The sequence below is a fragment of the Lacerta agilis genome, chromosome 4 (genome assembly GCF_009819535.1).
Source record: "Lacerta agilis isolate rLacAgi1 chromosome 4, rLacAgi1.pri, whole genome shotgun sequence".
Classification (NCBI taxonomy): domain Eukaryota; kingdom Metazoa; phylum Chordata; class Lepidosauria; order Squamata; family Lacertidae; genus Lacerta; species Lacerta agilis.
In genome coordinates, this window is record NC_046315.1 from 8,429,481 (window position 1) to 8,501,079 (window position 71,599).

At 47.3% G+C, this 71,599-nt stretch overlaps 1 protein-coding gene across 1 annotated transcript; it reads right to left on the reverse strand.

Moving 5' to 3' along the window:
• Positions 1-333: 333 nt before the first annotated feature.
• LOC117045052 (retinal guanylyl cyclase 2-like) lies at positions 334-36,831 on the reverse strand. The gene is made up of 18 exons (XM_033145837.1): positions 36,108-36,831; positions 34,267-34,568; positions 31,847-32,204; positions 30,808-30,892; positions 26,598-26,694; positions 25,183-25,314; positions 24,168-24,248; positions 22,367-22,543; positions 20,880-21,036; positions 19,636-19,785; positions 16,719-16,867; positions 15,257-15,420; positions 13,722-13,914; positions 13,178-13,352; positions 9,325-9,423; positions 4,529-4,623; positions 2,726-2,811; positions 334-432 (listed from the first exon to the last, which is right to left on the reverse strand). The coding sequence occupies exons 1-18, from the start codon at positions 36,829-36,831 to the stop codon at positions 339-341; spliced, it is 3,318 nt and encodes a 1,105-aa protein (XP_033001728.1). The 3' UTR covers positions 334-338.
• Between the last annotated feature and the right edge of the window lie 34,768 nt (positions 36,832-71,599).

The following is a 71,599-nucleotide window of genomic DNA, read 5'->3' on the forward strand; positions in this document are numbered from 1 at the left end:
TCCAAGCATTCCGACCGGACTGATTTGCCGCAACGCTTTGCAAGACGTGGGATCAGACCACGGACCCCTATGCCCCCTACGCGATGCCACAACTAAAATCGCATCATTTCCCCAGCCCACGAAACCTAAATATTGCCACGGGGCTAGAATCCTGAGCACAGATTTCCATGCTGGTTCCATCCAGACCTTTCTCAGCAGCAAAACCGAAGCAGTCACAGAGGTGGTGCCCCGCTTTCCCTGGCCTGGGTCGTGGCGGTCAGCCATGGCTTGAAAAGAAACAGAATTTACTGTGTGGTTGTTCGCTGTTTTCCCGCCGTTCTTATTTGCCTTCTGTCTCTTCAGGACTGCTTGTTGAGCTTGCTAGTGGACTTTCTCTTGGAATCCCTCAAGGCGGCTTTGATTTCTTGAGTCACTGTGTCCTGCCACGGCTGGCTGTAAAAGATGAGCGGCAAATATGAGACCTACTCTCTGGTTGGGGGAGTGGGGGGGGGTGGCGATAAGGACTTTGCCGATCTGAAGTTCATTTGCTCCCCATGCCCAGATCAACTCACCCCAGTATAAAAACCTGCTTGATTAGCTAAGATGTATCATGGATTGAGCAATGAATGTTGGAAATGTAAAAAAGTAGAAGGTACTTTCTATCACATGTGGTGGACGTGCCCAAAGGTAAAGGTCTTCTGGGAGAAAATTTATAATGAACTTTAAAAAGTGTTGAAAAACACTTTTACTAAGAAACCAGAGGCCTTCCTGCTGGGTATAACCAACCATGAGATACCCAACAAAAATAGAACATTTTTTATGTATGCCACAACAGCTGCTAGAATTTTGATTGATAAAAACTGGAAAGGCGAAGAGCTCCCGACAGTAGAAGATTGGCAGATGAAGTTAATTGAATACATGGAACTCGCAGAACTGACCGCGAAACTCCGAGACCAGAAGGAGGAGAAGGTGCAAGAAGAGTGGAAGAAATTTAAAGAATATTTGAAACAACGTAAAAACCTGCTTGCACAATCAACAGCCAGAACTTCCTGTCCCGAGATAACAGGAATTTATGTGCTTCATTTTGGAAGGTTTATGAGCTGCTTCATCCAGGGGTCGCCAACATGGCGCCAATGGTGGGTGCCCTGTAGTAATGAGCTTTCACTCTCTGGGAAAGTACATAGAGCTGAAGGAGGAAGTTGGAAGAACGACGCTCTTCCCTACTTCCTCTTGCAGCTCTATGGGCTTCTCGAGGCTCAGATTCATTCTAAGGGATCTGACTTTTGCCTACATTCCTTGGAAAAGTGAAGTATGTGGTGTCCACACACTTTTTTTGTGGCTCCCTGATCAGGGAGAGAGGGCATCGCCCACAGTACTTCCTCAGTACAGGCTGAAAAGGTTGGCGACTCCTGGCTTCATCACAAAATTATCTAAGAAGGGCACATAATGAAACAACAAAGCACAGCTAAAATCCACAAAACTGTTTTTTATTTTTATTTTAAGGACAGACGTTCATTTAGGAATGAAAAATGGAACTGTACTCTTTTCGGCACCTTCTAAAAACACTCTTGCCTATCCAGATGCTCAGAAACCTGAGGCAATTTTAATCTGTTTTAGTATTTTAACTTTTGTAGTTGTTAAATTGGGTTGTGATTTTTTTCCTGATTTTTTCAAAAAATTAATTTTCATTCAAGATTTTCTTGGGTTACAAAAGTAAATGCATTGTCTCCAATTTTGTTCAGCAAAATGCAGAATTAATAGTATGGACTCCAATACCATTGCAATCCAAAGAGGCACAGAACAAGGATGCCCACTGTCTCCCTTCCTATTCTCCCACCCTGGAGCCCCTAGCAATCTGAAGAGCCCCTGATATCAAGGGAGCGGAAATAAAAGATAAAAACTATAAACTAGGACTCTTCACAGACAACCTGATGGTCAAGACACCAGACCTCCAAAACACAGCATTCACCCTAACGAAAAAACTCAACACATTTGCAAAGGTGCCGGGCCTGCAGGTGAACTTTGCTAAATCCGAGTTTCAACACCCCTCCTCATATCCCAAAAGAATTGTTCATGATTTTATTGTTTTCTCTGTTTGTTAACCACTTTGAGGGGTTTTGTTTGTTTGTTTGTTTGTTTGTTTACAATGTATAAATGTTAATAAATAATTAATAAACATTTCACTCATTCCGGGGCTACCGTTAAAGGTGACCTGGAAACTACAACTAATCCAGAACGTCGCAGCTAGACTGGTGACTGGGAGTGGCCGCCGACACCATGTAACACCGGTCCTGAAAGACCTACATTGGCTCCTAGTATGATTCCGAGCACAATTAAAAGTGTTGGTTAAAGCCCTAACGGCCTTGGCCCAGTATACCTGAAGGAGCGTCTCCACTCCCATCGTTCAGCCTGGACACTCAGGTCCAGCTCCAAGGTCCTTCTGGCGGTTCCCTCCCTGCAAGAAGTGAGGTTACAGGCAACCAGGCAGAGTGCCTTCTTGGTGGTGGCACCTGCCCTCCCATCAGATGTCAAGGAAATAAACAACTATCTGACTTTTAGAAGACATCTGAAGGTAGCCCTGTTTAGGGAAGTTTTTAATGTTTGATGTTTTATCGTATTTTTCATATTTCGTTGTGAGCCACCCAGAGTGGCAGGGGAAACCCAGCCAGATGGATGAGGTGTAAATATTATTATTATTATTATTATTATTATTATTATTATTATTATTAACCACAGCCGTACTTACCCTGGTTTCACTTCAGGAGGACATGGTAACAGTTTGGTGAAGCCCTTCTTTCCTACCAACCAATAGGTTTCTTCTAACCCTTTGCCCTATAACCATGGAAAAGGGAGACCATCAAAAACTCACTGGAAATATCAGTGCAATTTTGCAAATAATAACCAGAAGTTTTCCAACTGGCAAGTGCAGATGTGTTGGGCCCAGGAAAGTAATTGCACAAGCACAACAAATCCTGCATGTGCAACAGATTTCCCCCCCCCCAGTCCCCCTGTACACCCAGGAACCCCCCCCCCCCCAAATCTGCAGATCTGGCCTGGTGTTTCCCCAACCCTCCAGATAAGATTTGGAGAAGTGCAGGAGGAGGAAGAGGGCACCTTGCGTGGTGCATAGGAAGGGGCAAGTCCGTCAATTTCACTTTTTTTCAGATTCCCATTTCTACATCCGCTTGCAGATTATTATTATTTTTTAAGTCATTGTGAAAATTCATCAACCTTTTAGTGCGAATTTCCCCTGGCAGAAATTCGTTTCTGTGCAATTTGGCCTAAGAGACCCATTTTTGCAAAGCCATTTCCCCATATTATACGTTATGTTCACTATTAGATGCATTTGTATGCGCGCGCTGGCATGTGCATTTTTGCACACATTATCTGGCTGGAGAACTGCATTGCAAAATTCGGAGAAGGGTGAATTTCAAACAACGGCTGTGTTTTGGTTCAGGTATCATTTTGGCAAGCCAAATTTTCAGTAGGCTGGTCTTCAAATGCAAACTTCAAATTTCCCCTCCATCCTGAGTGGAATGAGAGGAAGTCATTTCACTTGCACACTTTGTGCTGAGCAGACTTCCCTCCAGCCTGTGACCTGCAGATGTCTTGAACTAAGAAGTTTCCCCTCCTTCTCCTTACATCTCATTTAAAGCTGCTCTCTACCAGTCCAGAGACCTTTCGGTCCACCAAGCTGAGTGTTGCCTCCTCTGGCTGGCAGAAGCTCCTCCAGGTTCTCCAACAATTCCCCATCATCTGCTTTCTAAGACCATCAAACAGGAGATGCTGGAGATTGAACCTGAGACCTTCTCGGTCCTATTGCCTATGGCTGCCATACACCTGGAATTTCCCAGACTTATCCAGGATTTATCCGTCGGAAATAGCGCCCGGGCAGAATTTCCGAAAAACGGTAAAAATCTCGGGGGAAACCCAGGTTTATGGCAACCCATGTCAGAAGTGTTGGTTTTTTGGGCGAATTTCCTTAAAAAGGGGTGGGTGGGTGGGAATTCTGCATGCACAGCAGATGTCCTGTCTCCAACCTGTGGCCATTCTCTATTTTTGATGGTTGGTGTTTGTGCAGATGAACCAGCCTTCTAATAGAGTCAGTCTAGAGTCAGGGAAAGATGGAGGGCACAAGGAGAAGCGGACGACAGAGGACAAGATGGTTGGACAGTGTTCTCGAAGCTACCAACATGAGTCTGACCAAACTGCGGGAGGCAGTGGAAGGCAGGAGTGCCTGGCGTGCTCTGGTCCATGGGGTCACGAAGAGTCGGACGCGACTAAATGACTAAACAACAACAAGAGTCAGCCTACACTGACTGGAAGCACCTCTCCAGGGTGTTGGGCAGGGAACATGTGCAGCCCTACCTGAAGGTGCTGGGGATTGACCTTCTGGATGCCAAGCATGTGTTCCATCACTGAGTTACAGCCCCTTGTTGCTCTATCACTCCCCTGAAAGCCGAAAATGTTGTCTTTGGCAAAGCAAGAGGATTGGCCAGGATACAAGAGCCTTCCAGCCAGATGTTTCCCTCCAGCTCATATTCCTTACCTTCAGCTCAGTCTTCCCCCTGAATTCTACTTTATAACCTTCGTTTAGGCTCTTCAGGGTTTTCATTGTGCTTCGGCTGATGTGGATTCTGTACGCTGCCATTTTTTAAAAAAAGGAAAAGGAAGAAAAGTTTGAACTTCAGATCTTTGGCACGTCTCTAAGTGTCGGAGTCCACCTGTCAGGGCCGGCCCACCCATCAGCCTTGGTGAGGCAGTTGCCTCAGGCGGCAGACTGGGAAAAGCTGGGTGGGGTGGCAGATCTGAAAGGAGAGGGGCATCCTCACATGTCTTTGCCGGTCCTCCTTTGACTGCGGAAAGGAACCACCGCCATCCTAGTCTCCCGCTAAGGGGGAAGATTCCTCCACCAACTCAGAAAGAGCCACCTGCCCACCAAGAATTGTCTCCTCCTCTGCTTCTCTGAAGGCCCCTGAGGAGCACACTACTTGCCACCTGGGATGAGCAAGGCTGCCACGGCCGCCACCAGCACTCCCACCACGGCTGCTCCTTTCCACCCTCTGTTTTCATACCCCTGAACTGTACTGGAAAAACCTAGGACATCCCTTTTCTCACACGAGGTCTCGGAGCCCAAAATGGCCGCCATGGTCTTGCCCTGAAAAAGCTTTTTTGGGGGCCACAATCTTGTACGGGGTAACATGACTTGTGCAGGAGTGCTGCCCAGGAAGATGGCATCCTGGTTTTTATTCGTGACGTGTTGGAGGGTTTGCTTTTTTCCCCCCTCCCCTGCTGCCTTCAGCATGCAACAGCTTCCCTGGGCTGCCTCCAGTCACCTCGGCTGGCGACGGAGGAGGAAGGGACGCCATTTTGTTTTGCCTCAAGTGGCAAAATGGCTTGGGTCACCCCTGCTGTCAGTGCCTGTTTCTGAAAAGTGCCAATAGAGGTGGGGCAGGAATTAGTAGCTCACTGGAAGGACAGAGCTCACTGGAAAGACAGATCCTGAAGCTCAGGCTCCAATACTTAGAATCATAGAATCCTAGAGTTGGAAGAGACCACAAGGGCCATCCAGTCCAACCCTCTACCAAGCAGGAAACACCATCAAAGAATTCCTGACAGATGGCTGTCAAGCCTCCACTTAAAGACCTCCAAAGAAGGAGACTCTACCACACTCCTTGGCAGCAAATTCCACTGTCAAACAGCTCTTACTGTCAGGAAGTTCTTCCTAATGTTTAGGTGGAATCTTCTTTCTTGCAGTTTGAATCCATTGCTCCGTGTCCGCTTCTCTGGAGCAGCAGAAAACAACCTTTCTCCCTCCTCTATATGACATCCTTTTATATATTTGAACATGGCCACCTCATGAGAAGAGAAGACTCCCTGGAAAAGACCCTGATGTTGGGAAAGATGGAGGGCACAAGGAGAAGGGGATGACAGAGGATGAGATGGTTGGACAGTGTTCTCGAAGCTACCAACATGAGTCTGACCAAACTGCGGGAGGCAGTGGAAGACAGGAGTGCCTGGCGTGCTCTGGTTCATGGGGTCACGAAAAGTGGGACATGACTAAACGACTAAAAAACAAAAAAAGGAATTAGTAGAAACTTCAGAAGTTGCCATTTACCGAGCCAGAACATTGCTCCATCTCTCTCACTGCTGCCTGCACTGACTGGCAGTGCTTCTCTAGGAATTTGGGTGTGGAAACTTTCTCACCACTTCCTGAGGTTGCCAAGGAAGGAACCTGTGGTCTTCTGCAGAAAAGCAGGTGCTCCACTACTGAGATATTTAGGCCTTTCCCCATCCAAGAGAGGCCTAGTCTATCTCCGAGGACCTTCCACTGGCAAGGAGAGCTGCTTATTCAATCATTCAGACAGACCTTTGGCCAATGAGTTGAAATGTGTTAAAAATTGGTTTTAACATCATTTTTATGCACTGGTTTAATCAATTTTCTATCCCCAACTTCCTCCCCAAGGAGCCTAGAATGGCCAAAAGCCAGAGAACAATATAATTATGATACAGTGAAAATATTTAAAACATTCTAAAGCAGTTAAACTACACACATACCCTCACAGCTAATTACTGCAGCTTATTGGGAACGTTTTTCGATTCTCCCGGAGTGATCTACCTCAATTATACATAAGAACACAAAGAGAGACTGCTGGATCAGGCCAATGGCCCATCTACCGTATTTTTCGCTCCATAGGGCGCACCAGGCCATAGGGCACACCTCATTCTTAGAGGAAGAAACAAGAAAAAAACATTTTTTCTGGTTTTCCTCCTCTAAAAGCCCTGGGTTTTTTTTGAGGATCAGCTAAAAGTTTTGCAGCTTTTTTGCAAAGGGAAAAACCCTGTTTTTTTAGGATCAACTAAAAGTTTTACAGCTTTTTTGCAAAGGGAAAAGCCCTGGTTTTTTTGAGGATCAGCTAAAAGTTTTGCAGCTATTTTTGCAAAGGGAAAAGCCCTGTTTTTTGAGGATCAGCTAAAAGTTTTGCAGCTTTTTTGCAAAGGGGGAAAAGCAAAGAGGAAAAGCCCTGTTTTTATGGGGTTCAACTCACATTTCTGCAGCTTCTAAAGGAAAGGGAGCCTTTTCTACAGTTTCCAGACATATAATCTAATCAGCCAGTCACATGTCGCTGGGGAAACAAACAACCTCCCTCTGCAGCACATTCAACAAAGGAGGCCTGGGCATGGGGGCAGGGCTGAAAGGGAGCCGGGGACTCTTATCTCTCTCCTGATCTTTTGCTGATCAGCTGCTGAGTGGGGTCCTTTCAACACCCCCTTTTCTCTTTGTAAAGTAAAAAAGCATGATCCTCTTTTGGCTCCTGGGCAATTCAGCTCCAAGGACCACCATTCGCTCCCTAAGACTCCCCTTACTTTTTAGGAGGAAAAAAGTGCGTCTTATGGAGCGAAGAATACGGTAGTCCAGAATCCTGTTCTCACAGGGGCCAACCAGATGCTTGGGGGTCATAAGCAGGATCTGAGCACAAGAGGACTCTTCCATCCTGTGTTTTCCAGCAATTGGAATTCAGAAGCATTGCTGTCTCCAGCTGTGACTGGTAGCCATCAATGGGAGGAGCTGGGTATGTTTGGCCTGGAAAGAGGAGACTGAGAGTAGATATGATAGCCATCTTCAAATATCTCAAGTGTTGTCCCATGGAAGAGGGAACGAGGTTGTTTTCTCCTGCTCTGGAGGATAGGACTCGAACCCATGGCTTCAAGTTACAAGAGATTCCAACTAGACATCAGGAAGACCTTTCTGACAGTAAGAGCTGTTCAATGGTGGAATGATGGTCTCCCTTGGGAGGTGATGGACTCTCCTTCCTTGGAGGTTTCTAAGCAGAGGTTGGATGTCCACCTGTCATGGATGCTTTAGCTGAGATTCCTGCATTACAGGGGGTTGGACTAGATGACCCTCGGGTTCCCTTCCAACTCTACGATTCTATGAAAAGCCTTCTCCTCCATGAACTGGTCCAATCCTCTTTTAAAATCATCCAAGTTGGTGGCCATCACTGCCTTCGGTGGAAGCGAGCTCCACTTGTAATTAGCTGATAATGGGCTGCATTCGTTATACGTCGTTGCAGCCCTGGACAACCCGCCACCCTCCAGACATTGTTGGACTACAACTCCCATCAGCGCTGGGGGGGGGCGCCGATGGGAGTTGTAGTGCAGCAACCTCTGGAGGTTAGTAGTGAAGGCTGTGTTTATTGCATTTCTCTTGCTGCTCAAGTCCCACTGGCAGAAAGGCAGGATGCAAACGTCAACAGAGAATCAAAAATATTGTTTGTTGGCTAATCGAGTCTGCCGCGCCGGTCAGGCACCAAAACAGAAGGCTTACTGAGTTTCTGGCCGCTGATGGCTTGCATCTTGCTTCCCGGGCAGGCCTTTCATGGGAACGTTTTCAGTACAGTGGTACCTTGGTTTTTGAACAAGCTTGGAACCTGAACGCTGCAAAACCGGAAGTAGGTGTTCTGGTTTTCGAACTTTTTTTCAGTAGCTGAAGGTGCTCCGTTTTGAGTTCCCCTTGTGTTTCCTGTTGCGCTGCTAATTTGCATCACCCCCCATTGTAATTGAAGCCTTCCGTTTCCGATTGCAGTGCTCTGAGGTGATATTTGGAGCTTATATTTGGAGCTTTGGTTTTTGCTATTTATTTTGCGTCTTTTGTTTTGAAGCTTTTTCAGTTAATTTGTTTTTGTGACTGTGTGGATCCCAGTTGAACTACTGATTGATTGATTGATTGATTGATTGTGTGACTTCAGGAATGGATAAAAGCCAAACAAGGACTATCATCGGTACAGGTAAAAAAAAAAATTCTTTCTAATTTTATCATCTACAATACTGTTTTATTTATTTTATAGTATAGTACATTGATTATTGCTTTCATTTTATGGATCAATGGTTTCGTTAGATAGTAAAATCCTTGTTGAATTGCTGTCTTTGTTTTTAAAAGTCTGGAACAGATTACAGTGGTACCTCTGGTTAAGAACTTAATTCGTTCCGGAGGTCCGTTCTTAACCTGAAACTGTTCTTAACCTGAGGTACCACTTTAGCTAATGGGGCCTCCCACTGCCGCCACGCGATTTCTGTTCTCACCCTGAACCAAAGTTCTTAACCCGAGGTACTATTTCTGGGTTAGCGGAGTCTGTAACCTGAAGCGTCTGTAATCTGAAGCATCTGTAACCCGAGGTACCACTGTAGTCCATTTTGCATTACTTTCTATGGGAAAACGTGCCTTGGCTTTGGAACACTTTGGTTTTGGAACGGACTTCCGGAACAGATTAAGTTTGAGAAACGAGGTACCACTGTGCTTGTGGCCAAGCCAGCATTTCCTCAAAAAAACCCAAGAAGACTTACGCAACCCGGTGGACTCTATCCGCGAAGCTGTATTCACCGTGTCCCCAAAGAGACAGTAGCGTGGCATAGTGAGACCCACCACCCCAGCAGCGCAAGGACCTAGAAAACAGAAATGCATTGGGTGAAGGTGGAACGGATATGAGCTGCAGCAGATATTGAAACACAGGAACTCTTGGTCCATCTAGCTCTCTAATGCCAACACTGACCGGCAGAGGCTCTCCCTGGTTTCAGACACGGGCACTGGTGCCAATTCTATGGGCCGAGGTGTCTTCGGTCCCCTCAATACCTGTGGGGAGGGGGCCGGGTCCCCTCAATGCTGAGGGAGGCAGAAGGGGTCAAGCGTGGAGCTGAGAATGGTGCTGTTTCCGTGACTGGCTCCTCCTGAGTGCAAGAGATGAGGCCACTCCATGCTGGGCTCCCCACTCGGCCTCCTCCCGGCGATGTGACACGCATCACACAAATGTCACACATGCACAGCGCACATAGGACACCACACAAGCACCAGGTCCCCTCAATCTTGGGCGCAAGTCTTCAGCTCTGGACACGGGTCTGCTCAGCGACACCAAGGATTGGAACCGGGGCCTTTTGCATGCAAAGCATGGCCTCTAAGACCATTTAAGCTTTAGTTGGCCGCCAACTTCTATTAATAATGTATTGTACGTTATCCAATTTCCTTTCATGTTCTTCTTTTTATCCACATTTGCTTCCAATGGCGATATCCATCCTGGGCGTTTTGGTTACAAAAATCTTCTGTATTTTTTCCCAGACTTTAAACAGAGCATTTCTTATTGTATGATTTGTAAAACTCTTATCTACCTTATATTTCTCATAATTTAGATATGCATGCCACCCATATCGGGTGTCATGCCCTTCTAAGTCTAATACATCCATATTACTTAACAAGTACCAATCCCTCATCCATGAGAGGCAAGCAGCCTCATAATATAACTTTAAGTCAGGAAGACCGAAACCTCCCCTTTCCTTAGTATCTATTAAGACCTTATGTTTTATTCTTGGTCTTCCCCCTGACCATATAAATTTAGAGATTTCCTTCTGCCAGTTATCAACCAAGACCAAGCTAGCTCCCTTTCCCCTAAAAATAAAGCAAGAATCCATGGATAAAAGATAAAAGAGGACCGTTCAATGTTGTGAACCAGCCTGTGATCTTCAGACAGAGGTTTCTCCCAACCCTACCTAAAGACACCAGGGATTGAACCTGGGACATTCTGAGCTCCTTGTTTGTTACATTTATAGACCACTCCCACCCATACTCTCCCCCCCCCAATTATCATTATAGCATAATTATAAGATGATTGTTTAATCTTTGATGGTTGGGTAATTTTTAGACGGGGCCTTGGCTGTGGGGGAGAGTGGCTGTAAATTTCGTGAAGGCACCCTGCGCTTCTGAATTTTTGTCCCTATTCTGCTGTCTGTCACACATCAGGCATGTCACCGGTTAAATGTTCTCAGCTGCTAAACACCGCAGCTCTTAAATGCTCTCCAATGCTAAACAGCCTCACATGCCAAACTTTCAGCTTTCAACTCAGATTTCGTGGAATGTCAAATGCAGGCATCAGCTGTTCAGAGTGTGTGTGAACATTCAAGCCGCCGTACACATTTCCACCGCTGGCTGGAAGTCAGACTCAAAACTCTTTACAATTCCTGGCAAAGTCTCAGACCACCCAGCCTCCCCCCCCCTCCACTTTTTTGGAACTGGAGATCTAATTAACTAATCCACCAGACAAGCTGTGTTTTTCTGTCCGTTATCTTATCCCTGAGTGACGGCTTCATCCCTTCCAGGGGTAGTCCAGAAAACAGAAAATCCAAGCCATTTGTCAGGGTTCCCTTCCCACCCCCATGTTGAGAAATACGGTGCACTTTCTCTATGGCATGTAAACTTTTAAACAGGCCATCAACCCCTGCCCCACCCCTTTGTGCAGGAGTGCTCTCCCTTGTCCAGACAGCCTCCATCAGGCGACTCTTGAGAGCAACTGGTTTCCAAGATGCAGCTCGGATGTCTAATTAGGTGAGGTTTCTCCTCCACGGACACGGGGATTTGCTTTCTCGTCCTTGTTGTTTTTCCTTACCCCAATGGCTGCTTGCCAGAAGTGCTGGATAGGTTGATGAGGCATGTTAGATAAACTTCTGCAATAACAATCAAGGATGCCAGGGGGAGCCTACAAACTCAGAGCAGTCCTGGGTGGCTACAGGCCAAAGATTTCAAGGTCTTCACAAACAAACACCCATCTGGGCCCCTCTCCTTCCCCTTCTCCCCTCTCCCTCTCCTCCTCCTCCTCCTCTTCTTTCTCCCCTCTCCCTCTCCTCCTTCTCCTTCTCCTTTTTCTTCTCCCCTCTCCCTCTCCTCCTCCTCCTCCTCTTTCTCCCCTCTCCCCTCTCTCCCTCTCCCTCTCCTCCTTCTCCTTTTCCTCCTCCCCTCTCCCTCTCCCTCTCCTCCTCCTCCTCCTCTTTCTCCCCTCTCCCCTCTCCCTCTCCTCTTTTTCCTTCTCCTTCTCCTTCTCCTCCTCCCCTCTCCCTCTCCCTCTCCCTCTCCTCCTCCTCCTCCTCCTCTTTCTCCCCTCTCCCTCTCCTCTTTTTCCTTCTCCTTCTCCTCCTCCTCCCCTCTCCCTCTCCCTCTCCTCCTCCTCCTCTTTCTCCCCTCTCCCCTCTCCCTCTTCTCCTCCTTCTCCTCTTTCTCCCCTCTCCCTCTCTTTCTCCTTCTCCTTCTCCTCCTCCCCTCTCCCTCTCCCTCTCCTCCTCCTCCTCTTTCTCCCCTCTCCGCTCTCCCTCTTCTCCTTCTCCTCCTTCTCCTCCTCCTCCCCTCTCCCTCTCCTCCTCCTCCTCCTCTTTCTCCCCTCTGCTCCTTCTGCTTCTCCTCCACCCCTTTCTCTCCTTCTTCTCCTTCTCCTTCTCCTAATCCCCCTCCTCCCTCTCCCTCTCGTTCTCCCTCCCTCTATTCCCCCCCCCCAGCTTTCTCTTCATCCTTAGGTCCAGCCTGAATACTTCTAAGTTAGCTCCTTTCATTGGCGAGATGAAGCCACAGCATGTCGGGGAGGAAAATGGGAATGCAAGCTGAGCATTTGCCTACCTACCCGGAGGAAAACTCTGAATTGGAGAAATCTCGGTGGATCCAGTTCTGGCCTGTTATGCCAGAGCCCAAAGAGGACAATAACTCAGCAGCGCTGCACACCTTACATACCAACAGCTTTTTGGCATTGTTGCAGGTCCCACTCGAGCTTTGTCTCCAGCAGGAGTCTGCAATCTTTTCCCCATTTTTAATCCAAACATGCATTTGCAGATCCACTGTAGAAAACTCCTCTTTACCGTCAGATATTTGCATGGGGGGCCCAGATGGGCTATTGCCCCAGGAGCAAAATTGGGGTGGGTGGGTGTGCAAAATTTCAAAATAAAAATAAGCCTCTCTGAGGGTTTAAAAAACAACGACACAGCAATCAAGCAGTGTAAAAATTCCATGAAATAAATAATAAAATAAATGGCCGCTGCTACTGTCTCCTCCCCCACCACCACTGATGATGCTGCCCAGCCCTAACTGGGGGCACAATACTTTCTTTGCCCGCCCGGGGCAACCTATACTACACCACTGGTGGTAGAGTCACCTTAGATCACGTCCTGACCCAGGAGCAGCTCCCAACTCAGAAGATGACCCTTAGGAACCTCCCCAGTTCAATTCCTCAGTGTTTCCAGTTCTCATGGAACATCCAGTATGGGAGGTAACAGACATTTCCACTAGATGGACCAAAAATTTGACTTCCTGTTTTCCCCAAGACTGACAATTCCTCTCTTTTTTCCCACTACAAAAGCCCAGGTAAGGCAGAGAGAGGGTTAACGCCATTACCTGAATGCAGCCCCATCCGTACCCTGATGGGTACACGGGGGAGGTGTTTCGCTCGAAACGACCCCACGGAGCTGAGGATGTCCAGGGACATGTTGGCAATCTCGGAGGCATGTCTGTGGCCGTTGCGTTTCGGAAGCCCTGAAGCCACCATATAGGCGTCGCCGATGGTTTCCACCTGGAAATCAAAGAGTATTGCTTTTCCCCAAAGGGCAATTAGAACTGCAGATGGGTTGACTAGGAGCTGACAGCTAAACGATGCTCACTTATTGTGCTGGTTGTCATGGAGCAGAAGGATCTGCGTCAAGCAAGGCTCATAGGCTACCAGACCAAGTTCAAAGTTCTTGTGATGCTACACAACTTGGGCCCAGGATACCTGAAGGACCACCCCCCTCCCCGAGCCCTTATATCCCAGCCTGAATACTCAGATCATCTGGAGAAGTGCTGTTGGCTCTTAAGACTCCACCTTCCTCTGGACCCTTCTCTAGAACTTCATGTTTCTCTATCACACACGTCCTCCTCCAAAGTTGGCGCGCCAAGACCTTACCTTGTAGACGTCATGATGGCCAATGATGGCATCAAACAGAGTGTAAAGGTCATTGAGAAGGTCCACAATCTCGATGGGCTCACTGAGGGCAGAGATGGTTGTGAAGCCAATGATGTCACTGAAGTAGATGGTGACCTCGTCAAAATACTCAGGTTCAACGGTGGCGCCGGTTTTCAGCGTTTCCGCCACCGACCTGAAACGGCACGAGGATGTCAACCTGAGTGACCGGAAGTGCAGAATCTTCTAAGGCTCAAGACATTGAGATGTCTTGGTGGGCAGTTTATGGGCTATTTAATTATTACATTTATATTCGACCTCCATGACTCTGAATGTCAGAGGCTGGGAACCGTAGGAGGGAAGAGCTCTGTTGCGTTCAGTTCTGCTTCTTGGTTACCCACAGGCATCTGGTGAGGACAGGATGCTGGACTAGATGGGCCATTGGCCTGATCCAGCAGGCTCTAATTACCTTCCCATGTTCTCACAAGACCCGGATTCCAGACCCCTCACCATGCTGGCCACCCTCCTTTGGACATTTTTCAGTTTGCCGATGTCCTCCTTAAAATGTGGTGGACAGAGCTGGACATAGTATCCCAGTGTCAGGGACGTGGCTGAATCGAATGTCTGGGAAGAGGCTGACTCTGGAGATGAAGCAATGCCAGTACAGAGGGAGCCAGAGTCTGAATCTGGAGGCAAGGGATTGCAGCCACAGACAGAGCAGGAGTGGGTTAGTTCGGGGGGCCCTTCACCAAGAGTTCCCAGACTCAAATAGAGCAGCAGAGCTTTAGAGTTCGCAGGCAGGAGGAGGGGAGGAGATAGATGACATTGAGGGGGTTGCTATGCAACCAGGAGGGAGGCAGCGTTTAGAGGGTTCTTTGTTTGATAGCGGGGGGGGGGGAGTTCACTCACCTTCTCCCCGAACCAGAAGAGCTGAAAGGATTAAAATGAAATGAAAGTACAAGAGAGGAAGGACTGGACTTTGGCGCCCTTCGTGCTGCGAAAGGGGCGGAGACTCAGAGTGACCAACTCGTAGCAAAGAGCGGCAGGCTTGGAGCCATGCTCTGGATATAAATTGTAAATAAACCTGCCATAAAACTCCCAGAGACTCGTTAATTCTTATCGGGGCTTGCTTTCTTGCCTGAGATCACTACACCCAGCAGCGGCAGTTGGCTTTAAAATCTCAGCAGAGCCCTGTGCGATGTTAAAATCCGGGCACTCCTCACCTTGCATTCTACGTTATTGTTACAGCACCCTCTTGCTTCACTGCCCATTGTGGACAAACCACTTGCGCTCCCCTAAAGCCACCTGTGACTCCAGATCTGACTTGAACAGTGCAGAAGATACAGAATTCTTGGAAGTCATTCCCATTTCATGCAAGGTCGAAGCGACAGAGTTAAAGCAGCAGTGACCAATATTTGTCACTTGCTTCTCTTCCTGCTCCCCAGTCTGCAGCAGCAGCAGCATTTTTTCCCCACTTGGAAGCAGCTTGGGGCAGAGCCTACATGCGGCGGGGTTATTGCCCTGACATTTCGACTTACAGGGGAAGCATCTGAGTCAGGAGTTTATCCGTCTTCTGCTTTTCCATCTCCAGCTCCTCTGTCCGTTCTCGGATCAAGTCTTCCAGGTTGCTGGAATACTGCTCCAGCATCCGCAGCATGGAGTCGATGATATTGGTCCGTTTGCCTTTATTCATGGATTTAAACTGGGGTTGGAGAATTAGAACAAGGTTCTTTGGTGCTCAGTCCTCCAGCTGACTCAAGAAAACTAAGCTGATTGGGTAAAGAATAATTTACGCACAAGTAAGAACATAATTCTGGGCAGACGGGTGGAAAGCATAAGGTTTCATCCAACAAAGTTACCGTATTTTTCGCTCCATAAGACGCACCTAGTTTTTTTTTAGGGGGAAAGTTGCTGTGCTGCTGCTTTTGCAAAGCAAAAAAGCCCCATTTGCAAAAGGAGCAGCTCAAAGCCCTTTCTACAGTTTCCAGACAGATAATCTAATCAGCCAGTCACATGTCGCTGGGGAAACCAACAGCCTTCTCTGCAGAAAGGGAGCCAGCGACCTTATCTCTCCCCCCGATCTCTTGCTGATCAGCTGTAAAGCGGCAGCCTTTCAACAACCCCTTCTCTCTTTGTAAAAGAAAAAGCTCGGTCTTCTTTTGGTCCCTGGGCAATTCAGCTCCAGGGACCATGCACTCGCTCCATAAGACGCACAGGCATTTCCCCTTACTTTTTAGGAGGGAAAAAGTGTGACTTATGGAGTGAAAAATACGGTATACCCAGAGCAGTCCTGTTGAAAATAATGGATCAAAGTTCATCTTGTCCATTATTTTATTCATGCATTCATTCTTTATAAAAACTATTTATATAATGCTATTCGTTAAAAACATCAGCATGGTTTGCGACAACTGCACATACAGTAATACCTTGGTTCTTGAACTTAATCCGTTCCGGAAGTCCGTTTGACTCCCAAAACAGTTCGAAAACCAAGATGCATCTTTCAATTTGCTGCAGGAGCTTCCTGCACTCAAGCAGAAGCCACGTCGGATGTTCAGCTTCCGAAAACCGTTTGCAAACCAGAACACTTACTTCCAGGTTTGTGATGTTCCAGAGCCGATTTGCTCGGCAGCTAAGCCATTCGAGAACCAAGGCATTACTGTAGAGCAAAAAGCATCCCAAAATATTAAACTCAGAACTAAATAGAAAATTCTTTCCAGTAGCACCTAGAGACCAACTGAGTTTGTTCTTGGTATGAGCTTTCGTGTGCATGCACACTTCTTCAGACAGGTATCTGAAGAAGTGTGCATGCACACGAAAGCTCATACCAAGAACAAACTCAGTTGGTCTCTAGGTGCTACTGGAAAGAATTTTCTATTTTGTTTCTACTATGGCAGACCAGCACGGCTACCCACCTGTAACTATTAAACTCAGAAACCAGCTATTATAAAAAAGATGCATTCTTAACTGCATAAGCCTGATGGAATGGGAACAAGGAATGACCTCTTGAAAGATCTCATCAAAGCTTGGCCTTCGATCTGGTCCCTCACTCCAGCACTGTTTCATGAGCTGGATGCATTCCAGGGGGGCATTTTCTGGAGAAACACTCGGGCGATACAACGGCGGAGGCTTCTTCAGTTTGCGGATGATTTCTGGAGCAAAGAGAAGGTTTCACAATGATAGCATGCCCTAACCTAGTGCCCCACCCCCCATACATACATACAACTCTCTGCTGGGGTTCTCTCACCAAAGAGTATTTGTCCCAAATCTAGATCTTCCTTCCTATATTATTTTTTCCTAGCAGCCACCACCTTTGAAGTCATCCCATGTCGTCATAATGATGTAAAGTAATTGACAGGTGGGTGGCTCCACCCACCTGTCGGAGTTGACCCATGAGTGCTGGGGGGCGGGGCACGCAAGGATCTGGTTGACTGGCCTGATCCAGTTTTGCACCCCTAACCGATGAGCGCACCTCCTCATGTGAACAAAACTAAACTGCCTCTTTTGGATCAGTATTGTCATGAAATTCTACTCAATATTGACCCAGAGCAGATTCCCAATGTACAGTTAGCAGAGTAAAAACTTAAACATGTTGACTTCTGGCGAGGACGCCATCGCGGGCGGTCGTGGGTCGCTTCGGCAGCGAAGCGACTCAGGCCGGCCCGGGGGTAGGAGCCCCGCTACCGCAAAGCGGGGCTCCGCTAAACCGCGGGTCGAGCGTCCCGCGGCATGGGCTCTCCAGCGAGCCCGCTATGGCGCCAAACCCTTCTCCCGTTCCCCCTGTAAAGGGGGAGTGGGGGTGAAGGGACTACGGCGCCGGGCTGTGGAGGCATGCCCCAACCGGACCGGCGAAGCGGCGGCCGCTGCTCGCGATGAGTGAGATCGTTCTACCTGTCAGAAGGAAAACAGAAGAAACCCGTTGGCCGTGAGTACGGTAATAATTGGACTTAATTTTGACATTTGGCGCTCCGGGAGCTATGATGGGAAGGAAGCCCGTTTTTTCCCTTTGTGTGGAGAGAAAGTAACTGCTTTTGATGGCGACTGCTGTTGCAGTGGTGGATACAAGGTTTTGAATTTGACAAGTGAGATTGGTTAAACCCCTTTTAGGGGACCTAAGTTGGTGGAAATATTTCTTCTTGAAGTGGATAGAATGTAATCTTTTCACCCTGACTCCAGGGAAAATGGCTGCGGAGACTTATGACTAAGATGGAAAAGTACTGTGACTAAGATGGAAAAATACTGAAACCTGATACCCTATGCCCACTTCTACCATGTTGGGTTTCGTTTTCAAGCTGGCTTTAGACTCTGGACTGACTCACGAACAAAGGATTATTTTTTTGAACTTAGAATTGCTAAATCAGAAATTAATTTTGCTGAACCAGGATGTCGCAGAAAAGTTATATCCCACAGGAAAGACTTTTGAGAACATTGTTAAAATGGAAGGAAACCTTGGCAGGGAACTTAAGAGAATTATTGAAGTACAAAGTACAATGATTACGCAACTCCGAGAAGATGAAAAATCCTGTTGGGGTGAGAGACCCAGGATCAGAAGACAATTTATATCCAATTTCTGGGGTGAGAGCCCAGGAATGATGGGGAAAGGATTTGTATATCTACGATTAGAAGAAGAACGGAATTTTGAAGCGGAGATGCTGGAAGGTGATGATTTGTGTACCCTGATGCTCCCTGTAAGGACTGTTATAGACTGCGTCTGGAACTGTGGACTTATAAGAAAAGTGGACATTCTGAAAAATGGTTTTGGTGTAAGATGGAGGAATGTCTGGGGGGAGACCCCGAGATGGCGAAAGAAAATGGTTAGAAAAGGGATAGGGTGAAATATCAAAAATATAATTAGGATGGTTTATTATGGTACCCTGAAGCCGGTGTGTTAAGATTTTAAGTTTTTGAACTAGAGAAGAGATATCTGAATTCTTTTATTAGCAGCAGTTTAAGTGAAATAAGATGTAAGATGTTAGCTAAGAAGTAATAGGTTAATTTGAACTAGAATTAAATATTGAGAAGTATGTTTAGATTCTCTTTTTGGATGACTTGAATTTTAGAGATGAGAAGTTATTAAAGTAAATGGGAATTGGAACCAAAGGAGAGAAAACGGGGGAAGTCACCCAGTATTGATTCGAACAAGAAATTTTTGTTTGTTTGTTTCAAACAAGAAAAAGAATTATTGGTGTTTTAGTGGGGTTATATTTGTTTTTTTTTATTATGTTTTGATTGTTATGTTTGTGTGTTGTATGTGTTTTGTCGTTCTTTGTTTTGAAAAAAGCCAATAAAATTCTTATAAAAAAAACTTAAACATGTTGCAGGATTCCCCAAAAATAGACCAGAGGCAATTGATATTTCATCCAGCAGAGCTTTACTGCTACTGAAGGCAAATGAGCATAATGGTCACAAATCCAATACATTCAGGCCTGGCACTGTCCATAAGAAATCCAGTTGCAGCAGATTTAACTTAAACTTAGAATAACTTCTAAGTCTAAACCTTAACACTAAGCATACTATGTACAGAATACCACACCAGAAGGAAAAGAGATAGAAAGAGAAAGAGAAAGAGTGAAACACAGGCTGCTTTTGGCCTTACTTTTATAATCAGCATCACCTTAACAGAAGAGATAAGAGAACCAGTTTAAACCAGCTGTACTCAGCTTCTCGGAAGGTATAACCCAAACACCAGGAACCTTCTGCTTGTTTCTTTCACAGAGAGAAGCTTCCCGAACCCTCTTGAATTAAGTAGAATAGGAAAGATCTCTACACATTAGATCAATATTTTCTGCACTAAGAAATGCAGACTGACAAGTATCTAGCCTACTCTTCAACACTGGCCGTCCAAATCAAATGAGTGTGTTTGTGTCTATTTTGCTGCACACTTTCAAATACCGGGGCTGGAGGGGCGGATCTTGCTCACCTTCAGCTGACATTTCAGACATGCAGTATGGGGGCCCCCGAAGAACAACTTCTTGCAGGATAATAGCAAAACTATAGACGTCTCCTTTTATGGTGCCTTTCGGGGACATCGCTGGATTTCTCAGTATCTCGGGAGCTGTCCAGAACAATTCTGGGAGAAAAAATATCAATTTATCCAGATCTAGGCTTGCAGGAAGGACCACTGTGTTAGACTGCAAGTAGTGAAGTCTACCCCCAAATTTTTTACTGCCATGTCTTCCTTAAAGAATCTTAGGGGCTGAGTTCTTTTAGGTGAACTCAGAGCTGTTAACAACACAGTAACAGAAAATTGGCAAGCAACACAACACAACATTACAGTACTTGAATAAGCAGTTCGATCAGAGGTTCTAAAAAATATTCTCGCCACACCCTTTGAGAACCACTGGGTTAGATGAAGGAATCAGTAGTCTGGTTATGGGCTCAGCCTCTCCCAAAGGCCTCCCTAACTAGCCATACAGTGATGGGTCCCTGCAGGCCTCTCTAGGTAGGGAAAGTCAGACTGTCTGTGCCACCACTGAAAAGGCCCTGTTCCTTGTGCTGAACCTCAGCTGATGGGGAGGCCTGACCTCAGAGGTCAAAGAGAGCCTGTGAAAGGGGACCCAAAAGAGAAAGCGATCCTTTAAGGTTCCAGATCCTAAGCCAAATCAAGGCTGGGTGGCGAACCTCAGACCCAGGGGGCAAATGTGGCCCTCCGGACCTCTCCTTCTGGCCCTTGATAGTGTCCCCAGACCACGACTTCTTACCTCAGCCCACATCCATCACCGGCCTTGCTTCACACTCACCTTGAGTGTTTTTGCCTTGACTTCAATATGTCACTGAACGCTGGAAAAAAAACCCTTCTTTGCCTGGGTGCAGGACAAAGAGGAGTGTGTTTGTAGAAATCAGCCGATGACATTTATATTCCTTGCTCCACTTACTAATGCCTCTGGCCCCACCCTTCACTGCTGTGTGGCCCTGGGAAGGCTGCTCAGAAGAGAATGTGGCTCCCAGGCTAAGAAAAAGGTCCTGCGCCCTTGATTTTGAGTTATTAAGGGAAAAATGAACACCTTGAATTGAGCCTGAAAATCAGTGGGTAAGCAGTGCAATGCAATGCAGATATAGGACTAGGGTTATGGATGGGCAGCATCAGTTTGCATCAGCTGAGGTTTCTGGACGCTTTCCAAGGTCAAAACCACAAGCCTACAGAGCATTACAGTTACTCCTTACCTTCTGCAGGGGGCTGAACACCTAAGTCACTCAGTGCTGCCAGGAGCTCGCCGTAGCTGTAGTCGGTGATCTTCAACATAAACCGCCCATCCACAACGCAGTTGCGAGACTTGAGGCGTCCGTGGGGAATCTCCTGATGGTGCAAATATTTCATTCCCTGAAAAGGAAAGGGATCGAGTGCTTCAGTCCGGGCATCGCCAGAGCTGAGGAACATAAACCCCAGTTAAAGACCTCCCTGGTCCAGCATTCTCTGCCGGCGAGATCCAGGGCTCGATGGTGAAGGCTGGTGATTGCAATTTCACTGTGTTTAGCTTGTGGTTTCTATTTTTAGCTGTTTGGGCTAATCTTTCGAGACACGGCTACCCTCCCTGCCATGGATAGACCTAGCCTCCTTGAAGTTGCCCTGGTGCGATCAAGACAGGACTTTGGGGCAGTTGTCTAGGGCAGCTATTGACTTTGGGGCAGTTGTCTAGGGCAGCTATTCCTCCTTGGCCATCCCCCACTGCTGGAGATCAGAGTTATGTGTGCCACAGTCCTGTGAGACACCCCCTAAATTAGCCTGCAGTTCATCTGTCCCCACGATGCATAGCAGGGTGCTCTTCCATTGACAGAGTTTAAGTGTGATTCAACTAGCACTCATGACCTTTGGATACAAAGGTTTTTATCCAAAATTAGTCACACTCAGGGGGACCCACTGAAATGAGTGGACATGAATAACTTAGATCCATTAATTCCAATGGGCCAGAGTTAATTAACCCAGTGCACTAGCCCTGGATGCTCACTAGAAGGACAGATCCTGAAGTTGAGGCTCCAGTACTTTGGCCACCTCATGAGAAGGGAAGACTCCCTGGAAAAGACCCTGATGTTGGGAAAGATGGAGGGCACAAGGAGAAGGGGACGACAGAGGATGAGATGGTTGGACAGTGTTCCCAAAGCTACTAACATGAGTTTGGCCAAACTGCGAGAGGCAGTGAAGGATAGGGGTGCCTGGAGTGCTCTGGTCCATGGGGTCACGAAGAGTCGGACACGACTGAACGACTGAACAACAACAACTAGCGAAAACCAGAGCAAGAATTTCCACTAGTGCAATGGGACTTTCCCTATTTCTCTACACACCAGCGCCCACTGTGCCTCCCCCAAATCCACGCTGGAGGGGCAGAGGAACGTTCAGAATAGTGTGCAAGGAAGGGAAAGGGGGGTGGATTGGAACAATTACCGTAGCCTGACGTTGAACTCCACCAAAAGCATCTACTAAAAGCAGGACTTAGTTGGATAAAACTCAAAATGTCTTGAGTTGGCTCTCCATAAAGGACCTTTTTAAGTCTTCCAAGGATCTGGCCAGAACCCAAGGCTCATTTTCAGAGCTGAGAACGATATGACAGCAAAGATTCTCTCCCTTTGTATGACCCATTGTGTTCAGTTTTGCATTTTTGATGGAACAGCGTTTCATCCTTCCATTTCATCCCCAGCACAAGAATAGAACTTACTTTAATCAAGTCCATCAGAAGAGATGATTTGAACATCCAGTCCAGCTTTATGTTTGTGTTTTGCAGCAAATCCTCTAGGCTCCCTCTGGAACAAAACTCCGTCACGATGGCAGAGAGACCCCCATCCGATAAAAGGCCTAAAAATGGGTTCACATTTTCATGGCGTACATCCTTCATCTGGGGACACAAGAAGCAAATTGCAAGAGAGATTGGGGGTATCTGACTTTCTTTTCTTTGATACTCAGGTTGTGATGCCCACAAGCAAAATAAATATCATGTCGGATATAAAGACTGCAAGGATGCAGAATGCAGTATGCTCCACAATTATTCTGCAAAGATTTAAGGGCACTTCTGGAGTTGCATGCGATATTTATTTTGTTGTTCATTCCATTTGCTTCCCACCTTCCCATTTCAGAAAACCAGCAATGCATAATGCAACTGAACCAAAACAACACAAAATAACAATGCAATAATCCGGTAGGAAATTGAAAGTTAGTCCCACTGTCTGCTGATGCCAAATGATAAACTTGAGTGGTCACGGCACAGATTAAAGGCTGGCTACCCTCTTTGCTGCTCTCAGTAGACCAGGTCAAGTGGCTGCAGCACGGACCTCCTCTAAGACCCATCTCTATAGCTAATTGTGAATTCAAAGATGGGCTTGGGTAAAGTTTTGGAGCTGTTAAATTGGGCAAAGAGATAAAAATAAAGTAAATGAGAACCTAGACCTGCAGTAAAATGCTGCGTTTGCCCCATCGAAAGTGTTCGCTGCAAAATAACCTGCAGCTTCTGAAAATGCCATTGCTATTATGTTAAAAAAAATTCCTTCCACAAAAGCTCATACCAATAACAAACTTAGTTGGTCTCTAAGGTGCTACTGGAAGGAATTCTTTTGTTTTGTTTCGACTATGGCAGACCAACACGGCTACCTACCTGTAACAGTTAATATCTTGACCCTCCTCCATGAAAATAGCTGTTTACTTGGCTGTTTTCCAAGTACCGGTAACTATTGCTATTATGTATGGGAGTTCTTGTTTCAGTTTATTGGAATGAGATCTTCCTAGCCATTGGCTCAGCTGAAGCCGTGTTGTGGGATGTTTAAGAAAACTCTGCTGTTTTGAGGTGTTTAAAACCCAGTTCCGTAAAGTATAGGGACAGAGGGTGTTCTTTTAGTGGGAAACAGCACACAAGAGGATGAAGGACTTGCAGGCTAGCTCCACGATGGCACCTTCTGCTGCCCCTGTAGCAGACACTCCCCCCCTTCCATGCATTGGTTCCATGTTTGGATTTGGATTTGATATCCCGCTTTATCACTACCCGAAGGAGTCTCAAAGCGGCTCACATTCTCCTTTCCCTTCCTCCCCCACCACAAACACTCTGTGAGGTGAGTGGGGCTGAGAGACTTCAAAGAAGTGTGACTAGCCCAAGGTCACCCAGCAGCTGCATGTGGAGGAGCGGAAACACGAACCCAGTTCCCCAGATTACGAGTCTACCACTCTTAACCACTACACCACACTGGCAAAGAACTCAGATTTTCCCCATGTGGTTGGACTAGAGCACCTCTAAGCATGGATACCAGAATGCACATAGAGGTGTTTTGCACACTGACTGAATGCACAGACTGGGTGGGCATAGACATTATTGGGAGCGGGGCTAATCCCGTGACCCCTCCCCATGCATTTTTTCAAAGCATTGAGGGAATGTGTTATATGAACCTCTTTAAGAGTAGCCACGGAAGAGACACAGAAAATATGCACTTCTGTGTATACATGTGAGTCACCATTTTCTCAATAAGAATCCCTACCTGGCTTAACAAGCTGGCTGTCCTCTGTCTCAGGTCACTGGTTGCTCCAGATTCCAGTTTCTTCAGCCATACCCAGTCGCCCTGGCCAGAAAAGGTACCAGTGAATGATTCAGAAAAGCCCTAGGCTAATTCTAGAATTGAAACACAAGCATGCACCCCTTTGCGATGTTTACAAAACATCACGATTCAGATTCACACATTGCATGTTTCCAGGTTTCACAAATTCCAAATGGTTAGGGGCTGATTTGAAAATAGGGGGTTGTTGCTAGAAAATATATAAGAATCAAAATTGTTTTTCAGAGATCGTGGTGGAATTGTCTGAAGAAGTGTTCGTTTTGGATCCCCGATGAGCTAGAATCATTGATGTGAATTGCACGTGAAACATTGCCCTTATTTGAAATTCGCTTCCTTTGTCCTCAGTGATATCAGCAAATAGCCAATTCACAGAATCACAGAACTGCAGAGTTTGGAAGGGACCCCTAGGGTCATCAAGTCCAACCCCCTTGTAATGTAGGAAACTCAACTAAAGCGCCCATGGTAGATGGCCCTCCAAAACTAAAAAAAAATGTCCCTCCAGAGAAGGTCTCCCACCCCTTCCCTTTGCTCCCCTTAACCTAAACATTGCATCTCCTCTTCCCCCCAGGATGAGTGTAACCTTTCACTTGCTACCCAGCAACCAGGCAGTGTCTACAAACAGGCTGCAAGTATTCACTGGGAAAGATGTCGTGACCAGTATGTGGTTCCTGATTGCCTGGGACAACATGATTCCTGCATTGTGGAGGGTTGAACTAAATGACTCTCGTGGTCCCTTCCAACCCTACAATTCTACGATTCTCTTCCTCACCAGACATAATTTTATACCCATTGTTCCATGGCCATTTGGAAGGGACTAATGCGCTTCCAGGGCCATTCTATGTCATTTTAAAAATATGTCTTAATAGCATCACTTTGAGATCCTGATATACCCACCCCCTTAAAATCCAAGAATGGCTAGATTTAATCAGTGTTCCACTACCTTGTATATAGCCACATTGGAGGACTCGTATGTCACAGTTGTGCTTTTCACCGACAAAGAATGTGTTGCAGATCTCAGACTTCGACCTTCCAAGTTGCTCTTAGAATCGCTCAGGCTATCCACCGCCAGCCTCTGCGAGTAGGAAACACAGCCAGGGATGAATCGATGAGCACGTCCTGCTTATTCTGTGTCCAGGGAGGCTGTCTACCAGCTCTATCTGGTACGCAGGCTGAGACGCTACCTGCCCGTGGACTATCTCGCCAGAGTGGTGCATACTCTGGTTATCTCCCGCTTGGATTACTGCAATGCGCTCTACGTGTGGCTACCTTTTAACGTGACCCGGAAACTACAACAAATCCAGAATGCGGCAGCTAGACTGGTGACTGGGAGCAGCTACCAAGACTATATTACACCGGTCCTGAGAGACCTACATTGGCTCCTAGTACGTTTCCGAGCACAATTCAAAGTGTTGATCCTGACCTTTAAAGCCCTAAACAGCCTCGGTCCAATATACCTGAAGGAGCGTCTCCACCCCTATCATTCAGCCCGGACACTCAGGTCCAGCTTCGAGGGCCTTCTGGCGGTTCCCTCCCTGCGAGAAGTGAGGTTACAGGGAACCAGGCAGAGGGCCTTCTCGGTAGTGGTGCCCACCCTGTGGAACGCCCTCCCATCAGATGTCAAGGAAATAAACAACTTATCTGACTTTTAGAAGACACCTGAAGGCAGCTCTGTTTAGGGAAGTTTTTAATGACTGGTGTTTTAATGTATTTTTAATCTTTTGTTGGAAGCCGCCCAGAGTTGCTGGGGAAACTGTATGTATGTATGTATAAATAAATAAATAAATATTTCCAGGCTGAATATCTCGTTCAGATTTAGTGTTGATACATACAATGGCAAGTCAGATGGCTAGTCAACATTTCTCCCACCTCAAAGTGTCATGATTTCCAGTGTAAGCTGCCCACATGACACAACAATCTTCTCATAATTGTTGGAGAAGCTGTGAAAGAAAGAGGCACTTTTCCCACATATGGTGGGACTGCCCCCAGATATCTTGACAATGGCTCATCAAGAATTGACCAAAACACTCAGTTATCCCATTCCAACCTCACCACAGCTTCGTTTACTAAATCTATGAAACAATCAACTGAAATATTTCAGCTCTCAGGAACTCCTATCATGGGTGATGGCAGCTGCCAGAAGTTCAATTGCTCCCAAGTGGAAAACCTTGCAGGATTTGCAACTTTTGCTTTGCTATAAAAATATGTGCAGTTAACATTTAGCTGAAAAGATAACTCAAGACAAGGAGCTCCTGTGACGGTGTGATGAAAAATGGTGGGAGGAAACTCCTCCCCATGAACAGATTTCGCTTAGGTGCAAAGTTCAGTGCCAGCTATTGCACAACTTGGATTGCCTACCATTCTGCTGAGTTTGGTGTTTACAAAAGTGAGGTCGTCCAGAGTCAGCAGTAACTTCTTAGGCCCTTTGATGACTTGGCGATAGAGGGCGCTGTGCCTGAAAAGGAGCCAGGAGAGCATCGTTATATTTCGACCAGCAAGCCCAAGAGTCTCAGTGGGAGTGGCTGGCTCATAGTTACCTCATGTCATTATCTCAATTCATAAATCAAATCCAAAAGCCAGTTACCCAATTACATCACCCGGATCAATTTCGCCTCCACCTATGGCTGATGAAGATATCTGGCTCATTCACCTGAGCAGGCTATAAGGACCAGAACGAATGAATGTGGAGATGTCAGAAGGTCTTAGGGCAGCTTTGGTCATCTTGGTGGAAGGCTGGCGGGTTATCCCTCCCGTAAATCAGAAGGTGATTTCATGGTTCCCCAAAGAGCATCTGATCTGCATTGTATTGACTCTGGAAGAAAGCCTCTTTCTGGGATGCTGGCCGGACCACCCTCATTCTGCACAAGCACGCACCATTCTTGGGCCAAGAAGCAACAGCTGCAACAACACTTTCTGCACACACCCTACATTTCATAACCATCGCCGGGGCTTCATGCAAAGACATATTTATGTACCATGATACTTTAACGAATTAAAGGCACTCGCTGTCAGAGACTGGCTGGAAGATGAGGAGTGGTGGGAGGCACCAGCAGAGGAACCCCCGATGGAAAGCCCAGAGGAGGGAGGTGGGACATCGAAGAGAAGTCAGAAGAAGAAGAAGAAGAAGAAGAAGAAGAAGAAGAAGAAGAAGAGTTTGGATTTGATATCCCGCTTTTCACTACCCGAAGGAGTCTCAAAGCGGCTCACATTCTCCTTTCCCTTCCTCCCCCACAACAAACACTCTGTGAGGTGAGTGGGGCTGAGAGACTTCAGGGAAGTGTGACTAGCCCAAGGTCATCCAGCAGCTGCATGTGGAGGAGCGGAGACGCGAACCTGGTTCACCAGATTACGAGTCCGCCGCTCTTAACCACTACACCACACTGGCTCTCAAGGAGAAGATTGGGAAGAGGTACTAGATGCTGATGGGGAAACGGGGTTTAGTGAGCAGGAAGAGCCTCTGGCAGGAAGCAGTTCAGACTCTGAACCCTTAGAAAGGATCCATAGGGGGAGTGTTGCTGAGATCACTAGGCCCAGTTGTATGTTAATAGTGTAGCAAGATTAAGACCTTTGGAGCAGGCATTTTCAACATTTTTTTTTAATGAACCGTCCTACTGCCCTACCCTCCTCTGGGCTTCATGGGTCCTGGAAAGTGGCCTATGTGAAGAAAATGAGACTAGGCCGAGTAGATTGGGCCTTGCCTTGCCTTCGCTCCGCCCCCTGCCTGCAGCCGATTGGCCAGCTGGGTTGGGGGTGGGGCCAAGGCAAGGCAAGGCAAGGCAAGACCAAATCTACTCAGCCTAGTCTCATTTTCTTCACAAAGGCCGACTTTCCGAGCTGCTGAGGATGTTTTAAAATAGGATTGTTAATTTTTCTTGATTTTTACTGCTGTTGTTTTTGTTTTGTTTTGTTTTTTGTTTTGGTAAACCACTTTGCAGGTTTTTTATTATTACTAAATTTTATTAAACAAATAAACAATAAACATAAATAAAATAACACAAGCCAAAACAGAATCCATCCTGCAGATTTAAGTATCTGCCCATAGTCGCCTACTTGTTATCAGAGGCCCAGAATCCTCATTCCTTTGTAAGAAAATATGAAATAATGTAAAACCATTTTTGCAGGCACAAAATAAAAAAAATCAATGGGGGGGGGGTTGACAAGAAATTTTCCGCACTGGGTACCACCTGACCTTCCTACACCTCTGCCCTGCTGTAGTCCAACAACATCACCCTGGCCTAGACCATTTTAGGGTCAATGCCAAACGTTGCAAGTATGACGAACTGGCTCTGGGCGCTTGCTCACATTAATGTGTTAATGATTCGGCGCTATTATTTTTCTAAGCGCTAAGTAGGAAATCAGTGAACTCCTGAATTGTCAGAGGATTTTGAACACCTGGCATGTCATAATTGCTCCACGCGTAACACTTAAGTTAGCACAATTTATTTCCCAAGGTTTGCAGTCATTAACCAATTAGACCTCCCAGTAACTCTCCCTTTGCAAGACAGAAGGCCATGTTGATGGCTCAGAATAGACAGCCGACAAAATGTGGAGTGGATTCCTGCCTATGGCTGGGTTGGAAGGAGCCGTGCAAGCCAAATGGAGCCTGAGTAAACTTTGTACTAGAGTGAATCGCAAAGTTTGTACCAAGGTGGATGTTCCATGTGAATATGGAGGATAGCCAGCCAAAGCTGAGATCCTGTTTTACATCTGTTAAATTATGTATCTTATGTTTTTATATTGTGATTTAATCTTGCGAACCACCCTGAGACCTGTGGTTATAGGGCTGTAGACTACTACTACTGCAACTATTACTGATAATAAAAAATGTACAAAGCCATCATTATTATTAATCATGCATGTATCTAGGGATGAGGAAGAACTACCGTATTTTTCGCTCCAAAAGACACACTTTTTTCCTCCTGAAAAGTAAGGGGAAATACCTGTGCGTCTTATGGAGCGAGTGGTGGTCCCTGGAGCTGAATTGCCCAGGGGCCAAAACCAGATCGTGCTTTTTATTTTACAAAGAGAAAAGGGGGTGTTGAAAGGACCCCGCTCAGGAGCTGATCAGCAAGAGATCGGGAGAGAGATAAGAGTCCTGGCTCCCTTTCGGCCCCGCCCTCTTGCCCAGGCCTCCATTGTTGAATGTGCTGCAGAGGGAGGTTGTTTGTTTCCCCAGCGACATGTGACTGGCTGATTAGATTATCTGTCTGGAAACAGTAGAAAGGGCTCCCTTTCCTTAAGATTTTTCAGAAATGTGAGTTGAACCCCATAAAAACGGGGCTTTTCCTCTTTGCCTTTCCCCCTTTGCAAAAGGAGTTTTGCTTTTCCCCCTTTGCAAAAAGCTGCAAAACTTTTAGCTGATCCTCAAAAAAACCAGGGCTTTTCCCTTTGCAAAAAAGCTGCAAAACTTTTAGCTGATCCTCAAAAAAACAGGGCTTTTAGAGGAGGAAAACTAGAAAAATATTTTTTTCTTGTTTCCTCCTCTAAAAACGAGGTGCGCCCTATGGTCCGGTGCACCCTATGGAGCGAAAAATACGGTATTCCTAGGACAACTACTGTATCCCTCTCACCTCAGGCCACACCCCTCATTGGCTCTGATTCTGTTGTTACATATGGTTACTGATTCACACTTGTGTGCATGAAAGAGTTAACCTGAGCCCAGAGATCAGGTTGCAAGTGGGTGTGGCTTAGCAGGTTCTCGACAGGCTCTGCCCCCCAATCTGTCTTTCTCTTTGTGCTTCCTGGAATAAGCAAAGAAGGAGACATGCAGTCAATAGCTCCCAGTTGCAGGAAAAACCAAGTGAATTGAATCTACCCAGAAGAGAAATTGTATAGCTTGCATCTTTGCTAACCCAAAGACTGCTTGTACTTTTTTGTAAGGAAACCAAGTAGTGTTGAAAAAAAAAAGTCACTTGCAACCCTTTTCTTCTTTATTTACTGCCATCAGATGGAGACTTATTTTCGGTAACTTCCGGAAACTCTGTGAGTAAAGCATTCACTTAATTGCAAAGCTATGCGTCTGTGATTTATTCTAGCCTAAGTATTTTCGTGGGAAACATTTGTTTAAAGATGGATGAGGGCAGATGTAAATCTAACCAGGTTTTAATGTGCTTGGAGCAATTGCCATTGCGCTAACTCTGCTGCAAGAGAATAAGGATCTCTTTCCCAAATATTACTCTCCAACAACTTTGCACCCTCCATGAGTGCTTTGCCTGAGTGAAAGGTATTCCTGAACTCTGACAATGCCTCTTGCTTGTCTCGATGGAGAGGGCATGTGAAAGCGTGTGTAGAAGCGAGTCTGCTGTGTAAAGGTAATATATATTACCCCACTACCCCACCTACTTTTGCCTCTGGCCCCTCCCACCACTGACATGTGGTCCTCAGAAGGTCACCCAGAAGGGAATTTGGTGCTTGGGATCAGAATTTTTTCCCCCACCCTGCCTCAGATCATGGCTCAAATGTTATGATGAGCTTGTCAGCTGAGTCAGGGCACAAACCTTTTGCTTCTTGACCAGTGAGCTAGGCAGAAGCCTTCTTCAAAACTAGAGAGAGAAGAAAATGCTCTGACCTGATGAGGTACGCCAGGCACATGCCGAAGAGCAGAAGGGTGAGTGGCGGCAGCAGGACCAAGACCACGATGGGAGGATCCAGACCTAGACAAGTAACAGGGACAAGAGACGGGTCAAGGCAGGGCTAACTGAACTGTTTCCATCCCAGGTGGTCATTCTAAAAACTGTGACTTTAAGAAGCTTGCTGTTCACTTTTTCCTCTCCCCTCCCCACACCTCTTTCCTCGTGTTTATTGAATATATATGGAGGGAAATTGTGTTTATTTGAAAACGTGGGCAGCATTAAGATAAATTCAACAGTGTAAATAAGTTTTGATGGGTGTAATAATGGAATACTGAATGGTTCAGCTTATGTAAAATATGCAGAGATTTATATTATGCAAAATGAACCATGGAAAGGGAAGAAGGGAAGTCATTGATATTTTAAGGATGTTTAAATGAGTATTCTAAATTGTAAAGCAGAAAATTCAATAGAAAATTATAGGGTTAGGGAAGGAGCAATAAAAATAAACACCAGGAAAGGAGGGTTAGGAAGTTAGGTGTGTACTGTATAAAAATATTGTATGGTCTGAAATATCTCTGGAGACATAATAAAAACGATATACAGGTGAAACTCGGAAAATTAGAATATCGTGGAAAAGTCCATTTATGTAAGCAATTGTTTTCATTAGCTACTGGAGTTTAATATATGAGATAGACTCGTGACGTGCAAAGCGAGATATGTCAAGCCTTTGTTTGTTATAATTGTGATGATTATGGCGTACAGCTGATGAAAACCCCAAAGTTGAAATTGTTAATTTGGGGTTCTCATCAGCTGTATGCCATAATCATCACAATTATAACAAATAAAGGCTTGACATATCTCGCTTTGCACGTCATGAGTCTATCTCAAATATTAGTTTCACCTTTTAAGTTGAATTACTGAAAGAAATGAACCTTTCCACTATATTCTAATTTTTCGAGTTTCACCTGTATGGATTAAGAAGGACTGTAAACAAAGTGCAAGAATGCTAGAAATGGCGATACAGGCACCACTTACCTCTAATGCAGGGAACACCTGGATCGAACCAACAGCTGGAATCAGCTGGGGGTGGGCTTCCGCCAGGAAAATGCATCACCCTTCCCAGGGTTTGTACCAAGCCAGAGGATGCCACCAGCAAGTAGGTGGGGAAGAAGTGGCTCCCTCTGCCATCTGTGTCCAGGACGACGTACTGGGCCAGAGGTTTTCCTTTGCTGTCAGCCTCTACCCTGCGGCTGAACCCAGCAAAGTCGAGGTTTCTGACGTGCTGAGTCAACGTTTCCCCCGAGACCTCCGTCTCCCCCTGTTGATGAGCCTTGGCTAAAGCTTTTGCGACAAGGTAAATAGCGTCATAGACGGTGCCGAAGAGCGGAGAGACCTGGGAAAGACAGCAGGATTTTAGCACCTTCCAAAACCTGGGGAAATGGTCTGGCTCAGAGGCAAACCAGAGCTGACACCCGTCATATCATTTAGCTCACCTTGGCGCTGTGGGTTAAACCACCGAGCCTCTTGGGCTTGCCGATCAGAAGGTTGGCAGTTCGAATCCCTGGGATGGGGTGAGTTCCCATTGCTCGGTCCCAACTCCTGCCAACTTAGCAGTTCGAAAGCACATCAAAGTGCAAGTAGATAAGTAGGTACAGCTCCAGTGGGAAGGTAAACGGCGTTTCCATGCACTGCTCTGGTTTGCCAGAAGCGGCATAGTCATGCTGGCCACATGACCCAGAAGCTGTATGCCGGCTAGCTCGGCCAGGAAAGCGAGATGAGCGCCGCAACCCCAGAGGCGGACACGACTGGACCTAATGGTCAGGGGTCCCTTTACCTTTACCTTTCCTTGCTTCCACAAATGCCCAGTATGGGGAGGAGCAGGCCCGTCTTAGAGGGATCTGCCGCCCTGGCGCAGCGATCCCTCGGCGCCCCCAGCCTGCCGCCTCTCCGCCAGCCTCCCTCCCGCGCTGGCCGCCCCTCGGGAGGGGGGGTGGGCGAGCGGGGGATGAGAGGCGTGGCGTTGGAGCGGGCGCCCGCGCTCCGGCGGGCGGAGGATGAGGGGCGGGCGGACGGGCACTCGTGCACCGGCGGGAGGGCGGGCTGCAAGCCGGTCGCCCTCGCCTCCCAGAGCCCCAGCTGGAGTGCTGGAAGGTCGCGCAAAGCCCCGCGCCGCTTCAGCGCTCCAGCTGGGGCTCTGGGAGGCGAGGGCGACCGGCTTGCAGCCCGCCCTCCCGCCCGCCGGCGCACGAGTGCCTGCCTGCCCATGGGGGCGGGGGCGGGTTGGGGAGGGGGAGCCCGGTATGCCGGCGGGCTCACGGGGGCGCCCCTGGGGTGCCCTGCGCCCTGGCGCGCCGCGCCACCGGCCTCTATGGATGAGACGGCTCTGGGGAGGAGAGAGAACTAAAGAAATCCAGCTCCCCCACTCCCTTTTCCACCTGACCCCAATGTTGCCTATTTGGGAAAGAAAAGGGAGCTAAGCAAACGTGCTGTGTTGGAAATGGCTTCTATCCATTCTTGGTTAATTATTGGGGGAAGCCATTGCGTTCAAAAATTATGGAAGTGCAGAGAATATCTCCTGAATGGAGTGCAGGGGTTTTTGCTGTGCTCACTTGCGAGGTTGCCCAAAGTGGGTTGCAAGGGACTTTCCTTTCATTCTGCTAATCACTTCTTTGGTGGTCAGTGGTGTCTGGTGGGGTAGAAGACAGGAAGATCCACAGTAGGTGGATCACAGCCAAGGACACCTCTCTGCCAAGTGCATTTCTACAGTTATAGTGTTGAGGTGGATTACTGAAGAAGGCAACCCTGACTGATTAGGAAGGGCGCAGGATGTTATTTAGCTTTACGTTTACGTTTCTGGGCACAATTCAAAGTGTTGGTTCTGATCTTCAAAGCCCTAAACGGCCTCGGCCCAGTATACCTGAAGGAGCATCTCCACCCCCATCATTCAGCCCGGACACTGAGGTCCAGCTCCGAGGGCCTTCTGGCAGTTCCCTCACTGCGAGAAGTATCTGAAGAAGTGTGCATGCACACAAAAGCTCATACCAAGAACAAACTTAGTTGGTCTCTAAGGTGCTACTGGAAGGATTTTTTGATTTTTGATTTTATATTTTGTTTTGACTATGGCAGACCAACACGGCTACCTACCTGTTGCGAGAAGTGAGGTTACAGGGAACCAGGCAGAGGACCTTCTTGGTGGTGGCGCCTGCCCTGTAGAACGCCCTCCCATCAGATGTCAAGGAAATAAACAACTATCTGACTTTTAGAAGACATCTGAAGGCAACCCTGTTATAGGGCGCTTTTAATATTTGATGAATTATTGTATTTTAATATTTTGCTGGAAGCTGCCCAGAGTGGCTGGGGAAGCCCAGCCAGGTGGGCAGGGTACAAACAAACAAACAAACAAACAAATAAAATAATTAGCAAAATGAAAGCTTTCTGCTCTAGACAGTCCTGACCTGCTCAGGTTCCAGATCGAGAGGGATTTCGCCCCTTCGTTTCGCTGCCTCGAACGCCTCATAAAACGTTTTCTCCCCGGACTGCAAAGTAATGGTCAACACTGCGTCGTAGGCTTCCCGGAAGGAGCGGTCGTTTTCCAGAATGAAGTAGGAGTGGTTTCTGTACGGGAGGCTGTAGAACAAAGTGTCATACGGAAGGAAGACGTATCTGCCGTCGGCCAGACCCATTTCTTGGGCTTTAGTAAGCAAGGTAGCCTGGTCCTCTCCTCCGATGAGAGCCGAATGCATGCACAAAATGATAACTGCAGCACAGAAATCAAAGAGTCATTTTAAGAACACCAGAATGGCCAGGCTGCTGAATCAAACCAAAGGCCCAGGTATAATGACTCCCAACAGTGGAGGTAAAACATCACGGTCCTTACAACAGCTGTATAAGGTACATGAGGCAGCCCAGGATTATTTCTGCCATAACAGAAGAGCCTTAATGGGTCAAATTAAAGGCCCATCTAGCATACCCTCCAATATTCCTGAGATAAAAATAGGGACATTCTGTTATACATCAGTAGTAGTAGTAGTAGTAGTAGTAGTAGTAATAACAATAATAATATTTGTTTGTTTGTTTGTTTGTACGTACGTACGTACGTACGAACATTCATACATACATACATACAAAAAAGTCAGAAAGCTGTTTATTTCCTTGACATCTGATGGGAGGGCGTTCCACAGGGAAGGCGCCACCACCGAGAAGGCCCTCTGCCCGGCAATGTTGGAGGGTAGACATCGAGTCCAGCATCCTGTTCTCACAGTGGTGAACCAGATGCCTCTTCTGGGAAGCCCCCAAGCATCATCTGGATGCAGTTACAGGGAACCAGGCAGAGGGCCTTCTTGGCAGTGGCACCCTCCCTGTGGAACGCCCTCCCATCAGATGTCAAGGAGATAAAGAACTGCACAACTTTTAGAAGACACCTGGAGGCAGACCTTTATTGGGAAGTTTCTAATGTTTGGTGTTTTGTTATGTTTTGGAAACCGCCCAGAGTCGGGTGGGCTATAAGTAAATCATTGTCATCATCAGCGGGAATTCAGAAGCATACAGCCTCCAACCATGGAGGTACTATATAGTGGGGGGGGGGGCAGACAATAGCCACATTTAATCCCCCTTCCTCCAGCCACAATTCAGCTACCACCATTTCCTTTTCTACTTCCTCCATCTCTTCCTCCTCCTCCTCCCCCCCTCCATCTGAGTTTGCCTTTTGAGGAGGGTGTTTCCGGCGAGACCAGAAACAGCCGAACTTCCTCTTGTGACATATTCTGTTCTGAAGACCCCCCCCCATACACCTAGACCATGGGCTAAGGAGGTCAGCTCCCACCCCTTCCTCATTCTCTGAGAGTGTGCTTCAGTGGTCTTTCCCACTCTCTGAGCTGCTTTCTTTTCTAGCCCATGCATTTTGTCTTCCACTGGTGCACTGGCAAGCTAACGGCTGACTCCCTGTAACTGTGCTATCAGTTGGCATTCCTAAGGGCAGAGAGTTGGCTCTCTCACCTAATATCCTCCTGCCTTGTAGTTAACCCTCTCTCTTCCTGGCTCCTGCTTGGAAGGGGGTTGGACTGGATGGCCCTTGTGGTCTCTTCTAACTCTATGATTCTATGATTCCTTCCTTCACTGGAAGCTGGCTGCAAACTTCCCTTGGGGGCTGGCTCATTCATGGCAGTTGCACGGCTTGAGTTTGCTGGCATGCAACTGAATCCCACCCAAAGCTGTGACAGCCTTCAAGCGCCCTAAAACCTTCTGTATTCCCGCCGGGCCAAAGGCTCGTTCTCACCTTCCTTACCTTTAATGTCACCAGCAGCTTGGATCTTTGCCCAAGTTCCTTCAGCATCTCCATCTCCTCTCCCCATCGAGGTGACGACACCCACCGGGAGCCCACGGTTCCTCAGCGCTGTTGCCAGCTTGTTAGCCGTGTCCCTCCAAAGCTCCTCTTGGGAAGACACGATGGCGACATGAGCCCAGCTGAAATATTTCAGCACGGAGAGGAGGATCCCAGTTGGAGAGGGCAACGTTCTTACGAAAGTAGGGTGGTAGCTTGGGCTGTCCAATTCGTCGCTGATGCAGGCCCAGGAAAACACAGCTTTGTTCCAGCTCCTGCCAAGCAGGGAGGCCGTGGCGCAGTAGCCTGGGTTCAGGGGACCTATGAAAGCTGACAACTGCTTTTCATAGCCAATGAATCCAGCCAGGGCTTTAGAAGTTTGGCAGTCTTCCTCGCATAACATGCAGCCCAGCTGGTGGGGAGAGTTAACAGAAGGATCCTTCCTTATCCGCTCCATCGCTAGCTTCGCAGCAACCTGGGGGAAAGCCTTGGAGAAGAAGGGGTCGCAGGTCCAAGGTCCCACCAGGCCGACGTTAAAGGCTGCACAATATATTGGGAGAGGGAGCAGGGCCAAGCCAAGAGCCGACCACCACAGCCCCACGACAATCTTGCAGGGCAGTGGAATTGTACATGGCTGCAGTCTTGAGCACCTCGAGATGTCTGGGAGGAAGCAGCTAGAACTTTGCAGGGAAATGGCCATCGTCCCCTGGTTGATTATTGGCAAGTGAAAAATGAATGAATGAATGAATGAATGAATGAATTTTTATTTTCGTCAGCCATCAGCCATAGCAATAGAACAACAATACGATACACAAAGAATAGAAATTAAAAGTCAATTACCTAAAATACATTTTAGGGTTTTGAATCAGTAGTCAAATAGTGGGTCTTATTCCGATTGCCCCAGCTAAAAACCTTGCGACGTTCGTTGTCACCTGCTCATCTTGATCTGCCAAGTGAAAGGACACTGTGGCGACCCGGAATGGACAATATATTTTAGAATTGCAATGTTATGCAGATAGGGTGCCAGAGAAGGTGGCAAGTGAAGGTCTTTGGGGCTACCTGGTCTGTCAACTAAGGACGCATGTCACAAGTGGAATGGGTAGATCAGGGGTCAGCAAACTTTTTCAGCAGGGGGCCGGTCCACTGTCCCTCAGACCTTGTGGGGGGCCGGACTATATTTTGAAAAAAAATATGAACGCATTCCTATGCCCCACAAATAACCCAGAGATGCATTTTAAATAAAAGCACACATTCTACTCATGTAAAAACATGCTGATTACTGGACCATCCATGGGCCTGATGGAGAAGGCGATTGGGCCACATCCAGCCCCTGGGCCTTAGTTTGAGGACCCCTGGGGTAGATTCTCTCCGGGTGGGATGCAAAAAGGATTGTAGCTCAGTGGCAGAGCATGCGTCTCGCCTGCAGGGCGTCCCTGGGGAGAGCGTACCACAAATGGGGAACCACCAGAGAAAGATTCTGTGAGGTAAGGACCGCCACCTCTTTCTTATTTTCTTTTTCTTTTGACAAAGTAATCATCATAAATAAATAAGAATAAACACATGCACCCCACCGCCGAGACCATTCCATTGTACAGGTGAAACTCGAAAAATTAGAATATTGTGGAAAGGTTCGTTTCTTTCAGTAATTCAATTTAAAAGGTGAAACTAATATATGAGATAGACCCATGACATGCAAAGCGAGATATGTCAAGCCTTTATTTGTTATAATTGTGATGATTATGGCGTACAGCTGATGAGAACCCCAAATTAACAATTTCAACTTTGGGGTTTTCATCAGCTGTACGCCATAATCATCACAATTATAACAAACAAAGGCTTGACATATCTCGCTTTGCATGTCATGAGTCTATCTCATATATTAAACTCCAGTAGCTAATGAAAACAATTGCTTACATAAATGGACTTTTCTGCGATATTCTAATTTTTCGAGTTTCACCTGTAACTATCCAACCTCCCAAAATTTCAACACCTCTTGTGATGGTTTGACCCCTTTCCATTTCAACAGTACAGATTCTACAAACACCTTCCATATCTCCTCCAGATCACTCCTCCTGCATATTCCCCGTCTTACCTTAATGCCACATGTTAATTTATCATGAATAGCTATACCCCACACCTCTTCATACCATTCTTCCATTTTATATTCTGCTTGCCCCTTCCACTTCCTAGCTATAACAACTCGTGCAGCTGTCAAATAAATTTGTGAGCGAGTCCTTCATACCCTGTGAACCTTCCACCACATCGTAAATTGATAATAATGCTACCTCTGGACTTGCAGTCAGCTTTAACCCAGTGATTTCTGTTATCTCCTTAAACACCCTTTGAAAAAAAAATTGTTCATATTTACACCCCCACCACATGTGAACATAATTCCCTGTTTCCTGGCATCCCCTCCAACTTAACGCCAAATATTCCTTGTTTATTTAATTTAATCTGACTGGTGTTAATACCATCTCCAAACTAATTTATAATAATTTTCTTTTATTCTTATAGTCAACATTTTCAACGTACAATTCTCCTATATTTCCCCCCAGCTTTGACTATCTATCTGCCCTATCTATCACCTCTTTTTTGATGCCCATGGCACCCGCAGCACTTTTATCAAGATATGAGTACTGGCGCCTTATTTTTTTACCAAACGCCCCCCCCTAAAAAGTCCTAATGACACCTGCACATTCAGGAAACCTTCTACAGCATCCTTGACCTGAGTCCTTTCAGCCTCTGCTTCAAAACCTACCGTGAAGGAAGAATCCACCCCACTAAAAGGCAGCCTGCTGTTATAAACTCGCACCGCCAGAAAATTATTCCTTATGTTCAGCAAAAATATCCCCTTTGTTATATTTCAGCCCATTGCTCCAGGCTCTAGAAACTTAATGAAGTAAAGTGATGTTTATATTGGCCCGGGAACTTACCATTGGGTTGGGCTAGTCATGGAAATAAACCATTTTCAGTGATCATCTCTTATTTTTATTTTATTTTAAATGTCCAAGCCTGCTTTTAATATGGCATGGGGTGGATGGTGCGCTGTCACTTGGGAGTGAGGAGACACTCATTATGACAATGAATTCTGAAAGTCATAAGGTGCACCGAAAGAAGCTCTGGATCCCATCCCTGATTTTAGCTTACCTATGGCACCTAGGAATGTGAAATATATTAAAAGGGCCACAAAAAGTTGCAGAAGTGTTTAGAGTACCTCCTTCGCTACCCACAACTCTAATCTCAAATGCAACTGCATTCACGTTTTTACATCTTCATTCACATGTCCCATTCCTCAACCACCTTTTACAACAGGGGTGGGTAACCTGTGGCCCTCCAGAGATCTTCAGCTATCTGTGTGGATGGGGAAACTATGGGTATTAGGGGGATATTATTTCAGATCATCTTTCCAGAAAGTGCTCAAGACGATGAGTGCAGTTTCCAACTTCGCATTGTCATGCCCACAAAAATAAGAGTAGCTATCCTCTCCCGCCGAACTGTTTCTTGAACTGTTTCTTGATCAACTGTTTCTTGATCAAACAACCTCTAATGGACCATTTTGGATCAGTTTTATCACAGTCAGGTTTTCATAGAATCATAGAATAGAATCATAGAACCATAGAGTTGGAAGAGACCACAAGGGCCATCCAGTCCAACCCCCTGCCAAGCAGGAAACACCATCAAAGCATTCCTGACAGATGGCCGTCAAGCCTCCGCTTAAAGACCTCCAAAGAAGGAGACTCCACCACACTCCTTGGCAGCAAATTTTACTGTCAGGAAGGTCTTCCTAATGTTTAGGTGGAATCTTCTTTCTTGTAGTTTGAATCCATTGCCCCATGTCTGTTTCTCTGGAGCAGCAGAGAACAACCTTTCTCCCTCCTCTATACGACATCCTTTGATATATTTGAACATGGCTATCATATCACCCCTTAACCTTCTCTTCTCCAGGCTAAACATACCCAGCTCCCTAAGGTGTTCCTCATAAGGTATTGTTTCCAGGCCTTGGACCATTTTGGTTGCCCTCCTCTGGACACGTTCCAGCTTGTCAGTATCCTTCTTGAGCTGTGGTGCCCAGAACTGGACACAGTATTCCAGGTGAGGTCTGACCAGAGTGGAATACAGTGGTACTATTACTATTTCTTCTCCAGGCTAAACATACCCAGCTCCCTAAGCCGTTCCTCCCATTTTGGAGATCAGGACTATGGAGAATGAGCCTGTATTTGGTCAGTTGCAATTGGTCTGCTTCCTCAATCTATATTTCATTCATCTACAAGAAAACCACATGGAATCGGCTTACCTGCTCAGTTGAATGTAGTTGCTGACCACCACAATGCAGCCAAGCACAGAGTTTGAGGGGGATACTTCATAACGGCAGGCTCGGTGGAAGCCCTTGGTTTTTTTCCTACAGCTTGAAGAAAATTCATTTACGAATGAAATAACCAGTCCTTAACTGCCACAGAAGGCGTCGACAGTTGCCCTGAACTTGGTTATAGAAAATAGCACGTTCAGGACCAAGGAGAGTTCCTCCCTTGGGACTCCTAATTAGAACTGCTTTGACAGCAGGCTAACTAATGCTCTTGGTAGCGTATTATCAAATGAAAGGCACTGCTCTCATTTCAAAGTTGTTCTCCTTTGGGAGGCTGCCGCCAACCTGCGTGTCTCAAAGTAGCCCCAAATGCGAAGCAACAACTTAAATCCCGACTCCATTCATCAGCACTTGTGAGCAGCCTTTTCTCTGTGAAAACACGCCCCAGCTCCGTATCAGAGGTGCCCGCCATGACTGCAATTGCAGCAAGAGCACATTAAACCTCTCTTACTTGGGTTAAGAGGATTTCGGATTCGTACAATACGGGTTTTGTTGCAGAGCTGGGAGGGCAATGTAAATCCAGAGGGATCAAGGCCCCGGTGTTGGGGACATGGATTCAGAGTGAGTTAAGTAGGCAATGTAGCACACTTAAGAATATGCCGCCCTACGGGGAGTTTCCCTCCAGAAGCTGCAGTTAGTGAAGAACGCTGCAGCGCGATTGCTGACAGACCTTGTTAACATATACAGTCAAACCTCGGTTGTCGAATGTAATCCATTCCGGAAGCCGATTCAGCTTCCAAAATGTTCGACAACCGAGGTGCGGCTTCCAATTGGTGGCAGGAGGTTCCTGCACTCAAACGGAAGCCGTGTCGGACGTTTGGCTTCCGAAAAACGTTCGAAAACCAGAGCATTTGCTTCCGGGTTTTTTGGCGTTCTGGAGCCGAAACGTTCCAAAACGGAGGCGTTCAGGATCCGAGGTTTGACTGTAACACCTGTGTTCAGAGATCTGCACTGGTCGCTGATTTGCTACTGGGCCAGATTCAAGGCATTACTATTATTATTACTTGGGACCAGTTTACCTATGAGATCGCCTTATCCCCAAAATGCTATGGCTTCCACCACTGGAACTGGAACTGTTACCACATACCCATTTGTTAGAAGTTGATCTTTTAGCGTTGCATCACCTAAGCTCCCTGACTATTGACATCAGGAAGAGGCCTTCACGGTACTCTTTTCAGTGCCAGGTAAAACCATCCTTATTTAGACAACCCTACCCAGATGTTTTGGTGGGACACGGGTGGCGCTGTGGGTTAAACCACAGAGCCTCGGGCTTGCCGATCAGAAGGCCGCCCGTTCGAATCCCTGCGACGGGGTAAGCTCCCGTTGCACAGTCCCTGCTCCTGCCAACCTAGCAGTTCAAAAGCATGTCAAAGTGCAAGTAGATAAATAGGTACCACTCCAGCGGGAAGGTAAACGGCATTTAAGTGCGCTGCTCTGGTTTGCCAGAAGTGGCTTTGTCATGCTGGCCACATGACCCAGAAGCTGTATGCCGGCTCCCTTGGCCAGTAAAACGAGATGAGCGCTGCAACCCCAGAGTCATCTGCGACTGGACCTAACGGTCAGGGGTCCCTTTACTTTTACTAAACCCACATGTTTAGAAAGTCAATGGGAGTTTCAATCTATTCTGTCTTATCTTTCTGAAAGCTTTAAATTGATTTTGCTAAAGTTTGAATAGATGGGGTTTTTGTGTTTTTTTTGGGGGGGGGGTTGTAAACCACTTTGAGGTGGTTGCTGTTTTTACAGTCAAGCAGTGTATAAATTTTATGAAACAGGTAACAGGGGTCTCAGAGGAACAGACTGAAAGTCCTTTTACACCGGCATCCTGGCTGTGGCAGTGAAAAGCTCAGAAATGGTTTCGTGTCATACCAATGTTGTTGGTGTGTTTGCTTCATAAAACTTCTATGCCACTTATATAATTTATAATAATAACAAATTATTTATACCCCGCCCATCTGACTGGGTTTCCCCAGCCACTCTGGACGGCTCCTGACAGAATATTAAAAACACCAATAAAACATCAAACATTAAAAACTTCCCTAAACAGGGTTGCCTTCAGAGGCCTTCTAAAAGTCAGATAGTTGTTTATTTCCTTGACATCTGATGGAAGGGCGTTCCACAGGGAGGGCGCCACCACCGAGAAGGCCCTCTGCCTGGTTTTTAAACTTGCTTATTTATTATTATTACATGCCAAGCTGCAAGAGGAGAAGGGGCCAGGAAAAAGGCTGCTAACTTTACGTGTACAGCCCTAACATTATACAGATGCAAGTTTCACTGACTTGAGGGGAAACATTTAAGCAGATAACTGGCTTTGGCCTCGGCTTGTATCTCCCTATATGAACCTGCCTGGGTGCTAAGATCCTTGGATGAGCCCCTTATCTCAGTCCCATCATCATCAGAGGCACGGCTGGTGGTGACACGAGGCGGAGCCTTTTCTGTAGCTGCTCCAAAATTGTGGAATTCCCTCCCAAGAGAGGTCAGCTTGGCTCCATCTTTGTTATCCTTCCACCAGCAGGCTAAGACATTCCTGTTCAGACAGGGCTTTGGAAACTGAAGTACAGACAATGATAATCAATGGGCTGCTGTTTGGGGCAAATTGCATTTTAATTGCTGGTATCATCATCATTATTATTATTATTATTATTATTATTATTATTATTATTATTATACTGCCCTATACCCGGAGGTCTCAGGGCAGTTCACAGAATAAAATCAAACTATAAAACAACCCAATAACCCCCGCAACCCACATTCTAAAAGGGCATAGGATGTCAATGAAATTAACCAAAGGCCTGGTTTAAAAGGAACATTTTTGCCTGGTGGTTCTAAATGTGCTTCCGATGCATTTTGATTTTAAAAAAAGCTAGCTTGGTTTTTTTATTACTTTCTATTATGCTTAAAGAGGGGAAACGGCTGGCGCTGTGGGTTAAACCACAGAGCCTAGGGCATGCTGATCAGAAGGTCGGCGGTTTGAATCCCCGCGACGGGGTGAGCTCCCGTTGCTCGGTCCCAGCTCCTGCCCACCTAGCAGTTCGAAAGCACATCAAAGTGCAAGTAGATAAATAGGTACCGTTCCGGCAGGAAGGTAAACGGCGTTTCTGTGCGCTGCTCTGGTTCGCCAGAAGCGGCTTAGTCATGCTGGCCACATGACCCAGAAGCTGTACTCCGGCTCCCTCGGCCATTAACGCAAGATGAGCGTCGCAACCCCAGAGTCGGACACGACTGGACCTAATGGTCAGGGGTCCCTTTACCTTTACCTTTATGATGCTTAAAACATTGGGAGATGCCTTGAATCCCAATTTGGGGGAAAGGTGGGATATAAAATTATAGAACTATTGAGCTGGAAGGAACCTCAGGGGCCAACCCCCTGCGATGCAGAAATCTTAACACACAGTACCCCATCCAACCTGAAACCATACCAGACCCTGCCTAGCTTTGCTAAATAAATGAACTGCACTTCGGAGTTTCGAGAAGGGGAGCATGGGATGAAATAAATCCCCTTCTGTCCAAGCATCCCATTTCTGTGGAATGCTTTAATAGCTTCTGCAGGGAGGACTGGGCCAGTTTTTTCTCATTAAACGGAAGCAGGTGCTTAAGGACACCTGAAAGGCTAATTTCCCAGCTGGTTATGTGAGTTGATAATGAAAAGTGCTTCTTGCATAGAAAGTATATTTAAAAAGAAGGGGGGGAGTGGGCCCCTAGGTCCTGCCGCGTGAGGTTCTACGCTCAGCAGTTTTTGCTGGAGTTTGATTACAATTGATAGCTGAAGCACAAACAAGTCCAAACCTGCCCTCTTGAGCAACAGGCATTTCCTCTTCCTAGTCTGTTTTTCACATCTAGCAAAATCAGCCTCTCGCACGGAGCCAAGAAGAAGGAAAGCAAGGGAGGCACTGAAAAATGGGTCCTAAATTCGGTGTGGTGTAGTGGTTAGGGTGCTGGACTATGACTTGGATTGAGTTGTTGTTGTTGTTGTTGTTGTTCAGCCGTTCAGTCGTGTCTGACTCTTCGTGACCCCATGGACCAGAGCACGCCAGGCACGCCTATCCTTCACTGCCTCTCGCAGTTTGGCCAAACTCATGTTAGTAGCTTCAAGAACACTGTCCAACCATCTCATCCTCTGTCGTCCCCTTCTCCTTGTGCCCTCCATCTTTCCCAACATCAGGGTCTTTTCCAGGGAGTCTTCCTTTCTCATGAGGTGCCCAAAGTATTGGAGCCTCAACTTCAGGATCTGTCCTTCTAGTGAGCACTCAGTGCTGATTTCTTTGAGAATGGATAGGTTTGATCTTCTTGCCATCCATGGGACTCTCAAGAGTCTCCTCCAGCACCATAATTCAAAAGCATCAATTCTTCGGCGATCAACCTTCTTTATGGTCCAGCTCTCACTTCCGTACATTACTACTGGGAAAACCATAGCTTTAACTATACGGACCTTTGTCAGCAAGGTGATGTCTTTGCTTTTTAAGATGCTGTCTAGGTTTGTCATTGCTTTTCTCCCAAGAAGCAGGCGTCTTCTAATTTCGTGACTGCTGTCACCATCTGCAGTGATCATGGAACCCAAGAAAGTGAAATCTCTCACTACTGTTCAAATCCTCACTCAGCCATGAAGCTCACTGGGTGACTTTGGGGCAGTCTAACCACCCTGATTATTGTGTTTTTTAATTGGAGGGCTGCATTGGTGCGGGGGGAGGGATATCTTCAAACAAACAAACAAATAAAATTTAAGAAGGGCCTCTCCACCATCTAAGCCCTGCCACTTTCTAGATCCTGCAGAGAATCCGGAATGCGGCAGCTAGACCGGTGACTGGAAGCTGTCACCAAGACCACATAACACCGGTCCTGAAAGACCTGCATTGGCTCCCAGTACGTTTCCGAGCACAATTCAAAGTGTTGGTGCTGACCTTGAAAGCCCTAAACCGCCTCGGTCCTGTATACCTGAGGGAGTGTCTCCACCCCCATCGTTCAGCCCAGACACTGAGGTCCAGCTCCGAGGGCCTTCTGGTGGTTCCCTCCCTGCCAGAAGTGAGGTTACAGGGAACCAGGCAGAGGGCCTTCTCGGTAGTGGCTTCAGCCCTGTGGAACGCCCTCCCATCAGATGTCAAGGAAATAAACAACTATCTGACTTTTAGAAGACATCTGAAGGCAGCCCTGTTTAGGGACGTTTTTAACGTTTGGTGTTTTGTTGTGTTTTTAATATGCTGTTGGGAGCCGCCCATCTGGCTGGGGAAACCCAGCCAGAAGGGCGGTGTATAAATAAATAAATTTATTATTATTATTATTATTATTATTATTATTATTATTATTATTATTATTAGCAATTTCAGGCAGAGGTAATCTGAAAGAGAGAAGCTGAAGCCAAATCGTGAAGAGAGAGAAAAACTGAGGATTCAAATTATTATTAGCATTTTCATTCCACTCTTCAGACAGAAAAATAGGCTCCCAGAGCAGCTTACAAATATCTCTGGAAAGACATTGGGGTCTTGTTTTCTGGGCAGCCCGGGACCTCCAGACACACCGCCCAAGTTTGCGCCCCAGAGAGGCCACTTTGCTGCTGCTAACACTGCGGTCTGACTACAGGAGTCCCACTCCATTATCTCTTGAGACAGATGGATGTGCCAACAATATAGATTATATTCTGTAGCCTGGTGGAATGGCTCTTTCAGCGGAGCAGATGGAGAGGACCTGTAGACACGTCGCCCCCTGCTGCAGCCTGATAGAATGACTGCTGCCAATTACAAATAAAAATGATGAAACATTACACCCTCCTCGCTTTTGAAATTCAGTTTCGACAGATACTTAACGGGAGCAACCCTACCCGTGTTTATTACCACCATTCAGTTCAGTGGAGTATATGGTCGGCCTTGCTGGTTGATGTTAAGGGGGAGCTTCTGCAATTCAAGGGGCTGGGGAGGTGCTGGGTGTTTCTCTTTAAAAAACAAACAAACCACAATTGGGAATGTTAGGGGAAATATTTGACGCGGCGTCTAAATTGGAGTGGAATCATTAGACCCAGAGAATTTAGCGGCCGTCCCCAGGGAGAAAGGATATTAAATGCATAAGCCGTTGTTGATTTGAGAATCTGGATGAACAAAGAAAAGAAGATTAGAGGCCGCACATTGTTCCCAGGAATTAGGAGACCTTGAAGCTGGAAACACACAGGGTGACCTCAACATAGTTTTTTGATATAAGAGATACACATGTGCATCTTGTTACTGCAGCACGTCTTGCTGTTGCTAGACACTGGAGGACATTAAACGTGAACCTAGATGAAGTCTGGTATGTTTATCTCTGGGAATTAATTTTGATGGGAGAGTTAACAGAAAGTGTTACGGTGAAATATTAGATATTAAAACTAATATTAGATATTGTTGATTGTGGGAAATAAACTGACGCGATGAACAGGATGATGTGAAGGGAAGGCCACCACGAGGCATTCTCGGGGGGCTCCTTTTATTGAAAACTCACAGCTAGGTTAAACATTAACATACAGAGAGAACTCCAAAGACCAAATAAGGAAAGGTGTGCCTTCTAATACCAAATATGGAAGTTGCTCCTTTGGCTACACCCATATGACATCTTCATTGTGTACGTGCTCTCCTCTCACTTACTCACCCCCTCCCACTGAACACCTCATGATCCCCCAGTACTTTTCCACCTATTCCCTTTGTTTTCCTGCTCTGCCTAAACATGTGTTTCCCAACTTGGTGCCCACAATGCCCACAGAGCCATATGGTGTGCCAATTGAGGGCTCTGTAGCTTGATTAATTAAGTGTGGTATGCCAACACATATATTAATTATTCTATCTTGATAGAGAGGCGTGGCATGCCAGCGCCTGGCTAAACTATAATTCCCACAAGAAAGGGTACGTGAAAGAAAACAATGTGAGAAACTACATAACTTTTACATAACGTGGTCCTCCTTTATTACATACTAGTACATTAACCCCGTTAAATTAACGGGCGCTAGAACATATGTAGTCAAACTGTTGCCCTAGCAACGTCGGGGACATGCGCAGAGCTGACTGAGCGGCTCTCGCCTATCTCATTTTTTTTTCTAACAACCAAGCAGCTCTCGCTTGACATCGCTCGCCCGCTGCCACTTGTAACGGCCGCTGCCGCTTAGAAGTAAGTCCACGCGAGCGCGCACCCGCCGCGTGCCCGCGCACACCCGCCGCTTCAACAGTTTCGCCCGGCCGCCCAAAGTCTCTGCACTCCAAGTCCCAACGGCTGTCCGTGGGGCACATGCGCAGTAGCGCAATACCATGGACACAGGGACTGGACGCAGAGACACTTGCACTTTATTATAGAGGTTGCATCAAAGAAAGAACATGCATTTAAACCCACTAAGACACATGGGAGCATGTGGAATGATATTTTTAAAAGCAGCAACTGTAGAAATCGCTTTTTAGTTGATTATATTACTAATGTAGTTACCTGGACGTAGTTGGGGCTGTTTTTTTTGGGGGGGGTAGGGGAAAACTGTATTTGATTGCTTGTATTTGATTATAGGTGAAACTCGAAAAATTAGAATATCGTGGAAAAGTCCATTTATGTAAGCAATTGTTTTCATTAGCTGCTGGAGTTTAATATATGAGATAGACTCATGACATGCAAAGCGAGATATGTCGAGCCTTTATTTGTTATAATTGTGATGATTATGGTGTACAGCTGATTAATACCCCAATGTTGAAATTGTTAATTTGGGGTTCTCATCAGCTGTGCACCATAATCGTCACAATTGTAACAAAGTCTTGATGTATCTCGCTTTGCATGTCATGAGCATATCTCATATATTAGTTTCGCCTTTTAAGTTGAATTACTGAAAGAAATGAACCTTTCCACGATATTCTAATTTTTCGAGTTTCACCTGTATATCTCCTTCATGGATCACTGCCTTGTCATGGCGAAGGGGCTTGAATAACTCGGGGAAGCTATGAGCTATTTCATGCAGGGCCACCCAAGATGGACAGGTCATAGTGCAGAGTTTAGACTAAATATGATCCACCTGGAGGAGGAACCGGCAAGCCACTCAAGTATCCCTGCCAAGAAAACTCCATGGACAAAGACAAAGACAACAACAACATTTGATTATATGTTGTTCTTATATTCAACAAATAAAATATTTTTTAAAAGATACACATGGCCAGCAGGCTATTCCTTTCTAGACAAAGAACCAGTATCTCTGGTGATTCCCTGGTCTCCATAACGCAAAGACAACCAGTGTTCTTAAACTACACAGCTTTTCTGGCGTTTTAATCCTAGATACGGCCAAGGTTAGCCTTCGAGTTTTTTGCAGAGAGCCCTTGCCCTCCCACACCGAAACCTCCTCTCCCCTCCATCCCCCAACCAAAAAGCCAAATGGCATTTGTTAGCATATCATCAGCATCATCACTTTTAATTTGTATACCGCCTTTCTATCTTACAATACTCAAGGGGGTTTACAAGCTGAAGAAACAAAGAATACACACCTTATAACAATCTAATGCAATACAAAAATGTGACAATACAGGTGAAACTCGAAAAATTAGAATATCGTGGAAAAGTCCATTTATGTAAGCAATTGTTTCCATTAGCTACTGGAGTTTAATATATGAGATAGACTCATGACATGCAAAGCGAGATATGTCAAGCCTTTGCTTGTTATAATTGTGATGATTATGGTGCCAAAGAATTGATGGTTTTGAATTCTGGTGCTGGAGGAGACTCTTGAGAGTCCCATGGACTGCAAAAAGATCAAACCTATCCATTCTGAAGGAAATCAGCCCTGAGTGCTCACTGGAAGGACAGATCCTGAAGCTGAGGCTCCAGTACTTTGGCCACCTCATGAGAAGAGAACACTCCCTGGAAAAGACCCTGATGTTGGGAAAGATGGAGGGCACAAGGAGAAGGGGACGACGGAGGACGAGATGGTTAGACGGTGTTCTTGAAGCAACTAGCATGAGTTTGGCCAAACTGCGGGAGGCAGTGAAAGATAGGTGTGCCTGGCGTGCTCTGGTCCATGGGGTCACGAAGAGTCAGACACGACTGAACGACTGAACAACAACAACAACTGGGTAGTGATAAAGCAGGATATCAAATCCAATCTCTTCTTCTTCTTGCTCTGCTTTCCTTTGGACCACATCAGTGAGACTGAGAGGGGGGTCTTGTTGTCTGGGCAGCCCAGGACCTCCTCAGTTCCCTCCAGTCTACAGCATGTGCTGAAACTTTTTTCTTGAGCTGGGGAACTGCAGCAAATGCCATTATGCCCAAACCCTTCATTTTTTGCTTCCCATTGGCATTTAGTGGGCCATTACGGGATACAGGACTCAGGACTTCGGGCAGGGCTCACCTCATGCTCTTACGATCTGCATACAGGTGGAAGCCCATTTGAGGGAAAGACTGCAATCCTGCAGATCAAATGTACCCACAGAGACATCCACACCAGCGCTGTTTCTTCAGCAACCTTTCGACGTGTGAATATCATCTGCTGATGTGTCTCCTCTCAGCCACCAGGTGGTGCTCAGTCCCTTAAACTCTGGCATAACTCAGGCGGAGATTCCCGTTTATTTAAGCAAGATGGTGATTTTTCCTGGAGGAATTTCTGGAGGGCGTTTGCAGGAGCCAAAGGGGTGGGGGGAGAAGCAGGGGGTCTCTCAAGTCTTGCTTGGTGGATTAGACGTAGTTTGCCAGCCTTCACGTTTCTCTTGGCTGCATTCTTGATCCTCATTAATTGCCCAGTGCCATAGGTTTCTCAGATTAAATGCTAAATCTGCAAGCAACTGTGTGTCTCTCTATGTAGCATGTACACTAGGGGTTGGCAGCTGCAGGGCTGGAAACCAAATGCAGTCTCTCTGTCTCTCTCTCTCTTTTCTTGTTTTGTTTACCCTCCCATTATTAACAATTATACTAGGGGCTGCACCTCTGCTCGGCATTTGCCAACCCACATTAACCCCCTAGAACTTCCCCTTCCCATCTCATGCAACTACTTCCCAACCCCATTTAAGAACATCGGAAATGCCTGCTGGATCAGGCCAGTGGCACATCTAGTCCAGCATCCTGCTCTCGCAGTGGCCAACCAGATGCTTGTGGGAAACCAGCAAGCAGGATTCGAACACAAGAGCATTCCTGCATTGCCAAGGGGTTGGACCAGATGGGTTCCCTTCCAGCTCTGCAATTCTACGGTTTTATGATTGTCCTCCTGCGGTCTCCAGCAACTGGTGTTCAGAAGCATTGCTGACTCCAACTGTGAAGGCAGAGCAAAGCTGTGATGCCTAGCAGCCATTTGTATCTGAAGAAGTGTGCATGCACACGAAAGCTCATACCTGGAACAAACTCAGTTGGTCTCTAAGGTGCTACTAGAAAGAATTTTCGATTTTGTTTTGACTATGGCAGACCAACACGGCTACCCACCTGTAACTAGCAGCCATTTGTGAGAGCCAGTGTGGTGTAGTGGTTAAGAGCGGTAGACTCATAATCTGGTGAACCGGGTTGGATTCCCCGCTCCTCCACATGCAGCTACTGGGTGACCTTGGGCTAGTCACACTTCTCTGAAGTCTCTCAGCCCCACTCACCTCACAGAGTGTTTGTTGTGGGGGAGGAAGGGAAAGGAGAATGTTAGCTGCTTTGAGACTCCTTCGGGTAGTGATAAAGAGGGATATCAAATCCAAACTCTTCTTCTTCTTCTGAAGCTTTTTCTGCACTCCTTTGCACCCCCATTTACACCTTCACCCCCTTGTCCATTCTTCCTCCTCACCCTTCTTTTCTGCAAACCCCTATGACCAGTTCTATGGTTATTCCGCCTGATCCCCTATTCCTTTTCCCTTCCCGTTTTTCTGAAGAAACCCTTCTGGGTCCCCACATTAAAATTCCTCCCTGGTCTCCCTACTGGCCTTAGGAAGACTAACTTGGCCAGTTAGCCCTGGTGATCCCACTGATGTTTGTTTTTTATGCTGTTTTTAGCTGTTTTTAAAGTTTTTTTTAATCATTGTCTTATATCTGTTGTAAGCCCGCCCTGAGCCCGTTTTCTGGATCGGGAAGGGCGGGGTATAAATAAAAAGTTGTTGTTGTTGTTGTTGTTGTTGTTGTTGTTGTTGTTATGCACTGTCTTTCTTTTATTAGCCATTATATGGGCCTAGTAAAGGTAAAGGGATCCTTGACCATTAAGTCCAGTCGCAGACGACTCTGGGGTTGTGGCGCTCATCTCGCTTTACTGGCCGAGGGAGCCAGCGTACAGCTTCCGGGTCATGTGGCCAGCATGACTAAGCCGCTTCTGGCGAACCAGAGCAGCGCACGGAAACACCGTTTACCTTCCCGTTTACCTATTTATCTACTTGCACTTTGACGTGCTTTTGAACTGCTAGGTGGGCAGGAGCTGGGACCAAGCAACAGGAGCTCACCCTGTCACGGGGATTCGAACCGCCGACCTTCTGATCGGCAAGCCCTAGGCTCTGTGGTTTAACCCACAGCGCCACCCACGTTGGCTCAAATTCTTTGCTAGGAAAAAATATATCAGGAGAGGAGAGCAGAGTGGTTAACAGATGGCCACCCATTGAGTTTTATGGATGAACAGGGACTTGACCCTTGACCCTCCTGGTGCTCTCCCAGTATTCTGATCACTGTGTCACGAATTTCCCACAGCTTGCAGAGAAGGGGCAGGAAGCCAACCGCTTCTGGAGGAGACACGGCTCCAGGCTGTTGCCAAACAACAACTGAAAACACACACAACGGCATCAGATAAGCTGTTTTATTACATGTAAACTGTTGGAAGGGTTCCTGGATCAGTTATATGCACATGTGAGCTGCAAGTGAGCATGACTCACTACGATTGTTAAACAGCTGGGTGTTCCTCCGGGTGCAATTTCTCGGTGTTGGAAAGGAGATGCACACATTCGTCCAGTAAGCGTTCTGCATCGCTGTCACCTGTGGACTTGGGGGAGGCATCTAAGATTAGAGAACTGGGCCAAAGCAAACAAGATGAATTTTAACAGGGAGAAATGTAAAGTACTACACTTGGGCAAAAATAATGAAAGGCACAAATACAGGATGGGTGACACCTGGCTTGAGAGCAGTACGTGTGAAAAGGATCTAGGAGTCTTGGTAGACCACAAACTTGACATGAGTCAACAGTGTGATGCAGCAGCTAAAAAAGCCAATGCAAGTCTGGGCTGCATCAATAGGAGTATAGCATCTAGATCAAGGGAAGTAATAGTACCACTGTATTCCGCTCTGGTTAGACCTCACCTGGAGTACTGTGTCCAGTTCTGGGCACCACTGTTCAACAACAACAACAAGGCTCTACTGGAAGGATTTTTTTTATTTTTTATTTTGTTTCGACTACGGCAGACCAACACAGCTACCTCCCTGTAACTAGAAGGACAAAGCATGACAATTAGTCCTGGGAACTTTGTGCCAGAATCAGAAAGAGCCTGAGCTTTGATCGAGATAGCCAAGCTTTTCTTTTTCTTTTTTTAAATGAAAATAAGCCACCATCAAGTGCCAGACTATTGTTGGAATCAAAGTGACTTTCCGTTCAGATTCTTGACCCCTGACAAGAGCTATCAGCTGGTCAAGCGGGGAACAAGGGCTTGCCCCCCCCCCGGAAAGGTCAGCATAGGCCACCATCAATCACCCGAGTTCTCCTAAAGGGTGCATTAGATGTCAATTTATGAAGTAATGGCTATTTAAGGCACCATTTCTCTTTGAAGTCTGGGGAGAGAGGGGAGGGCCAGGAAGCGATGGAAGGGTTTTGCAGGGCTTTGGCTAATCTCGAAGGCTTCATTTTCTGAACACGTGGGGTGGGATCGGATGCTTGCCCCGTACAGCATGCGAAATCCGCGCAGGAGACACTCGGCCGAGGTGCGAGAGGCATCTCGCGTATGCGCCGGCGACGCCCGCACCCTCGCAATGGGTGGGCGAGATTGATTTATCGAGCTGTACGATTGCCATGCCATCTCCCCTCCCCCTCTCGGTGTCTCTCTCCTTCTCCCCCTCCGGGCGCTTTCAGGCAGTCACTATTTTTGCGTGGAATTCGAACGCAGATGCAAGTTGCGCGATTAAAGGCGTTCCAGAGCTCCTGCACAACAATCCCGCTCCTCTCTCCTAGGGGATCCCCTTCCTTGTTTAATCCCCACAACAACCCCGAGAGTTTGGCTGGGCTGAGAGATACAGTGGCCCAAGGTCAAACCCAGTGAACTTCATGGCTGAGCAGGGGATTTGAACCCGGGTCTCCCCAGTCCTGATCTGACACTCTAACCTCTGCACCATACTTGATAGGACATCATCTCACCTCCCTGCAAAGGAGACAGAATTTATGATGAATAGACAGGTCAGCCACAAGCAGCCTCTTTCCTTCAGGGTTGGGTAATTACACCAATTTCTGTTTCTCTCTGTTTCTCCTTTTTCCAAGCTTCAGTTCAGTTCTCTCATGTTTCCACATCAGTTTGCATTTAAAAGGAAAAGAAAAAATCCTCAATAAAATTCACCAACAATTTACACATTTTGTATGCAATTTTGCCCAATACACACATTTTTGCAAGGCATATTCCCCCTAATACTTATGTCTCCCCTTATACGTTCCTGTATGTTATTTTCACCAACATATGCATTTTTTGCACACTTTACCCAAATATACTGTATACTGCTATACACATTACTTGGCTGGATAAACCACATTGCAGAATTGGGCACTGCAAGTTAAGAAAGATATTGGCAAGCTGGAAGGTGTGCAGAGGAGGGCAACCAAGATGATCAAGAGTCTGAAAACCAAGCCTGATGAGCAATGGTTGAAGGAGCTGGGTATGTTTAGCCTGGAAAAGAGGAGACCGAGAGGAGATAGGATTGTTGTTGTTCAGTCGTTCAGTCGTGTCCGACTCTTCGTGACCCCATGGACCAGAGCACGCCAGGCATTCCTGTCTTCCACTGCCTCCCGCCATTTGGTCAGACACATGTTGGTCGCTTCAAGAACACTGTTCAACCACCTCGTCTCAGTTCTGTTCCAGCCTGAGAATAAACAGAGCTGCTAGAAGAATCACTGTGTCATCTGCTATGTCCACCCACTATTTAATACTGCCTCTTGGCTTCCTTCCTGCCATTATTCTGGACTTCTCTCTGCCACAGACTCTCTCCGCTCACTAAGCCCTGTTGTCCCTTCAGCTTCCAACACCGCCCCTTCCTCATCTTCTCCCTCTGACCTCTCATCCTCACTCCCCGAACTCTGAGCTTTCTTCCCTTGGGTGTCCTCTTCCAGGCAGTCCATGACATTGGATTTTCTGGTACTAGATATGGGTTTTAGGTGGGAATTGGCTACATTTCTGAATGCAGGGAATGGAAACGGCTGTGTGCTGTAATGGTGAGATTGCCAAACTAGGATTGAGGACTCAGAACCCCGCTCACCCATATGGGGCTCACTGTGTGACCTTGGGCATAGGTGCCAACACCCTGAAGCCCTGGGTACCCAATCACCCATAAAATTCCCCATGAAGGAGCCGGGCACCCACAAATTTCAGTGCCAGGGCCATGCACACTGCACGGCACCCACAGCCCTGGGGACCTACAATCACGGGGCCAAGTTGGCAGTCCTGACCTTGGGCCAATCACTGCCTCTCAGCCTAACCTACCTTGCAGGACTGTTCCAGAGATCAAATGGAGAAAGGGGGAAACCACGTTCGACACCGTGAGTTCCCTGGAAGAAAGGTGGGCAATGGATGTGATTTTTAAAAGGACTGTGAGAAAGTCCAGATTTGCGGAAGCAAAATGAAATCAACGCCACATGTTTGGCAGATCAGCCTTCACCGAATGACGCTTTTTCGAACCGTCAACCGGCTCGGGGATTAATTTCCTTCTCTTTTGGCTGATGGCACAATGTTCCACAGTGAGCACGTGTTTGTCCATGAGCTGGAGCAAGTTAACATTTTCATTTGGGCTGTTCCAACAGTAAGAACCGGGGGGTTGTGGGTTGGATTATTCTCAGTAGAGCTGTTGGACGCTGCGGCAGCCAATCCTCTGGACTGGAAGAAATCATTTACTTAACAGAGGTAACCCGCCAGCCAAGCCATTTCCCCATGCAAGATGAGAACCAGGCCTGGGGTTTGAAAAGCGGGGGGGGGGGGGGGGGGTAGAGGCAGCGGCAGGAACCATGACTGGCACTAACAAAACAAAACTGCACTCTTGCAAAACAAGTGGGGAAAAATTACAGCCGTTGTTGAAATATGCTGTTTATTTATTTCATAAAAATATATATACCAGTTGATTAAAAAAAACTCAACACGGTTTACAAAATATTGTTGTTGTTGTTGTTGTTGTTGTTGTTGTTGTTGTTGTTGTTATTATTATTATTATTATTTTAGCTGCTTTTTCTTGCCCTAGGCAACTAAAATCAACTTACGACCGACCAAATGACAAAACCTACACAGATCTATTAAAAACAAGGGAGGGGGATACATTCAAAACACCCCACCCGCTCAGAAAAGAGCAAAGCGATGAAATTATCAGCAGGAACAACCGTTCAGAACAGTTTGAAAAACCAGCAGTAAACTAAAAACACAATGCACCAATGGTCAACATGCCTGGGTAAAAAAAAAAAAGGTAAAGGACCCCTGACAGTTAAGTCCAGGCATGTCTAAACAAAAATGCTTTCAGCAGGCACTGAAAATAAAAGTTTGCCTCATTTGGGTCATTTTAATTTAGAGAGGAAAAGCAAGACATATGATAAAGGTGAATAAGATTATGGAGAAAGCGGGCCCTCCAAGTGCCCCTATTTTCCAGAGACGGTCCCAGATTTACAGAAGGCGTCCCTGTTATGTATTGAAGTTCTCACCCTAGGCCACTAGGGGTGTGTGTGTGTATAGTTCGTTCTGCTGCAGTTCTCACTCAGGTCCGCACATGCAAATGAGGGATTGAAAGTGACGTTCAGGGATTGGGTAACTACAGAAAGTTGTTACTGTTGCTTGTAGCTGAGTTCTATATAAGCAGGCTGCTGGGCCCTTCAGTTAAGTCCTGTTCCAGCCTGAGAGAAAAAAAAGCTCCTTGGAGAATCACTGTGTCATCTGCTATGTCCACCCACTATTTAATAGTCCCGGTTTCTGATTTGATCCCAGAATGTCTCGCTTTTCCTTAGGACGTCCCTATTTTCATGTTGGAGGGCTATGGTTGTTGTTGTTCAGTCATTCAGTCGTGTCCGACTCTTCGTGACCCCATGGACCAGAGCATGCCAGGCACCCCTATCCTCCACTGCCTCCCGCAGTTTGGCCAAACTGATGCCAGTCGCTTCGAGAACACTGTCCAACCATCTCATCTTCTGTCGTCCCCTTCTCCTTGTGCCCTCCATCTTTCCTAACATCAGGGTCTTTTCTAGGGAGTCTTCTCTTCTCATGAGGTGGCCAAAGTATTGCAAAGCCTCAACTTCAGGATCTGTCCTTCTAGTGAGCACTCAGGGCTGATTTCTTTAAGAATGGATAGGTTTCATCTTCTTGCAGTCCATGGGACTCTCAAGAGTCTCCTCCAGCACCATAATTCAAAAGCATCAATTCTTCGGCGATCAGCCGTCTTTATGGCCAAGCTCTCACTTCCATACATCACTACTGGGAAAACCATAGCTTTAACTAGACGGACCTTTGTCGGCAAGGTGATGTCTTTGCTTTTTAAGATGCTGTCTAGGTTTGTCATTGCTTTCCTCCCAAGAAGCAGGCGTCTTTTAATTTCGTGACTGCTGTCACCATCTGCAGTGATCATGGAACCCAAGAAAGTAAAATCTAGGATGTTCCAATTTTTATTTGAGAAATGTTGGAGGGACGTCTCTGTTTTCATCGGAGAAATGTTGGAGGGAGGGTACGTATATAGGGCCATGCAGACCACAGCCTGAGCAGAGGTCATGAAACCTGGCACCTGTGAACCACAGAAGCAAAATTGTTCACATGCTACAGTTTCCAGATTTCCAGCCGGTCTCTTTAACTTTGTCTTTAGCAGTAGTTTGGAGGTAATAATGTTTATTTCTGTTATTTACTAAGCTTGGATAATAGAACATTGGACAGGTAGGATCCTAGAAGGCAGAAACCTGAGGCAGCTCCAGGAGGAAGTGAATCAGCAACCTTTTAAGAAAGATGGTTTGTTTGCTCAGGGGCTTAGCAAGGTAAATTAGTACCCGGGGGCAAAAAAAAAATTGTCAACCCCCCCCCCCCCCCGAGGCATGGGAAGGTCAGGTGGTACCCGGTGCGGAAAATTTCTTGTCAACCCCACCATTGATCCCCCCCCTCGCAAAAATGGTTTTACGTTATTTCATATTTTCTTACAAAGTAATAATAACAAGTAATAATTTAAAAAAACTTTTATTTATATCCCGCCCTCCCCGGCCGAAGTCGGGCTCAGGGTGGCTAACATCAGATACATAACATTGGTATAAAATCAAACAATAATTAAATTACCTCCTAAAAACATCTCACCATCAAATTAAAGTCTAATTAGATGGCTTTCCACAGGGTTAGGGTTGGGAACAGCAAGTGCTCCACTGAACTGAAATTTCAGCCTTCACGACATAGGAAAACAGCCAAGTAAACAGCTATTTTGGTAGAGGAGGGTCAAGATATTAACCGATATGCATGAAATTTCATATATAGCTATATAATCCCTAGTATAGTAAGATAAGACCTTCGGAGAAGGCATTTTCAAAAAAAAAAATCAAAAAAAATTGTTCCTTGGTAATTTGTCACCCCCTCCATTATGGAACATGGGGCGGACCCCCCACCCTGCCCCCTTGCTACACCCCTGTATTTGCCTATTTACTCCTTCAGTCTGAATGGAAAGAGTCCAGATCTTACAGCATGGTCCTTCCAAGAGGGGCTTGTTCCCCGCAGCAGTCCAAGGCATCTCTCCCAGCCAGCCTTCGGCCAACCTGCCCAAGATGGATCCCAGTCTTCCTTCTTCCTTTCTTCTTCCCAGCACACCTTACAAAAGAATCTTCTGTTCTGTCACTTCAAACACACACCCCATCAGCTTGGTGACATCTGTCTCCCCAGGCCAAAGGCTTCCTCTTGTGTGACCCCTTCGGCAGGGGTGTAGCAAGCCTGATGTGACGACGCACGTGGATGCCACTGAAAGGGGGGAAAGGGGAAGCTTCCCCTTTTCCCCCTTTCCGCGGCTTTTTTCGGCCTGAGGGACGGGCCAGCGCGGAGGGGGCATCACGCTTATCCCTGGCATGACGCCCCCTCCTCGCTGGCCCAACCCCTGCCGAAAAAAACCGCTGGGAGGGGGGAAAGGGAAGCAGAGCAGGAGCATTCAAGCCCCTGCTCTGCTTCCGTTTCCCCCCCTTTCCTCTGCTTTTTTCAGCAGGGGGTGGGTCAGCGAGGAGGGGGCGTCATGCCAGGGACAAGTGTGACGCCCCCTCCTCGCTGGCCCGTCCCTCGTGCCGAAAAATAGCCACTGGAAGGGGGAAAGGGCGACATGCCCCCGTTCGGGGCCGGCCCAGTGGGGCGGGGCGGGGTGGGGGCCCGGCCAAAGTGTCACCCCCCTCCACTGGAACCCGGGGTGGGCCTCCCCCGCCCCCCCTTGCTACGCCACTGCCCTTCAGTCATGTTAACAGATTCGCTCTTTGCTAGGCCAGCCAGGCTGGTTTGCAGAAGCCAAGCCAGGGATTCCTTGTCTGGCATAGCAGCTTGTACTTTCATCCATATCCCAATTAAACAAAACGCTACCATTTATTACTTTCTAAGGTTTAGGGCATCTTCCTCCGAAATCTATAACGCCGCCTTAATGGGTGAATAACCAAACTAATGAGGTTTTAAGAGCAAAAAAAAAAACTGAATGAGGGGACAGACTCCTGCAGATTTTTACCCCGGACTGAAGCAAGGACACCATGTATTTGGAAAACGTAACGCCTAGGTTCAAATACCAGCACTATTTGTCAACCGGATTCCAGCCCAGCCAGTACATTGCTCTCATTTATTTGCCGCGGCTCAGATTACAAAGGGAGCCCCATGCCTCAGTGATCTTTGGATTACCCAAGATATCGTCTCACGAGTTTCCTTTACATCCAAAGCCTGCTTAAAGGAAGCTTCTAAAAGGATTTGTTTATTTATCTCAAGGCTTGCTCGCCATTCAAGAAGGGAACCTGGCTAATCTCTAGGAAGTGCCACACAACCTGGGCCGATTTGTCTTGAGATCGAGTCACAGGCTGGTAACAGCTGCCACCTTTTGCCTCGGGATGGTGCATGAATAATAATAATAATAATAATAATAATAATAATAATAATAATAATAATTTATACCCTGTCCATCTGGCTGGGTTTCCCCAGCCACTCTGGGCGGCTTCCAACAAAATATTAAAATACAATTGTCCTTAAGATATTAAAAGCTCCCCTAAACAGAGCTGCCTTCAGATGTCTCCTAAAAGTCTGGTAGTTGTTTTTTCCTTTGACATCTGGTGGGAGGATGTGAAAACAGGGTAAGTACGGCTGTGGTCTATAATAATAATAATAATAATAATAATAATAATAATAATAATATTTACACCCCATCCATCTGGCTGGGTTTCCCCCGCCACTGTGGGCAGCTCACAACAGAATATAAAAAATACAATAAAACATCAAACATTAAAAACTTCCTTAAACAGGGTTGCCTTCAGATGTCTTCTAAAAGTCAGATAGTTGCTCATTTCCTTGACATTTGGTGGGAGGGTGTTCCACAGGACGGGCGCCACTACCGAGAAGGCCCTCTGCCTGGTTCCCTGTAACTTCGCTTCTTGCAGGGAGGGAACCGCCAGAATGCCCTCGGAGCTGGACCTCAGTGTCTGGGCAGAATGATGGGGGTGGAGATGCTCCTTCAGATATACTGGGCCAAGGCCGTTTAGGGCTTTAAAGGTCAGCACCAACACTTTGAATTGTGCTCAGAAATGTACTGGGAGCCAATGTGGGTCTTTCAGGACCGGTGTTATGTGGTCTCGGAGGCCACTCCCTGTCACCAGTCTAGCTGCCGCATTCTGGATTAGTTGTAGTTTCCGGGTCACCTTCAAAGGTAGCCCCACGTAGAGCGCATTGCAGTAGTCCAAGCGGGAGATAACCAGAGCATGCACCACTCTGACGAGACAGTCCGCGGGCAGGGAGGGTCTCAGCCTGCGTACCAGATGGAGCTGGCAGACAGCTGCCCTGGACACAGAATGGACCTGCACCTCCATGGACAGTTGTGAGTCCAAAATGACTCCCAGGCTGCACACCTGGTCCTTCAGGGGTACAGTTACCCCATTCAGGACCAGGGAGTCCTCCAAACCTGCCCGGCTCCTGTCTTGGTGAGACATTGGCAATTCTCCGCCTGCTCCTCTTTTCCAGACGGGTTATCCAGATTACTAGTGTGTGTCCTGCAGAACAAAAATGTATAAGAACATAAGTCCTGCAGGATCAGGCCAGGGGCCCATTCAGGCTCACTGAGACTGCCTTCTTTGCCATGTTTCTAGCCACACATCCAGGCTTTAAGGTTCCATGTCCGAACATGTGGGTTTTTTGTTCCTGGGAAAACCTGTGTTTCCCTACTGAATCAGAACAAACAGCCATCAAGTTTCCCACAGATTTCCTTTGCTCCAATTCAGTGGCAAAACTTGGTTTGGGACCCATGTCCGGCACCACACAGCGGCCAACTAGATGCCCATGAGAAACCCATGATCAGGACCTAAATGCAGCAGAAGTCTCCCCAGTTTCCAGCAGCTGCTCTTCTGAAGCATACAAAAGGAACTTTCCAACACTTCTGTCACAATAAGTAGCAGGACAGGAGCAAATTTGACAATACTGAAGCTCCCAAGCAGCAGCCTTGGGCCAGGACTTGGTCATGAGATCATGTTTTTAGCCCTGACAGCTGCAGAAGTTTGCCCTTCTCCAGCCACCGTTAAACGCCGTTCGTCCGCACTCCTCTGTGGGCAAAACCATTCGGGCGGAGGGGTGCGTGTGAAATCATCCCTGGATGTGGTTCTGCCCGGGCACGATCATTTTGCCAACAAGACTTGCTCAGTTGATTCTGCTGCAGGTTACATTCAGCAGCAGTGTTGCGGACTCGCAGGCCCTGAAAGAGAACGCCAAGTCGCCTTCGCCCGCGGCTCTCTCTTCGCCGCCCGCCACGGATTCGCCCAAGCCTGCCCGGCCCCACCGCCCCCACCCCCGGCCGTGCTGCCCTCCGAGCGCCCCTACCAATGGAAAGACTGCGGCAAACGCTTCGTGTACCGCTCCAAGCTGGCCACGCACCAGTGGACCCATTGCGCTGAGCGCCCTGACAGCTGCAGAAATATGAAGTTGGCCTGGTCTGGTGACATCCCAAAAGACAGTGGATCAGGGGCGTCTTTCCCATAGAGGCAAGTGGTGCAGGGCCCCGGGGCGCCAAGTTCTGGATCAGTGCTGTCAAGTATCCCGTTTTCCCCGGGAATCTCCCTTATTTCAAGCAGTTTCCCGCTGCTATCCCTTATTTTTTATATCCCTTTAATTTCCCGTTTTTTCAAAGGAAGCAGCTCCTCTCCCTCCCTCTGCTGGCCAGGGACTGGGAAGACCTCGCCTCCTGGCAGCCTCAAAGCAAGCGGGAGCCATTTCCCGCGTTTACAGGCGTCGTAGCCCACGGGCAGCGTTTCCAAAATACTGTAAGCCTACTGCGCGCATTCACACCAGTGCCGCCCACATTTGCTTCTGGCTCCGCCCACCACTGCCATGTGACTGTCCCCAGGATAGGTGAGGCTGCTGATCCCTTATTTTCAAATCCGAAACTTGACAGCTATGTTCTGGAGGGCACCAGGGAAGAGGCGGAGGCTGGATGCGCCACCTCCCGGCATCAGCTCGCCGCCCTCACTTGCCTCGCTGAAGCAGCGCCACACCCGCAGCCTCCGCCTCTTCCCCGCCGGAGGAGGTGCCCTCCAGCTGCTTCCCGCCTCCTCCAGCCCCACAAAGCTGCCGGCAGCGCCATGAAAAAGGTTGACAACTCTGGGAAACGGGGGGAGGGGGCCTGGAGGGATCTTTGCACCACGGCGCCAGGTATACTTAAGACGGCCCTGCAGTGGATGAAGGAAAGCAGAGCTTTTCTGAGGTTAAAGAGCAATGGATACCGGCCCCAATCCCCTCCCTATCTCCTAAGCAAATATATACACATGCCCCCATTTTTTTTTGTTCTCAAACAGTACCTCTCAAAACCCTAGAAGATCGAGAAACTCATAACGTCAAACAGCGAGGAAGTTTCCAAATGTTGCTCACAAACGTCTGCTGTATTTAGAGAGCCTGGGACTTTTTGAAAATAATCTACAGGCAGATGCAAGCGGAACAGGCACTGAATTTTATGTTTTGGTTCCTTCCCTCGCACAGAACAGCAATCAGATTTTTACTCTTCCTTTCAGGCCCCAATTGTCCTTCCCATCTACTGAGATGAATTAGACTTTGATTAACTGTGGGCTTTCTGAAATATTGCCCTGGACTTAATAATGGATCTGTTATAAACATGGCATCATATTTCAACACCCCTTTTCTTAGGGACCGGAAAGTTGCCTTTTTTGAAATAATATTTCTTTAAAACCAGACGTTCTCGGGATGCAGAAAATTGTGCCTCCAATATCGGTTTCTGCCCTTTGTACTAAGAGAATGCTGCTGTCTACAGTTCCCAAACACATGTGTTATGAAACCAGATTGAAAGTGGGAAAGCGACTTAGTCATGATGATGACTCTGAAGGCAGGTTAAATAAACAAACCAGGCTTATCAGCTTCGGGATTGAAGTCCTAGATCCCAAAGAGGGAATGGTTACCAGATGTCCGTTCTTAGTACAAAAACGATGGGAGGGAGCCGGTGTTTATCCACAGACAGCTTCTGGCGCAACGGAACACCGTGACGGAAACCAGAGCGCACGGAAACACAATTTACCTTCCCGCCACAGCAGTACCTATTTATCTAGTTGAACTGGCGTGCTTTCGAACTGCTAGGTTGGCAGGAGCTGGGACAGAGCAACTGGAGCTCACCCCGTCATGGGGATTCGAACCACCGACCTTCTGATCAGCAAGCCCTAGGCTCTGTGATTTAGACCACAGTGCCACCCATGTCCCTCTGGGAGGCGAGGGGTGCCGCAGGTCCATGACACAGTTTCACCTCTCGGCAAATTAAAATAACGTGTTGACGGGCTAACATTGCCATTGTAGTTTTCAGAGTGTTCAGCTAACCTGCAATGTAAGCAAAGTAAAATACTAATAATAAATGGGAAAGGCAGATGTTCCGGGGTCCAGTGCAAAAGACGAGGGGCTCAGGACCCCTGGGCAAGCTCCTGGTTTATTCACCATCTTATGCGTTCTTCAAAATGAAGGTGCTCTGTTCTAGGTCAGATGTGTCTAGCTGTTCCTCACTTTCAGGAATGAGAGACTTGTAGAGTTGGAATGGACCCCCAAGGGTCATCTTGTTCAACCCCCCCCATGCAAGAATGGAGAAAACACATATTTGAACATACATATTGCTATGATATTGGGGGGGGTCAGTCTAGGTGAAACCCTGGGTCCCCTTCCAAATCTGTGATCCTGCATCTGCGAGGATAGAATGTATCAGAATGTATCACATATGTCAAGGCAGGTTGTCCCATGTACTGTGGAGCAAGCATGGTTCCTCATGCTCTGGTAGGTAGGACTCGAACCCACGGCTTCAAGTTACAAGAAAGGAGATTGCGACTAAACATCAGGAAGAACTTTCTGGCACTAAGAGCTGCTTGACAGTGGAACGGACTTCCTTGGGAGGTTGTGAACTCTCCTTCCTTGGAGGTATTTAACCAGAGGTTGGATGGCCATCAGCCATGGCTGCTTTAGCTGAGATTCCTGCATCGCAGGGGGTTGGACTAGATGGCCCTTGGGTGTCCCTTCCAACTCTACGATTGTGTGATTCTATGATTCTAGAGGAAGCTTGCCAAGCCAGTTCCTTTGTCAAGGTAATGGCTTTGACTGGCCAGTTAGTTACTGTGATTTAACATTTCAAAAGAACTTGCTCTGTTGCCATAGAGACCCCCTCATCAGATTGGTACATAGCAGAAAAAATGGCCAGAGTTGTGTGTCTGAACTGGAGAAAGAGATGCGTCTTGCTCTGTGCTGGACCTTGGGGCTCCCCTAGAAACCTAAAGGGGAAACAACAGATTTGGGGGTGTTAACACTGTGAACTCCTCCATCCTTCGCTCAGGTTGTATATATGTGCAAATAAAATCATATAGCCTTTTTTAAAAAAAATTAAAATAAGTTTTATTACATAAAATGTATACAAAAGTTTGTAAATTTACATAAGAGTACATACTTACCGGTACATAAAAAAACAAACGAAATAGCCACTAAAAGGAAAAGAAGAGAGAGAAAAGAAGAAGAGGAAGAGAAGAAAATAACGGAGTGGAAGGAAAAAGAAAAAGAAAAAAGGGGGGGAGATACATTTTTAAAGGAATAATTACATTACAATTGGTTGACTTCCACCGCTGCGTAACACTACCTATTTCCAACTGAAATTTTCTGCCATTCTTTCCTTTGACACCATGCATTTTTTAATGTTACTGTAATTCAGCTTTAAATTATTCTACTCCAAACACAACCAAAACCTTTCATTTGATCCTTGTTTACTTAAATATTCATTAAAACATTTCCAATGGTTTTGAATCACATTTTTTGATTTTTGCCTTATCCAGTTAGTCAATTTTGCCATCTCTAGATATTCAGCCAATTTCCTCTGCCATTCTTTCTTGGTTGGTACGATGCTATCTTTCCAGCGCTGGGCTATCAGGGTTCTTGCTGCTGTAGTCGCATATAAAAAAATATCTACTTTCTCTTTTGGTATATCCCCATTTACAAAACCATATAGCCTAAAGATTCTGCAATCTCCACTGACCTTTATCCCAAGGAAACAGAGCCCTGGGTAAGAGCAGACACCCCGGAATCTCTCACCACTTAGAGCAGGGATTGGCAAGGTTTACCGGCCATGGGCCGGATCATTCCCACGGAGATTGTCCGTGGGCCGGACCAGCACAGCCCAACACCTGAAATCACGTCTGCGCATGTCCGCAGCACCGAAAATCGCTTCTGCGCATGCCCAGACACCTGAAATCGCGCCTGCGCAGAAGCAATTTTCGGCTTCTAGACATGCGCAGACGCGGTTTCCGGTATCTGCATGTGCGCAGACTCGATTTCCGGTGCCACTTGGCGAGTCCTCGCGCCGCGCTGCACCGGTTTAACACAGAGGGCAGGGGACTCACTGAGCGGGTGGCTCAGTTTGGGGGCAGCTCGGGGGCCGGTAAAACAGTTTTCATGGGCCGCATCTGGCCCATGGGCCGCACGTTGCCAACCCCTGGCTTAGAGATTGAGGCATAGCAGTATCTTAAACAGGTCTACATTTGGAATGCTACCTGCCAGTGTAGTGGGTAGTGTGTCAGACTCGGACCTGGGAGACCAGGGTTCAAATGCCTCACTTGGGCCATGAAATGCTCACTGGGTGACCTTGGGCCAGCCGTTGCCTCTCAACCCAGCCTACCTTGCAAGATTGTTGCAGGGGGGTTATATGAGGTGGGGGGAAACCACGCATACCACTCCTTAGAGGAAAAGATGGGAGAAAAATCAAATAAATAAATACCAAGCTGGTATTTTAAGAGAGCTGGAACGTCAGGTGAGAAGATGCACACCATCTTGCCTGATCACCTGCAGACAGTTCTTATTCGGCAGAGAAGCACATATCCTCAAACATTTCTCTGGTGAAAATATGGACGTCTCATTCCATAATGATAATGTTACTATTTATGCCCCCCATAATGTTAATATTTTTGCCCCAGCCACTCTGGGCAGCTTCCATCATATATAAAAACGTAACAAAACATTAAACATTTTTTTTAAAAAACAACCTTCCCTATACAGGATTGCCTTCAGATGGCTCAGGGGTCGGATAACTCCATACCCTCCAACATTTCTCCAATGAAAATAGGGACACCCAAAGGAAAAGCATGTGATGTATGGAAGTGAGAGCTGGACCATAAAGAAGACTGATCACCGAAGAATTGATGCTTTTGAATTATGGTGCTGGAGGAGACTCTTGAGAGTCCCATGGACTGCAAGAATATCAAACTTATCCATCCTTAAAGAAATCAGCCCTGAGTGCTCACTAGAAGGACAGATCCTGAAGTTGAGGCTCCAGTACTTTGGCCACCTCATGAGAAGAGAAGACTCCCTGGAAAAGACCCTGATGTTGGGAAAGATGGAGGGCACAAGGAGAAAGGGACGACAGAGGATGAGATGGTTGGACAGTGTTCTTGAAGCAAGTAGCATGAGTTTGGCCAAACTGCGGGAGGCAGTGGAAGACAGGAGTGCCTGGCATGCTCTGGTCCATGGGGTCACGAAAAGTCGGACACGACTGAACGACTGAACAACAACAAGGAAAAGCGGGACATTCCAGGATCAAATCAGAAACCGGGACGGCTTCTCTAAATCAGGGATGTCCCTGGAAAATAGGGATACTTGGAGGGTCTGGAAGCAGTGATGTGTAAGCCTGCTGGCTCCTGCTCTCTGGGAGAACCACGAACAGGTAGTCAGCTTGCTGGATTCGCAGAACTAAGTAGGCAGAGAATATGAACCTGAAATTCAAGGATCGGGAATCTTTTCCCGTTTTTCTGCAGCAAAATTCTGAGCATGCTTACTGAGAAGTCCCACTGAGCTTAACGGGGCCGACTCTGAAACAAGCACGCACGGGATCGCCTCCTTCGACTCCCAAGTTTCGAAGTAAACAGAGTTCCCAGACGTCCCAAAACTCGTGAACCAGAATGCTGGCTAGGATCCGAGAGGGACCGGAGAGGTTTCAGGGAACGCCCGTGGCCAGAGATCAGCACTTCTGCACATGTTTCTTTGAGTATAGGAACCTATGATGCATTATGAAATCGAGCCACAATGAGTCAAGGCCCAGTCTCCCCCAGCTGCAAACTCTTTGGCCCCTGCGGGGATAGGAAGGGGAGAGGGAGGAGTTGTGTTGAATAAGGGAAACTTAAATCTTGCTCCGTCTCCTCCCTGTTTTATGTAATTGGTGTCATTTTCCTGGTTTTTTTCTTTTTTTCTTTTTTGTGCAATTGCAGCTGGAAAGACTTAAAATGTCAGGCAGGGACAATCGCCGCTATTGAGGCTTGAGGAGCAGCTGTACGTAGAAATCCTAGCCGGCCGGGGAGAGGGGGGAGCTGAGCTCCGGTTAACTGGTGATTAGCCAACGCATTTGAAGAGAGTGAAAGTTTTGGAGCTTGCCTGGATGTTCAGTTCAAATTCGAGACCGTCCCCGGAGAAAGCCGGTCCTCTCATTAAAACCTGCTGCTCTTTCCACCAGTTCCTTAACAGTTTCGCGTGAGAAGCAGGGCCGTTCGAAGGCATTTTGCCACTTGAGTTATAAAATCATGGAATCGTAGAGTTGGGGGTCATCTAGTCCAATCCCTGGCAATGCAGGAATCTCAGCTATAGAGTCCCTGACAGATGGACACCCATCCTCTGCTTAAAGACCTCCAATGAAGGAGAGGCCACCACCTTCCAAAGGAGCCCGTTCCACTGTTGAACACCAGTAAATTGTCACTGTTTTTTATGGTTTCATGATTAGCTGCGGCCTGCACTTAAGAGGAGCTGGGAGCTGACAGAATGCAAGGGAGATGTCAGGGAATTCACGCCTCTGGGACTGATGTGGAAATATCTGGCCCTGGGTTAGGGTTAGGGCAAGGGCACCAGAGCAGATCATTAATCTTTTAGTCCCATGTTTTGCATATGTTCAAGGGCGTCACAAGGGGGGTGCGGGGGGTGTGGTGCGCCCCGGGTATCATGCCTAGGGGGGTAACAAAATCCCCCCCCCCAGGCAGATCATCGTTGCAGTGCTCGCACCCCCGGCGGGAGGATTTCCACGACCGGCGCAATCGTCGTTGTACAAATCTGCCTGTTGATCACACAAATACACCCGGTGATCAGCCTGGCACCCCCCCCCCGGCAGACGGCCTTCTCACCCCCCCGGCGGGTGCATCCCCGGCGGGTGGTTTTATGCCATCGGCAGTTGGATTTTCGCGATTGGCGGTACCCTAGAAAAAGCTCAAGAACTCTGGGCAACGTTCCCCAAAATTGCAATGATGGGGGGGGGTGACAAAAAAATACCCCTCATCGTGTACCACCTGACCTTGCTACGCCTCTGCGTATGTTTTGGTGCATTCAGCAAAATGTAAACAACCCAGATAGGGAATCCAGGAAAGATAAGAGACCCCAAGGGTCAACTGCTCCAACTACCTGCAATGCAGTAATCACACGTAAAGGATCCCTGCCAGAGTTCACCACCTTCTGAGGCAGACCATTCCACTGTCAAACAGCTCTTACCGCCACAAAGTTCTTCCTGATGTAGAGTCAGAATGTCCTTTCTTGTCATTTGAACCCATTGGTTCTGGTCCTCTCCTCTGGAGCAGGAGAAAGCAAGTGTCCTCCATCTCCCATTTGATAGCTCTTCAGAGATCTGAAGGTGGCCATCGTATCACCACCCAGTCTTCTCTTCTCACCTGTGGCTCTCTGGAGTTCTCCTCCCAGAACCGTCCTTCCACTCGGCTGCTGCTGAAGGAGAGGTGAGAAAGTGAGGTCCCCTTCATCATCTCAGCTGGGCCCTCCTTTGGCGACCATACCACCTGACCGTTACATACTATTATGCAGGCAGGGCCGGAGCGTCCATTTAGGCAAACTAGGCAGTTGCCTAGGGTGCCAAAATGGAGGGGGCGCTGGCCAGCTGCCCCCTGCCCCCCGGTGCCTCTCCGCCAGCGGCAGAGTGGCAGGGAGGGGGGAGCAGCTCGAAATCGGGCTTCTCCGCAGGGCCGGTGCTAGGGATTGGCGGGGGGCGGCGCCAGAAGGTGATCTCGCCTAGGGCGCAAAAACCCCTAGCACCGGCCCTGTATGCAGGGCCCCAGAATTTCTATGTTTTCCTCCTCCCTCCCCGGGGCTTGGAACAAAAGCGTCCCGGGAACTGTGAGTGTAGACGATCAGCAGTAAAGTTGGCATGTTACATTCAGCTGTAAAGTTTACCTGCTGCGTGACTGAGCCCCAAATTAAATCCTTAGATCTGCACCGACTTTCAAGTCAAGTCACGGGGCATCAGTTTCAAGGTTCGAGTCCATCCTTTATGCCAAACACTTGCATCTCATAGCTGTCAACTTTTCGCTTTTCTTGCGAGGAATCCTATTCGGAATAAATGAATTTCCCTTTTGTTAAAAAGGGGAAAGTTGGCAGCTATGCTGCTAACTTGTTAGGTTTTTTTTTTTTTTTTTACATGGAGGAGATGGCCTGCAATCAGTGGCGTAGCAAGCCTCTGCGCTGCTGGGGGCGGTGGTGGAGCAGAGGCACACCCTTGGGGGAGGGGCACGACGCGTGCGCCGTGACATCATCGTGACGTCACGACGCACGTGGATGCAGAAAGGGGGGTTTCCCCCTTTCCGCGGCTTTTTTCGGCAGGGGTGGGCCAGCGAGGAGGGGGTGTCATGCCAGTGACAAGCCTGACACCCCCCTCACTGGCCCGCCGAAAAAAGCTTGAATGCGCCTGCTCTGCTTCCTCCCCCCTCCCAGTGGTTTTTTTTTGGTGGTGGTTGGGCCAGTGAGGAGGGGATGTCATGCCAGCGTGACACACACCCCCTCGCTGGCCCACCCCCTGCCAAAAAATAGCCGCTGGAAGGGGGGAAAGGCGACATGCCCCCGTTCGGGGCCCGCCCGGCGGGGCAGAGTGAGGGTGGGCTCGCCAAAGTGTCACCCCCCTTTCCCTGGAACTAGGGGCGGCCCGCCCCCTGCCCCCCTTGCTACGCCCCTGCCTGCAATCTGTACAGCCCAGACACAAGCAAGCAGCCTAGCATCCATGAGGACCAAGTCTCCATCTTTCCACTGCATTCCAGGTGGGTGTTTTTTCCCGCAAGGTGCGAAAGCCCCTGCTTTCTGTGCACAATCTCCCAGATCCAATCCTTGGCACCTGCAGTTTAGGGGCTCTCCGATGCCAGAGCCCTTTGAAAGAGGTGGGTGTTTTTTCCCGCAAGGTGCGAAAGCCCCTGCTTTCTGTGCACAATCTCCCAGATCCAATCCTTGGCACCTGCAGTTTAGGGGCTCTCCGATGCCAGAGCCCTTTGAAAGCTGAATGTCAAGCTGCACTGAAAGTCAAGGCAAACTCACCTGGTGCAGAAAGTGTACATTTGCTGCATCGTTAACTAAACAGAGATGACTAGCCTTAAAAGATCCCACTCCGCTCCACTCTGGAGGCCTTGACCCAAGTTCCTCCATCCTTATCTTCATCCCTGTAAACACAACATTCACGGGGAATAGCTGCCTCTTCTGGAACAAAGGCAAAAACGGTGCGTTCTGGCTTTGTACACCTGAATATTTCTGATCGTAGTTTTGAGGCTGGTTGCTGCAGTTGCTCGTGACAGGCAGAAATTCCAAGGGGCACAGCTAGCATTGTCAAGCCTCAGCTGTGGACTTGCAAAACGTTGGGCTTGCCTGCTGCAGGGCATGGACCCACCAGGTTACTGTAAATCTATTTGCTGCATCAATGCCCCGTCACTCCCCCAAGGAGCTCAAGGCAGCTTGTGGGGCTCGCCACCTCCTGTCCCCCTTTTGTCACCGCAACAACCCTGAAAGGTAGGTTAGGATGAGAGGGAGAGACAGGTCACCCAGGAAAATTCATGCCTGAGTGGGATTTGAACCCTGGTCTCCCAGGTCCAAGTCTCACTAACCAGTACAACATTCTGACTCGCTGCCAGGGGTGGGAAGATCTGTTCATTTCAAATTTGTGGGAATATACTTTGCAGGTGCATTTGCACCTGTGGTTATTTATGTTTATTTGTGATTGTTTGTGATTGTTTTTTACTGTGTCCTTCCGCCTTGAGGGAAAGGATCCCTCCGCAGGGCTAAGGCTCCAGCTTTGAATTTAGTTAATGGGCGGTTAATCTTCTTCCCGCCTAAATTAGGGCAGCAACAGAGTTTTTATTGGTTACTGTGTTAATTATGACGTTGTTTGTTCCCCTAATAAATAGCCGCCGCTCCCTGTTTGGGTGTGAAAAAAGTGCGAGGCAAGCCCAGTGAGAAGAACGTTGCGTGGCAAGGCTAGGCAAAACGAAAGCGAAACCATCCACGCAGGGCAGCTAAAGCCATTTCCAACAGACTGC

Bases quoted from the DNA above. Each gene is read 5' to 3' on its own strand.
- LOC117045052 (XM_033145837.1), bottom strand. From the start codon at position 36,831: ATGGCCATTTCCCTGCAAAGTTCTAGCTGCTTCCTCCCAGACATCTCG. The intron at 26,695-30,807 runs GTCAGAGCATTT...GCTCCTTTTCAG, and splicing joins TGCCTGGCGTACCTCATCAG to GCACAGCGCCCTCTATCGCC. The intron at 13,915-15,256 runs GTAAGTCGAAAT...GTGCCGTTTCAG, and splicing joins CTGACTCAGATGCTTCCCCT to GTCGGTGGCGGAAACGCTGA.